The following is a 72089-nucleotide window of genomic DNA, read 5'->3' as shown; positions in this document are numbered from 1 at the left end:
TCAGAATGGACCAAATCAGTTACCCATTGAGCCATTTTCAGAAATTAAATTTTTATTGGGAGAAACGCATGGTTCTTTGAAGGACATATTTGTAGATTTGTTGTTGCAGTCGTTTTCCAGAATTGCCCAAATTGTAATAACCAAATTCGACTTGTTCTAGCTGAATCATGATGGAAAGATCTCTTAGATTTCATCTTGAATATTGAGATCAGTTTCTTGTAACTTTCCTTTGGATGTTTGTATATTTAAAAGATACAATTCACAGAGAAAAGGGAGCTAGCTGATGTAAGAATTGAGCTTTGTAACAGTGGAACTCTTGTTAATGAAATTTCCAGACTTCTGATATTTTTCTCAATATCTGAGTTAAGCACAAACCTGACCAAGGAGTTGGGCCCACTCTTCTAATCAGGTGCTGTGTGTGTGTCCTCTTTGTGTATAATGTTTTACTTGTTGTATTTTCTTTATTATTGTTAAAGATTTCCATAGGTTGTTGTGAATGCTTTTCTTTCTGCAATTTAATTTCCATTAATGTTATAGTGATGCTTTGATTTGTTAATCACGAACCCTTGATTGATGTAGATTGTAACCTTGCCCCTACATACACTTTGCACGTTACCTTGAAAAGAGTACACACCCGGATTGATAAATTAATGTAGGAAACGGGATTGAATAATTTGTTCATACTTGGACACCAACAGGTTGACCAGCAAAATTTCACAATTTTGGAGCCCATCAGGCTGCTAGACAGGATTGCACAATTTTTGGAGGGAAGGCTGGTTTCCCTCTAGAATTGCACAATTTCTTGGGGGATTTGCTCAGCCTGCAACTGGACCAAGTCCAGGTGAATAACCTGTGAGGGGAATGCATCAAGTTGTGATCGATAGGTTGCATTTGTGAAAGAAAAATACTAAAGCTTATGTACTTGATGAAGAAAGACATGTTGTTGTGAAGGTTGGAAGGGAAGCTCCAGTAGCATTTGATTGATGAGTTGTGATAAAATCGAGGTTGTGATGCGCATACCACAAATCTAGGGAAAGCAACACTTGGTGGGAGGTTTCTGAAATTATCCTTACATGTAACCTCCAACTGCCACAAATACATCCCTGAAACAAGGGATGCCTTTGCATTTTTCCTTGGGAGAAGCAGTGCATGCATGTAAGTTTGTTTTACTTAGTCCTGGAGAGAACCGATCAACTCAGCTTCACATGCAAGGGGTTGCTCAACTGCTGTGAGAAAATGCGCATTTCTAGCTGGGACCTAGGCTAGCTTCCCTAGAGATTTGTGCAATTTCTGGGCAGAGCAGCTAACTGTTGGCCAGATTTTCACAAATTATGGGCTGAGCAACACTGCTGAGGAAAATTGCACAATTTTCTCTGTGAGGGTTGACTGGAAGAATTTCGCAATTCTGGAGCCCATCAAGTTGCCAGACAGGATTACGCAATTTCTGGAGGGAAGGCTGGTTTCCCTCCATAATTGTACAATTTCTTGGGGGAGTTGCTCAACCTGCAGCTGGACCAAGTCCAGGTGAATAGCCTGTGAGGGGAATGCATCAAGTTGTGATCGACAGGCTACCTTTGTGAAAGAAAAACACTAAAGCTTGTGTACTTGATGAAGAAAGACATGCTGCTATGAGGGTTGGAAGGGAGGCTCCAAAAGGAAGCTAAGGCAAAATTTTTGAGGGGGGTTGTATCTGCTACAACACTTGGTGACACACTGGTAGAACTGCATCTCTCTGAGTAGACCTTGTTCGTGAAAAACAATTCTAACACCTTCAGAAGTATTGTTCAGTTCTCAACTCCTCCTGGTTTCCACACTAGCTTAATTGTAAGATGTAGCATCTACCAAGCTCTTAGTTGATTGACACACATTCCAAGCCAAGGCAACCCATTTGTTTCAATTTGGGTTGAGGGGTATATTGGTGCACAAGCAGTATAGTCGTAAGAGTCTTAGTTTCATCTCTGGTGTTGCTCTGCTACCAACAGACCTGGACAATACCCTGGCAGAGTCACATAGGAACACAAGCATGGCTCCACTGCTAGCGAGCCTGGTCAATACCTCGGCAGAGTTACTTGCATCACCTCTCTGTGAAAGAAGCCTTTCTCTTATTTTGCCTTATTCATTTTCAATTTTTTTATATTTTTCAAAAAAAATTCACTTTTTGATTTTCGTAACTATGCATAACACTGATTCATTTCAGAGGCGAAAGAGGGATATCAATTTATTGAGAGCAGAAGAGGTTGTTCCTATAGAGATGTAGTTTAGTATACCTCTGATGTTCTTGTTAAGGTTCTCCCCCTCACTTCAAAAACAACCAACTAGAGTAGGTGATACTAGTTAGCGTGCAAGCATTGTGTTTTCACCAAGGTTCACTTCGAACAGTACGTGCTTTCCTTTGACGTATCATGGAATAAAAGTACCAAATTATTCATATAGAGGCAAGATGGTAGATAACCAAGCAGTGATAGCTACACAAGCCCTCTTATACTTTACCCAATTTGTTTCAAGAGTCATACATGGTTTGATGCGAAACTAACCTACGAATAGAACAAGTGAACTAAAAATCAACAAAGAAAAGAAAAAGCAGAAGCAAAAGAGAAAGAAAAGCGACTAAGAAAACAAGAAAGAAGAAAAACAAACAAACAAATGAAGCAAGTAAGAAAACAAGCATGCAAGCAGACTGACTAAAATAAAACACTACTCCTACTCTTACGATAACGGTGCATGGGTTGTCTCATGTGAAGTGATACTTCCAATGCAGCCACCGATGCATTGGTTGACCCATGTTGGTGAAGCCATGGTTCATGAATAAGACAGTTGTGTGCACCAACTCTAGAGTCCACACAATCGGTTTTTCGAGCCTCCACCTCCCTTGACTGTCTGCTAGCTTCGCGATCCACTCATACAACTTAGAGGGGAAGGATGCAAAGAAAATTTCGTGGATTTGCATATATAAGTAGCACTCTAACCACTGTTCCTTCGATACCTACGGATTCCTGTTTTCCTGCACCGCGAACTTGTGAATATTTTTGTCCAACCACTCTTCAATTTATTTCTTTGTCAGATTCCAGTGACATGACATCAGACATCTCTTATGTAGATCCCGCTCCCAGCAATGGAACCATTTGTTGTCTTGGTAGGGCCTGACCCAGGTTCAGAGGTGATTTAGCCAAAAAAATCCATGTACTACTGGCACTTTCAGCAACAATCCATAAAGCGCAGAATGAGGTCTCACCTAAAGTAGTATGGGAGGGTGCTAGAACTAGGTTTCCATACCCTAGAGATGTCTAATGAGTTCAAGTGGTCTGCGGTTCGACCCCGCGCACACGTCGCTACGCGCACTTACACATTCCTTGCAGCCTGAGATGTTGCCTTCGTGCAGCCCTACTCGGGGGTCGAATGTTGTTATTACCCAAGCCTTGACTAGTATTCCGATGTTAGTTGATTAACTTAGCCTACTTGTAGCGTTAAAGTATACTTAGCAATATAAACCATTCATACATGTGTGCATAGTAAATAAACAATATATTTTCAATTTATATCAAAAATGTAATAACTTGAGAACAGATACATGGAATTAAGATAAAACTTCTCTTTATTATTCTCTTTCTCGGTTACAGACTCGACTCCACCCTGCGCACTCATCTACAGGGGTTCGTGCACTCAATTGCAGACTACTAGGCCTCTACGCACTCAGCTGCAGAGCCTTCTCCTAACCTATGACCCACAATACACTTAGATACTTAGACTCTTCGCTTCTAATTCCTTCTCTATTTCTTCATTATTTATCTTTTACACTTAGAGCCTTGCTCTATTTATACAATCCCATGGTCCGTGGACCATGGGTAGACTGACATTACATTACAAGATTAGGGCAGACAACCCTGTGACTCTATCATACATTTCGCGCTCCGCGCCCGCAATTTGCGGAGTCTTTACAACAAGATTAAGTCAAAACTTGGGCTTTGAGCCCCAAAACATGCCGTGGGAGGATTCCATGCCCAACACATCTATTGCATAAATACACATAGAATTCGCAATAGTTGGTTTGTAATTTCTGTAGATCAGTGGGACATGTTGAGAGCACCTATAGAAGATATGAGCTGATGATGGATAAGACTCCCACCTATAGAGTTCAGGTCAAAATGCGGCCCCTTGACCAGAACACAAGAATGGCGTGAACCAGATTTCAGGGGCACGGATGAGGCTGAGGTCAAGGAGGACCTGGAAGAGGTCGGAGACAGCTAATATGTTACAATCATGGAGGACCAGGACATTATGCCCATGATTGTACGAATCCAATGTGCCCATCATGTCTATATTGTGCATTGTTTGACCATGAGACGAAGGATTGTTCCACACTGATAGCTAGGCTGCGTGACAAGGGAGTGCTCCAACCTCCCCCGACTCAGAACCTGTAGATGATGAGGTCTAAGCCACATGAGGAAGACCCTAACGTGAATATTGTGCTCCGAAGTGTAATTACGACAAGGGATGATAAAGGCACATAGCCTGAAGATAGTACTTGGGTTCGCAAGGCTCTGACAAAATAACCAAATTTTGATTTGGAGTGCGCTAAGGGAACCTTCATGGAAGCTAAGAAGAGCTTCGCTGATGCCTCCACTCTAGGAAGCAAAGACAGATCGGAGCCAGAAATGGATCCATCGATGCTCACGACGTTCCCAGAAACATGCATGAAGCTACTGCACGATAGTAAGGCTCTAAAAGGATTAGAGAAACTTATTAATAGATGTGTTGGGACCGTGCCAGGAGAACCGTGTGTAGTCTGGAATATTGGAAAGCACACGATGAGGACGAGAAGAGAAATGAGGTTGACCACGTAGATTGGGGAATATGAGATGGACCAAGTGATTCTGGACCTAAGATTGGATGAAAACGTTCTACCAAAGAAGACATGGGAGTGCATGGGAAGGCCTACACTGCAATGGTCTCCTATCCAACTGTGAATGGCGAACCAGCAAAAGATAATACCTATGGGGAGATTGCTGGGAATCATAGTGGATATTGAAGGAGCGAGTGCGCGAACAGACTTTGAAGTGATAGAGATTGTAGATGAGAGTAATCCCTACCCCATGCTATTAGGAATAGATTGGGCCACTGACATGAATGGGGTGATAAACCTAAAGAAGCACAAGATGATCTTTGAGATAAAATCCTTATGCGTAGTCATCCCTTTAGACCCTGCAGAAGGATTGTGCTACACGAAGCCATTGCACGACTATGAAACGGATGACGACTTAGACTGCATCTACAAGATAACCGCGTGAGAGAAAGACTGGGTAAATCCCACCATGGATGGATGGATCTCATGGGAGCACGAAAGCTCCTGTACATCAGATTCTGATAAAGAGATAGAACGATGCAGAACTGGTTACATGGGGTAACCATGGTGAACTGAAACATGATCACGAGATCGTTGCACTACGTAGCAACAAAGGTAAGGGATCTACCTACTTATGTTGGGTTAAGTGAGGTAGATGTTTTTTTGAACAGGTTTGAAATAAAAGTGTCAGAACAACAACGTTTCGAAGCTTTGAAATGGGTATTGCGTGCTACGCCTGCGAGGTGGTGGGGTACGCATCGAGGAAGCTTTAAGGATTGGAACGAATGTAAGAGAATGATGTGCATGCATTTCAAGAAGCCTCAGGCATGATTAACAGACAAGAAGGCCGGAAGGAACTGTCTGCACACGCACCTATTTGAATGGTTACAGGCCCATGTAAAAAAACCTGCGCAGATGCACATGGACTTCGTGTTCGGAAACACAGTCAATACGCATGGGTGGGCAAGGCAATTGCACAAACGGTCCCTCTAGTTGGGACGATGGAGTGTGGAGAGAATGACTACACATGAGGATATCCACACAGAAGCCTTTAGCAGAGTACGTGAAGCACTGAAAAAGATATATAAGGTGCAACGGAGGGATTGGGATTTGCGCATACCAGCAGTTCCATGGGCTTATAGGACAACATGCAAGAAACTGACTGGGAAGATGCCTCTGAGACTGAAATATGGAGCGAATGTTGTAGTCCCAATAGAGGATAATATGCTTAGTCCGCACATAGCAGTGCCGGTGGATATGATGGCTTGCGAATCTTTGGAAGAAGGGATAGCGCAATTGAACAAAGAAGAACACTTGGGACCTAAAGAAGAAATCCGACAAGGTGATCTTAGGCTCCAAGAACTCATGAAGGAAAAGGTGCGATTAAGGGAGAAAAGTGATTTGGTGGAAGCAAAAGTTGAGAATCTTGAGGAAGAAATAAAGAAGGATTTTCTTGATAAGAGAATCAGAGTGATAAAACAGGGTGTGCACGATTACATTGATAAATTTGGGGACTACTGTTGGGAGTTGATTAGCTTGATGCCTTGGATTGGACTGCATATTACTAAAGGGATCACCCATGCTGGCGCGATGCAAATGGTTAAGTGCACGACGCAAACAGTGAAACCAAAACACGGATTTGTTCTAGGAAAGGTGATGGATGACCGGTTGGAACCCTATACAGGTGGCACAACCACCTGACTAGATGTGGGAAGTAGAGTCTTAGCACTTCAGGAGGTTGAAAGGAGGCATGGGACTCTAAACTACTTTGCCTGGGAGATGCATGATGTTGGGGTTGTGCGCAAGAGCAAAGTGCCACAAGGTCTGCGACCCCGCAAGGGGGGCAGCAGTGCTGCATGGGTTGGCTGGAAAGTGACCGTTGTAGTCACTATTCATGATGTGATGCCTGACTTGAGACCAAATGGAGTGGGTGACATGCATTTAAGATGCACTTTATGGGCAAGATTTGAAAAAATCTGCTGCCAAGGGAGCATTAATGAACCAGATTTGGGGGGAATGGTTGAATTCAAATTCAAAAGGTGCTATAAATTACAAAGGTCTGCCCCGAAAACAACACTTGGTCATTTGCGAATTGAGCTGTCATATGCCCCGCATATTTTGAGTCAAGACATGTTTGTCCTGTGGAGAGCATTGGTTGAGCACCTGAGTGAATGGTTGAGAGATTTCTGGGCAGCAAGATGGCAGCATCTGAAGAAGCCAGGGAAATCGCAGAGATGGCCACTGAAGAAGTCGTGCAGGCCGTGACCATAGAAGATTCCCTTGAAGGCACCGGGGTTGTTGTGGAAATCCCTAAATTGCCATGCACACTGAGATTGAAGAAAGATAAATAGCCAATGATTAGGGTGCATGTGTCCCCACAAAACCCGCTACGCACTAGATTAATGATGGAGGAAAAAGGGAAAGCAGTTAACTTGGAAATCGATGAGGAGGAAGAAGACCTTGAGGACCTCATAATTGAAGAAGACAAGGATGAGGGCATGGAGGAAGAAACCGAGGCTCTGCACCCTCCAATAAAGCTGCCTACATATGTGCCCCCCGCGGAAGGGGAAGGAAAAAGTGCCCAAGGACCTCGACGAGAGTAAGAGCTCTCTGCAGACTCCACTCCTCCTGGACGATATCATTTTTGAGGGAATGCACTAGGATGGGTGCCGAACTTGAAGTTTGAATATTGCGATATCGCTAACCATGAGAAATTCCCTCACCTAGAGACCTCACAGCTCATCAAGCCAAGGCAAAACACTGTGGTGATAGTTATAGAATTGGAGCCGCGCAAGTCATTACACGGAGTTGAAAAGGCAGGGTTATTAAACCTACTCTAGGTGTCGCATTACCAGTACGCCCTAGTAACGATCTTCATGATCAGGCAGCTGCTCTACTTGGTGCATGGTGGGTATTTGTCCCTAGAGGATCCCATCCCCATCACGGACCACTTAATCCATCACATTACCCAGATTTCATGTAAAGGAGAGAACCCCACAGACATTTTGGAGGGTAAGAGCAGTGATTTGGCCATTGCAGAGGCCATGAAAAAGAAATAGAAGCTGGAGAAGAAGAAAAGGGGCTACAGCATATCCAACATCAATGACAAAGCAATCAAAGTTGCGACCCAGATACTGGCAGGTAAGCTCATGCGCAAGTGCCACGTGGATGAGGTACCCACGTCAATGGTGGCACTTGCTGAATAGTGCGCAGAAGGGGTCCAATCTAACTGGTCAAAATTATTGTGCAAAGAGTTCTTGGAAAATTTTCATGAGGCATAGGAACAAGGAAAAACATTCCACTATGCATGGCTTCTGCTATCCATAGTGCTGGTGGCAAGGGAATTGTCGGAGGACATCTAGTTCCCCACAATTGCAAGGGATCTCCCAGAGGCCGCGAAGTACGCTTCACTATGGGCCACGAAGCATGTGAACCAGATCCACGACATTAAGATATTCTAGGTGTTCATGGAGATGAACATCAAAATGGGGATTAATTGTAATTCGATGTTATCACCCACTGTCTACAATGGCCTGCAAAGTTTCGAAGAGTTAAAAGCGAACTTCATCACATCTATTTCAGAGCACGCAAGGAGTCGGCCAAGAAATGGAGCGAGCTACCCTTCATAGCCACATATGATGTGATTTTCGATGTACTGGAGACGTGGCCGCCTGAATGGCATTCCCCAAACATCGTCGCGGTGGAAAAGTATGTTGCGCAGAGGAAGAAGGAGGAGGCCAAACTACGCATGGCACAGTTGGCAGAAAAGAGAAGGCATGAAGCAGTGACAGCAAAAGTGCAGGAGGCGCAGGGCACTGCGCAGATAGTAGTAGAACAGAAAAAGGCTGCAGCACCAGTAGCATAGGAGGCAACAGAGAAGGCGTGTGATGGCCAAAAGTCGCCTTCGCCTAAGCAGAAGAAAGAGATGGAAATAGAGGAAGAGGAGGGTGGCACACCACAAACAATGTTAACACAATTGAAGCGCCAATGCCTGAGCGAGTGGACAGGGTTGCATAAGAAGGTGAAAGCATCCAAGATGTCAATCAAATCGATCACCCTTACTGAGGGTGATCTACATGATATAGGAGAGACGGTGCATGACATCACCACAGAGGCCCCTCCAAAACTTTGCAGCGGAGAATCAGATTGTGTTGGGGGCCCTCCGAGCACAGATTCAGGAGTTGCAAGTGCACGCTCCTCAGGCTAGTACTCTCTCGACCAGCCTCACAATCAGGACAGCTGCAGTTGAAGAAATGTTGCGTTATCATACAACTAACGCAATAGTGCTGCTAGAAGGGGCACTAGTTACAACAGATGACGTCGACTGGCCTACAGTTAGTAAACTGAAGGGGATAAGGATTAACATGGCTATGCTCCCGCGGGAGACACTCTATGTTCTTTAGGATGGGATTACTACAAAACAGCGGGCTAGGGAGAGCCACACGTTGTAGGTGTTGAGTGAGTAGAAGATCAACATGGAATAGCTGAGCTTCCAGCATGATGAGGTCGTGTCTCAAAATTGGTAGACGGTGCAGGTACTTGAAGAAGCTTGCCAGATGGTCCATGAGCTGGCCATCCTAGCAGAGGCGTGCATCCAGAGATTAGCAGCAGGGGTATGCAAGGCACGAGAAGAAATGGCCAAGGTTCAACTCGAGTTGAACCTTCACATAAAAGGGCTGCGGCTGAAGGTGCAGCTGTCCACTCCTCCATCAATAAGGGAACAATGCACCAACGCTATTACATCGAGGATGGAGGAGATCAACAATGCAGTAAGGGACTGTACTAGAATGTTGGAAGAATCATTCGAGGTCCTTACAAATCTACAGGAGGACCCGAACATTCAGTGCTTAGAAACAGAGGCAAGTGAGCTACATTAGTAATATGACAATGTCAAAGGGACCGCGCAGACTGTGGCCCTCACTTAGAGGCTCGCGTGAATGCAACAAGCCAAAGCACTTAAAGAGAATGTAGACACAGCGCGACATAGAGAAGCAGTTTTGAAGGTGCGCGTTCACCCTTAGATCAATGAGGCCTTCGTATTCACAACAACAATTGAAGGCAAGCTCGCTCAAATGCAGGGGACGCAGGACCAGATCCAGGGAAGCATTTATGACACCACAGTCTCAGAACAATGAGTACAAGACATTCAACAGGTAGTTGCTCAGTGCGCTGCCGACCTTGTGACCGTCCAAGCAGAGTTGGAGGATCTCCGCGCCAAGATCTTCACACCGATAGAGTGACTCGAGGGTGATTCACGATGTTTTTTTTGGGGGTCTGTTGGGCGTTGGATCCCCCCAAAGGCATGTTTTGGGGCTTACAGCCCAATTTTTGACTAAGTCCATTGTAAAGACTCCACGATTTGTGGCCGTGGAGCGAAAATTCATAATAGAGTCATAGGGTTGTCCGCCCTTGTTTTTGTAAGGTAAGGTTAGTTTGAAATATCTACCCATGGTCCGCGGACCATGAGATTGTATAAATAGAGTGAGGCTCTAAGTGTAGAAAGCAAGATGGATCAATGAATCTAAGGAATCAATGAAGAATTGAGTCGAAGTGTAAGTCGTTTCTTTGGGTCGTAGAGTAGGAGAAGGCTCTACAGCTGAGTGTGTAGAGGCCTAGTAGTTTGCAACCTAGTGTGTGGACCCCTGCAGCTGAGTGCGTGGACCCCTACAGCTGAGTGCATAGGGAAGGTTGAGTCTGTTACCGGTTGAAAGCATTAATAAAGAAGAATTTTTACCATATTTTTGTGTATCTTTTCCTGTTTTATGCATTGAAGTATATTGGGTATGAATTGCAAGTTTACTGTCTATTTACTGCGCGAACTTATATGAATGTGCTAAACAAGTAAATATAATATAAGGCATCTATGTACATGAAGATAACTAATTGTCATAAGAAGATAGGTAATATCCACAATGTGACTTGGGGAAACAGTGCAGATCGCTACTCCAGCAGCACGAAAGCCCCACAGCCCCCAGTTAGGGCAATGTGAGGGCAAGTATAACAAGAGCGTGAAGGGCTCATAGGATAGGAGAGTGCGCAAAGCACCCAACACGAAGATGTTCACCATAGGACTAAATCGACCCCTCAGACATCTCAAGGGTGCAGAAACCTGGTTCCAACATCCTCCCATACTACTTTAGGTGAGACCTGAGTCTACACTCTGTGGACTGTTGTCGAAAGGGACAGTGGCGCAGGTATTTGTTTGGCTATCTAACTCCAAACCTGGTTCAGGCCCCAACAAGCCAACAGGAGGCGACATGTTGTGTATGAGTTAAGGCCTGGCACAATTATTATTTCTTTGGGTAATTCATTATACAGGATACCGGAGGTAGCCCCACCTACTGCCACCTCTTTGATCACTGCTACAAAAGGCAGCAAGCTCATCTCTTAGACTAGGAAATTGATTTTCTATCTGGTTCACTCCCAAAGTAAGGGGAAGATCGTCACCACATCCATGACCCCCGTCAAGGGTTCCTCCATGCACCAGAAGCAGGGGGATACAGTCATGAAAGAACACATGAACAACTTCTCTACACCCACAGGGACATCATTTCACTATCAGTTCAAACATTCGTTCGATCTGACTCCCAGAGAACCTCTACCCAACGGGCCCATATATCACCGCTCCATTCTGAAAAATGACAAGTACAATAAGCGACATGGTCCTTACACTAGTACCAAGGTTGTGGGGAATAATTCTTTGGAGCACAACATTCCCCCATTCCTTCACTTACACCGAGTGTTCAATGTGGACTAGCATGCCCTCTACCATGCTTCCCACCATTATTGGACACATCAAAGATTGTAGAACAACTCATCAGTGACAAAGTTCAGCAGATGGAGGAACTCAACGCAATGGGGACCATTGCTTCCTAAGGGGGGAGGAATGATCCAGGTAGATTTTGGTGGCCACCCACCTATTCCACTTGGACCCCCATAGCTGTCTCTTTCAGCTTTTCAATTTCCTTAATTGTTCCACAATTTACTATTTTAGCAGTTTTTCGGGTCCTGAACTTTCAGAGTTGTTTTGAGGCCCTAAACGACGTATTTTGGGAAAATTGGGAGCACCATGGGTCCATGGACTGATGTTTCTCTTACCAAATTTGTAGTTCTCGGATAGATCTTTCTAACAAGATATTGTGCGTGTCAAACAGAGATCGTATGCCAAAGTTACAACCCCGAGAAGTTGATGTACCAATTTACCCAAACGGGGCCCACAGTTTGGTGTTTCATCTTCTAGGGTTAGGTTTTTGGATGTTTAGGGTTTTACATTGTTTCTCAACAATAAATAGGCCTTAGAGCCTCATTGAAACATAGTTCAGAGGCATGTAGCCACCACAGCTCTTCTCAGAGATAAGCTACCATCGCCCTAGCTGGTTTATTTCCATTTCTGTTTGTAAGCATATTTCAGTATTTTACATTAATGAAATGAAATATTATTTCTGTTGCATCTCTGTATTTATCGTTATATCTGTCATTTATTGCATTCCCGTTTAAATCCATATCAGAGGTATCAGATTTGTCTACTTTTTCTCTGTTTTTCTTTGCATGTCCCCAACGAGGTCGGGATATAAGGAGTTAGGGCTTGAATTGGTCAAAACTTTGCAAGACCAGTCTCGCAAATCCTAGTGGCCTCCCATGGAGGATGAAAAGAAAGATGAGGGGGTAGGAGATCCTATCAAAATCTTGCTCGAAGAAGCCCTCAAGTGACAAAAGAACGATGATGGACAACTTTAGCCAGATCCTTCAGTGGCTACCTAGACGCGACACATCGGCTTCCAACAACTGCTCTGGAAATGCCACACCCTTTCAGGTACAAGTTAATTTTGAAATCCCCATCTTCAAGGGTAAAATATATGTAGATGCTGCAGATAAATGGTTAAATCTGCTAGAAGGGTATTTTTATGTTCATGATTTTTCCAGTCGGGAAAATATTATTTTCGCTCCTCTCAAGGCAGCCCCCCACGTCAAGGATTGGTTGGAAACCTACTGCGAGCAGAAGGATGAAAGTACGAGCTCACTATTTTCATCCACACCCACTTGGAATTCATTACGGGATGCCATCAAGGAGTAGTACTACCCTGTCAAAAGCTATGAGGACAAATACATAAAGTGGATCATGATGTGGTTCACAAATATTGAGTTCACAAATATTCTTCATACCCTTTGTACACAGTTTGGTATCAAGGATTCTGAGCTACATTTGGTACTCAAATATTGTGGCTGCCTACACAGGTACATCCAGGAAGAGATGGAGTTCCTAAACATCTCCTCGCTCGGCACAGCGTACCGATACGCTGTCAAAATCGAGCAAAAGTTTAAACAGAAGAAGCGAGACTTTGGATCTGTTAATATGAAGCAAGGGAAAGGCTTCCCCAATTCATAGAACCAAGGACAAGGCAAAGATGGGGCAACCCAAGACAACCCATCGAAGCTACAAGAAAATAAAAACACCACAAAGTTGAAGAAGGACACAGGAAAGTGGTGTGAGTTCCACAAGATCCCCACTCATAGCACAAGTGAGTGTCGGACCAAGCAGTCGTTGGTGGCCGAGTTGAAGGCTTCAGAATCAAATGCATGTTCTAACCCTGAGTCAGAACCCGATAAGGGGAATGACAAAGGGAAGAAAACCATTGATGCGAAGCCCAGCACCACAGTTGCCACTGCCAAGGTCCCGAAGAGTGAGCCCGAAGATCCATAGGAGGGGGAGCATCTTTTCCACTCATAGATGTGGGTGAAGGGTTCATTGCTGCAATTCATTTTTGGTAGTGGGAGCCAAAATAACCTCATTTCAGTAGAGGTCATGACGCAGTTGGGCCTACCGACTACACACGTGTAGCCGTATAGTATCAGGTGGCTTCACCAAGGACGAGATCTTCGAGTCCGCCAACAGTGTCGCCTTCCCTACAGCATCAAGCCCTTCACATATGAGGTATTGAGTGATGTTGCACCTCTTGATGTTTGTGATGTACAATTAGGCCAACCATACTTATGGAGGCAACATCCTATTTATGAGTCAAGGCCTCGCGTTGTTATTATTTCTTTGGGTAATTCATTATACAGGATACCGAAGGTAGCCCCACCTACCCCCAACTCTTTCATCACTGCTAAGAAAGGAGGCCAGCTCATCTCCTAGACTAGGAAATTCATTTTCTATCTGGTTCGCTCCCAAAGTAAGGGGAAGATCATCACCACATCCATGATCCCCGTGAAAGGTTCCTCCATGTAGCAGCAATAGAGGGATACGGTCATGAATGAACATACGAACAACTTCTCCTCACCCACAGGGACAACATTGCACTATCAGGTCAAACATTCATTCGATCTGACTCCCAGAGCACCTCTACCCAATAGGCTGATATATCACCGCTCCATTCTGAAAGGTGACAAGTAAAAGAAGCGACATGGTCCTTACACCAGTACCAAGGTTGTGGGGAATAATGCTTTAGAGCGCAACATTCCCCCATTCCTTCGCTTGCACCGAGTGTTCAATGTGGACCACCCTCTACCATGCTTCCCACCATTACTGGATACATCAGAGATTGTAGAATAGCTCACCAGGGACCAAGTTCAGCAGATGGACGAACTCAACCCAGTGGGGACCATTGCTTCCTAAGGGGGAAGGAATGATCCAGGTGGATGTTGGTGGCCACCTACCTATCCCACTTGGACCCCCACAACTATCTCTTTCAGCTTTTCAATTTGCTTAATTGTAGCACAGATTACTATTTTTAGCAGTTTTTCTGGTCCTGAACTGTCGAAGCTATTTTGAGGCCCTAAACGACGTCTTTTGGGAAAAGTGGGAGCAACATGTGTCCATGGACTGATGTTGTTCTTCCCAAATTTGTAGTTCTTAGGTAGATCTTTCTAATGAGATATTGTGCGCGTCAAACGGATATTGTATGCCAAAGTTACGACCTCGGGAAGTTGATGTACCAATTTACCCAAACGAGGCCCAAAATTTGGCGTTTCATCTTCTAGGGTTAGGTTTTTAGATGTTTAGGGTTTTCCATTGTTTCCCAACAATAAATAGGCCTTCGAGCCTCATTGTAACACAGTTTAGAGGCATGTAGCCGCCACATCTCTTCTCAGAGATAAGTTACCATCGCCCTAGCTAGTTTATTTCCATTTCTATTTGTAAGCATATTTTCATATTTTATATTAATGAAATGAAGTATTATTTCTTCTGCATCTCTATATTTATGGTTATATCTATCATTTATTTCATTCTTGTTGAAATCCATATCATTTATGTTGATGATCTCATACTAATGATTGATTATCAATTGATCAAATCTTGCAAGGAGGACCTTGCAAGAGAGTTTGAGATGAAGTACATGGGGTTCATGCATTCATTTCTTAGCATGGAGGTATGGCAAGGAGATGGGGACTTTTCATGTCTTAGGGAAAGTATGCCAACGAGATACTCAAGAGATTTTTCATGGACAACAGCAAACCCATGGAGACTCCTCTAGCAGGTAACTAGAGGAAGGAGGATGCTACTTCAGGGGAAGTAGTATAAGTTATTTTTTACAGGAAGCTTGTGGGTTCACTCATGTAATTGGTGAACACACAATTGGATATATGTTGTGTAGTTAACCACCTTAGTCAAGCGATTGTTAGGCCTACCAAGTTGTATTGGAAGACAACAAAGCATGTGTTGAGATACCTCGGGTGCACTTCTTAGTATGTATTATGGTATAGACGGACAAAGGGAGTGAAGCTTCAAGGCTTCACGAATGCAGATTGGGCAGGGAGTCCATCTGACTAGTAGAGCACATCAAGAGTGATCTTTAGTATTAGTTCAACGACAATTTTTTGCTACAATAGAAAACAAAGATCGATTGCGCTCAATTTGGCAAAGGTAGAGTACATGGATGCGAGTCAGGAAGCATGTCAGGCCATCTGGACGAGGAAGATCCTGGTTCGTTTGTTTGGCTAGTAGATGGATCCAACTATGATTTATTGCAATAAATAGAGTTGTATCAAACTCTCTGAAAGTCCATTCTTTCATGATTGGTCCAAGCATATTGATATTTGATATCATCATCTCAGAGATTGTGCATTGAGGTGGATAATGTTGTTAGGGTACATTCCATGGAGGAGAAAGATGTTGACATTTGTACAAAGGAATTGTCAAGATGTAAATTTGATTTTCACAGAGACAAGATTGGGGTAGTTGATAATCCCTTTCTTGTTGAGAGGGAGTGTTGAGAAATGGAAACAAGAAATTTCAGTTTAATTTGTCCTTGAATTAAACTGAGAATTAAAATCGAATTCTATTATCATAGAAACTTGTAAATAGTTAATTAAGTTTAATTAACTTAATTATCTTAGGAATTTCGAGTTGCAAGAATCTTTTTAGTCATGTATATGTTCTCCTGAAGTTTTAGGGGTCGAGTATGAGTTTAAATTGAGTTGGAAATTAGATCACTCAGTTTACTGAGTTAAGTTTCAGTTAAATTAGTTCCAAACTATTTGTGGAACTAATAGAGAGTTAGTAGATACTTGATGCACTGGTGCATCCAGTGCATCCATAAGTGTCACTCTATTTAACTGAAGATTCACTCATCAAAAACTCATGCATGTCGATTTCGAGAAAGACCTAGTTGAGACTAGACTGTAGGGACAATGTACTATCAGTTGTGTGATTTACTGACATGTAAATATCATGCATGCAATCATAGAAGGACCTATGTGGATTTGATATTTTTGGAAGCATGATTTTTCTTTAAATACAGGGTATTCATCCTAGGAATTATGCAAGAGATTAGGGGCTTGGAGAGCTGCGAAATTGGCTAAGTGTTGGCCAAGAGCTAGCTTGTGAGTTGAGAGAGTTGAACATTCTTGAGTGGAATTGTTCTAGTGATAACAAGCTTTATATCTTCACTCATATTTCTGATATATGAAATACAGATATTGGGGTTTTGAGCAGTGCCTTTCCCTAGATACATCTTGTGTTATGTGCCTTGATTTATCTTCTTCTTGTTCGTATTTCTTTCATCGATCTATCGACTTATGCTAGTTGAAAGTACAAGTAGATTCTTGTCTGTGCTTTAGTATAATTCACGAGCTTGTGAATTTACATGAAAATTATACACTATATGTATCTTGCAATTTGTATGGCTTGAAACATACCAAAAAATGTTATAGTGAAAATGCAGAGCCAACCCGTTTGAAGAAGATTTGAAGAGCAATCAGGAAGCCTAACTTCCTTCGGCCATATCCCTGAAATTATAGTGAATAAAATTATGATATTTTAACCAGAGGTACATGAATATTTTCTCTATAGTTCATTCATGTTTCATGGTCTGAAATATTACACACAAAAATATATAGATAAAATGCCAAGATGTATTATTCACTGCATAACGCACATTTTTACTCCCACCTTTAGAGTCCAAGTATCACCAAAAACCTTACTCCTTAGCTCCTTTTGTGACCTTAAATCTAATCTTCAATGAAATGATGTTAAAACAAACTCATGTCATTTATTTTTAGTTTTTGTATGATCACTTATATAGTTGACTTGTAAAACTAGTTGGCTCAACGTGCTTGTACTTTGCATGTGTCATCCTAACAAAAAATCTCATATCTCCTCATTCCTATGGAATTATAGGGAGCACCATATATCATTTAAAATGTATCAAACTAATATTTCCAGCCATGTGTCCTATGCTACCATTTGAACTAGGAAATTGGAGTAAAATTGTCTTCAAATATAGGGCATCCAAAAGGGGCCTACTTGTACTTTGGTCGGGTCATCTTCACAAAATATTTCATATCTCCTCATTCTTATGGATTTAGAGGGAGTTTAATGTACCATTGGAAGATCTCATAATAATATTTCCAAAAACATATTCTATGCTCCTATTTGAGCCAAATAATTGTACTAAAAATACTTTAAAATATAGGGTATCCAATCGGGGCATCAAAAGTCCAAAATCAATATTTCTAACAATTTTCATTTTCCAATATCTATATTGGTAATAAGTGGGCTCCCCTTATCTTTGTCATGAATGAAAACAATATTTCCAACACAAATACCCCAAGAATATTCTTTTCTAACTTCTCACATCAAGCTTGCTTATTTGTTCCTTAGGAAGTGAGGCATAGCAAGTGGAAGGATAGACCTTGAGATGTCTTACCGAAGGAATGTGACCATACTACATTTCATGATAAGTCTTATTTCTTAGAGCATGATATGGGAATTTTTTTTGTAATAAACTACACATAGAACCACATCATCAAAAACATCAACTTTACATTTTCGAAAAAAATCATGCAGTGAACCATATTCAAGATAGTCTTGTTCATTCTTTGAGCTACACTATTTTATTGAGGATTGTATGGAACTGTGGTTTGATGTTCAATCCCATGTTGGTGAATATATTTTTCACATTATCTAAGATAATTCTCTTCCATTATTAGTAAGAAGATGGCCAATATGTGATTGTGCTCCATTTTCATTCCATACATGAAAATTTCTAAAAGTTTCAAAAGCTTGACATTTACTTTTCAACAAGTACAAGCAATACCTTTTGATGTAATCATTAATAATTATCATCATATATTTATTTTAATTTGTAAATGGAACATGCATTAAGCCAAACAAATTAGAATGTATCAATCTAATTTTTCTAAATTCCCTAGAACTAGATCCATGAAAGGGTTGTTTCCTATGATTTTCAAACATACAATCTCTTTAGCCAATTTAGTGTCCTAAATTGCTACATAAATTATCAATATGGGTATCGTAAACTGATGAAGTGTAGTGCACTATATGTGCTAGATGACCCTTTCTTACCTCGCTATTTTTAAGTTTATATTTGTTTTGGGGTTTTTGTTCTTTTGATTCCTAATGTTCTGTAATGTAATAAAAATCTTAATCTACTGCTGCTAAGAACCTAGAGAAATGAAGTAAGAGTTAAAAGTGCTTTTAGGCCAAATTTGGAAGTAAAGTTTTTAAACAAGAAGGTGAAAACAGAGCTTCTCTTCTTGCTATTGTAATTGTTCCCAAATCATGAGCTGAAAGGACTCTTAAAACTATTGTCTACTTAATTACAAAACCAAAACTTAAGTGAGAAAATGGAATTGCAACTATCTACAATAAACCGAAAATGAAATACTAGAGACAAAACTACTTCTGCTGTCTAGTCTACTTGCAAAATTAAAGCTTAATGAACTACTGAATATGGAACTGCAATTAAACTAAGGGAAAGAAACAAAAATGAAATTGCAACTATTCTATTTGTGAAAGAAAAACTAAATGAAGTATTGTTATCACTCTGCTATATAATTTAGGGAGAATTAACTCCTTATGATAGCAACATTTGAGAGATTTCATTCTTCATCATTCTAAAAGAAGTAAACATGAGAATGCAAGGAAAAACTCAGTCATAAATAGAACATTTCACCACTTAGTCTTAGGTTCAACCATCAACGAAGGGCTTTTGGAAATATCCATTTAAATCATGAGTTGCTAAATTGATAAGAAAATGGCATTGGACTACTTAACCCAAGAACTAATGAACAACAATTATAATGAAAGACTCATTTATAAATACAACATTTCACCATTTAGTTTGCGGATTAACCATCAACGAAAGGCTTTTGGAAACATTCATTTATATCATGAGTGACTACACTAATAAGAAAAAGGCATTAAACAACTTGACTCAAAAACTAATGAACAGCAAGAAGTCTCATTCATAAACTCAACATTTCACCATTTAGTTTGAGGATTAACCATCAACGAAAGGCTTTGGAAACATTTTTTTATATCATGAGTGACTACACTAATGAGAAAAAGGCATTAACAACTTAAATTTAAAAAAAAAACTAAGAACTAAGGAACAGCAGAAGAAATAAATCTAATTATGCTACTGACAACAATTTAAAAACTACAGCTAAGAAGCTAGAAAATAATGGAAACTAAAGAACTACTCTACGCTGGAATGCAACTATCTTGAGTTAGTGGAAACAAATGACACCAGTTGCAATAAACACAGTGTTAAGAAAAAATTATGAATGTGATAACTACACAGTAAATATACAACTAAATGGAGAAAGACAACAAATGAAAATGTACAGAAATAAAAATATACCCTTGAGCACGCAGGGGCCCTCTGCAAGGTCTAGGACTAGCAATGCAGAATCAACACTTCACATGCTTCAGGTATCCATTAGAAAAACATAGTTTTATATTAAAAACAGAGCACTAAGTGTCTCAAGCTACAAGTGGAAATTTCACTATTACATCAGCAAAAACATGAACTTGTTCTGCGTTCCAAACACCGATATTTATAGGAAAAATACACAACTATTTGAAGAGAGAAGTCATCAACAGCAAACACGTAGACAGGTAGTGTATCTGAAAACTTTGTCCTCGGTTGTATTGAAACATAAATCTCCAAATAGTGGTTGTTGGATACTGGTTGTGCAGGTGGCAAACAACATCCTTGGCTTCAAGAGACTGCCTCAGATTCATTTACTAAGAAATGTGCAAAAACAGAGTTCTACTTGTTGTAGGTTTCTTCCGTTGACTCCCCTTTGACCGGGGTCCTCCTCATCGATCTTGGTCAAATGGATAGGATACCATCCATGCTCGGACATTTTCCCAACTACCCATATGATCCTTTTCCTCTCTTAACACCTGTAACCTACAAAAACATGAAGATGGTTGTGGAACAGCCGGTTAGCTGTGGAATGTGGCTGCGTTCCATAGCTGAAAAATGAAAACCTATCCAAATAACAAACATAACAATATAACTTGAAAATCACTTGAAATATACTCCTTGAGACAATATTCAATGGCTTTTGGTGATTTAGGATGCCTTTTCATGGAAGAGAAAAGGAAGAAGGATGAAGAAGTTGCTTGAGAAAAAGGCAATTTTGGAACTCAACATACCCCCACTGCGAGATTATTGCATGTCCTCATGCAATCAAAATTGTAACACCTTCCTTCTACTGCATCTGCTATGAAACTTCAGCTAGAACATCCAACCTTTTCTTGCTTCTTCTTGTTGCAACTGCCATTCTAGGCTTTCTCATGAGGAACCTGTATTTAAGGTTAAGAAGAGCCCTGCTTAGCTTCTTGTTTTCCCTATTTAATTTTCTATTCTTCTTATGCCACAGACCCAAATGGAGCATGGTGTTATCATGAATGATCTTATCCAGCTTGTTTTGCTCTTTTAAAGCTTCATTTTCCTTCTGAATATGCCTATTTAAGACCTCTAACTCATAGATTTCTTGCTTAAGTGAGCTAATCAGAGTCTCTTGTGATGTAGTTGGCTACTCAAGGTGGGATGAAGTCCCCTAATCTACTGATGTATTCTTCTGCTCCAATGACTCAATATAATAAAAAATCTACTATTGAACTGGGTCAATCCCTGGAGAGACTCTCCTTGGGCTGCTCTCAAAGTTTTGCTGAGGAGAATGTTTTGGACTTTCCTCAAATGAGATGTTGTCTTGGGATTGAGTTGGAGTTTCCTCTCCCAAATCTATGAATTGGGCCTCTTTTGACTTTGTTTTCTTCATTCTTCCCTTAAGCCTAGAGCTTCTCCTCAAACTTTGTGAGCCTATGTTTTCTTCTTGTCTTCTTTTCCCCTTTTCCTTCTCTTTCTTGGACTGTTCCTTGATGTTGACTAATTTTTCAAAAAGTAATTGCTCCTCCTCTGATGAAGGTTCAAGAGTATGTTGATAGATTTCCTCAACTTTTCTTTTCATTTTTCCTCTCTGTTTTGTTTGCTTTATGATTTCTGTTAGAGTTTCAGAGAGAGGCTCTTCCTCACTGTTTTCTTTTGTTGAACTTGTAGGAGTGTTTTGAATTGCAAGACTTGTTCTTCTCCTCCTACTCTTTTTCACTAAACTTCCTTCAGGTAACTCGGGTGGATCTTGGAAAAAGTTCCTGATCAGAAAGTTTTCCCATGTGTCTCCTATATCCTTCAAGTAATATTCAACTAGAATTTTTATGAGACCATGGTGATAAAGGTGAGGTTCTATATCTTCTATTTTCTTCTGAACAGTGGTAGACATCCTCCTTAAGCTATTCAACAGAAAGTATGGGAGATTGATGGTTCCGTTTTCAAGAAAGTTCATCAACAACCTTATGTGATACATATACATTGAACCATATCTACCTTCACATGTGACAAATTTCTGCAAAATCAATAGCAAGCTACTCCATTTATCCTTAAGTGCAGAGATGGGAATTCCTCTATTGAAAATTAAAGTATCCATACTTGGGCTTTGGAGAATAACTTTCCAAGTCTCATCATGGAATTCTTTATTCTTGAACCACCTCTCTCCAACTTTTGGTAGTTCGGTTGCAGCTGCAATGAAAGACTCGGTCACCGAAAACTTTATGTCACCAATCTCTACATCCATCCCATCAAATGATCTAGCAAATGACTTGGTGATTTCTTTGTTATGACCATCAAATTTCTCAATAAAACTCAACCAGCTAGCTTTCTTAAACATCCCTTTCAACTAAGGATATCCCTCCATATATTTCACTCATATAGGTTCTATTCTTACAATGGAACCCATTACTCTTTTCTCCACTTTTCTTCATTGTCTACGTGTAGAAAACTCTGTAAACAATAGTGGTATATGGAAGAAAAACAGTTACAGAGACAGGAATGGAATATCAAAGTATTGTCGAAAGAAAACAATGGATATGGGAAAGGAACATAGAGGGTATATGAAGCGGGGAAACCGTATGCATGAAAAAATTGCGGAGGATGTAAGGATTGGTGGTGCTGTACATGTAGACTGCATGGAAATAGAGCATTACTTATACATAAAGAGAACCGAAACCTGAATGAATAATCTGAGTGCTCGTACACATAAGAAGGCTGTGAGAGTAAAAAAACAAGAAACTTGGTATAATAAAGGAACAGTAGGGATGTAAAGAGTCGTATACAACTAGGTTAAGTCACATTATTAGTCGTTAAATAGGTGTAACGAAGAAGTACAGTGAAGTACGAGTTAGAGTTAGAGATCAAATCATGAGACCGTTAAGCATTAAGTCGGAATGCATGGTGGAGTAGTTACAACAATCAAATCGCATAATGACAAGTCAAGGAGTAGTGTGATTATTCAAATTATATAACTTATGTTTTATATTGCTATTTGAAATAGGTTTTTATTGTCACCTCTAGAACCATACCTTTCCATTTGCTAGCCTTTTGTTGTTTTGATTTTTCAGGTGCTTAGGTATTGATGTTTGTTTAAAAGTTGATTTCTCCTCCAATACCTGCATATGAAATTTATTATGAACTGGCCTTTCTATTTTTTTGAGATAATGATCAAACTGTTACTACGGAGTCAGATTGGCTGGAGAACATGATTAGCTATGAAACTGGAATAGCTGCGGAATGTAAAACAGTGAATAAATATGACTTTATGAATGAATGAAAAATGGAGATGACTGTGGGGATGAAATATGGCAGAATGGAAATGAAAAATGGATATGGAAGAAATGCTGAAGCAGAAAACTTTATTGGTGGTGGTGGAGTGGAGTGAAACTTGCAAAAATAAAACAGAATGAACTGAAGTAAACCATGAATTTTCAGAATGTACAATGAGTCACCTTTTTTTTGGAAAATATAGGGTGTCAAAGTATTCTGATTTTCACCCTGTATTTTCTGTATAAGGATGCCAATCAATGATTGGTTTTCAACCTTATACTTTTTTTCTTTTTTTCTTTTTTTCTTTTTTTCTTTTCTTTTTTCTTTTTTTTTTAGTTGATGAAAAGATCAAAGACTAAGTTGGTGGAGAAGAAGGATTCTTCTTCACCAACTTCATTTCAGAATTATTTTGAAAGATCTTGATAAACTCCTCTTTTGAGATTGGCTTTTGATAAGCCTTCAACCTATGCCATTCACAAGGAGAGGAGTTTGATTCTCATCTATTGTTATGATTCTTACTACTCCATTACTGAAAAAAATTTCAATCTCATATGGCCCAAGCCAATGAGTTTGAAACTTTCCTTGAAAATCCTTAAACTTTGAATCAAATAGCAATGCCCAATCTCCATCTTGAAACCTTTTGTCCCTAATTTACTTGTCATGCCACTTAGCTCTCTGTTGTTAAACTAGACCAGTCCTTTGAACAGATTCTTGTCTAATTTCATCAAGTTCATTTAATTGCTCCAGTCTATTCTTTTGAGCTTCTGACAAATCCATCCCCAACTTGACCTCCATCTTGAAAGTTTTGACTTCGAACTCAATGGGGAACATGAATTGCTTTCCATAAACAAGTTCATAAGGTGTATGTCCTGTTGTGTTCCTCCATGTAGTTCTATAGACCCACAAGGCTTCAGGAAGCCTTTCTGCCCAATCTCTTTTACGTAGATGCACAGTCTTGCTGAGGATTCCTTCAATCACTTTATTTGTAGATTCCACTTCACCATTTGCTTATGGATGATAGGGAGTGGATTTCCTATGCTTGATCTTGTACTCTTCCATAAGCCCCTCAATCATTTTGGATGTGAATTGAATTCCCTGATCTGTCACAATTTCTCTTGGAACACCAATGCGAGTAAAAATATCCTCAAAAAGAAAACTAACTACAAAATTTTCGTTAGCAAAAAGTAATGCTCTGGCTTCCACCCATTTGGTGACATAATCAGTGCATACCAATATATAATTTTTTTGCTTGGATGGAGGATTAATAGGTCCAATAAAGTCTAAAGCTCATTTTTCAAAGGGTTCGATAGGTACCTGAGATTGTAATGGCATTTCATTTGATGGAGCATGTTTCCCTACTCTTTGGCATTTGTTGCACCTTCTGACATATTCTTTACCATCTCTGAAGATGGATGGCCAATAATATCCTAAATAAAGGATTTTATAGGATGTCCTCTTATCAGCAAAGTATCAACCACATGGCTCATCACGACATGCTTTGAGAATATCAGGCATTTCATCTTTCCTGACACACATTCTAATCATAAGATCTGGCCCTGTTTTATAAAATTCGTTAAACATCCATGAATATCTTGCACTATTTTGAATAATCTTTCTTTTCTCTCTAGGAAATAAATGTGAAGGTAACTTCCCTGTAACCAAATAGTTAGCAAAATCTGCAAACCAAGGAATTTGAGTAGTTACTGCAAATAGATATTCATCGGGGAACTTATCCTCAACCGTAGAGTCTTCTTTGATATTCTTAATCCTGGACAAGAAATCAACCACTGTGTTTTGTTTTCCAGGTCTGTCTAGCACAGTAATATTGAATTCTTGCAAAAGTAAAAGTCATCTTGTAACTTTGCTATTAGTAATAGGTTTATTCATCAAATATCTAATTGCAGAGTGATCTGTATGAACAAAAGTTTCATATCCTGTTATATAATGTCTAAACTTGTTAATTGCATGAACAACAGCTAAGAACACTTTTTCAGTCACAATATAATTCAACACTCAGTGGGAGTAAAATTTTTACTTGTGTAGTAAATGGAATAAGGAATCAAATCTTTTTGTCCCAATACAGCTCCTAGAGCTGTGTCTGAAGCATCTGTAGAATATGGAAAGGAAGTTTCCAATTTGGTCCCCTTAAGATAGGTGCTTCAGATATTTTTTCTTTCAAGGTTTCAAATGCTAGTTGGAAATCAGGATTCCACTTGAATTCACAATCTTTTGTAAGAAATTTGAGGAGTGGAGATGCTACTTTGGTAAAGTTTTTTATAAACCTTATGTAATATCCTGTAAATCCTAGAAAACTCCTAACATCTTTCTGGCAATTTGGAATTGGTAACTTAGAGATGACTTCAACTTTAGATTTGTCTACTTTAATCCCATCTCCTGAAATGTGATGTCCTAAAACAATACCTTCTGTAAACATCATAAAGCATTTTTCATGGCTTAGTGAAAGGTTTGTTTCTTTACATATTTTAAGGACATTTTCCAAATTTTCCAAGGCTTCTTCAAATGTATCACCATAGACTGTAAAATCATCCATATATACCTCTACACAATCATGTATTAGATCAGAAAAAATTCCTAGCACTGCTCTTTGGGTGTTGCGGGTGCATTACATAATCCAAATGGAAGCACTCGGTAGGAAAAACCTCCCCATGGACAAGTAAATGTGGTCTTATCCTGATCCTCAGGTGCTACCTGAATTTGATTATAACCACTAAAACCATCCAAAAATGAAAAGTACTTTTTACCTGCTAATGTATCTAATACCTAATCTATAAAGGGCAAAAGAAAGTGATCTTTCAAGGTTTCTTTATTCAATTCTTTGTAATCAATGCACACCCTCCATTTACCATTCTTTTTACGCACAATTACCAAAGGAGAAACCCATTGGCTATCTGAGACTGGGTAAATGAAGTGTACATTGAGTAATTTTTGGAGCTCTTCTTTCACAATCTTCATAAGATTTGGATTCATTCTTCTCTGAGTTTGTCTGATTGGTGTATTGTTTTCCTCAATATAGATATGATGGATACAAGTCTTAGGGTCAATACCTTTCATGTCTGTATACTCCCATGCAAATGTAGCAGAATGCTTTTGTAAGATCTTGGTTAGCTCCTCTTGTTGTAATTTCTCCAAGTTTTTGTTTATGTTCAATGTTCTACCTGGAAAAATTTCAATTGTAGAGCTACCAAACTCTTTCAAAGAATAGAGAGACATCTGCCTAGATGAAAAGTATCCGACATTAGATTTTACTTGAAATTGTGAATGATCATATTCTGAAGATGTTTCAAAATTTTCTAATGTGTTCAAAATTTGACTATCCACACTAATTTCTGATATAGTAAAGATAGGTTGTATAACACCTTCATCATCGATCCATTCCTTGTCATCTATTTCTATGATTTCTTTTGCTGGAGGATACAAAGTAAATTTCTTTTTTGAACTACCATCAGAAATGTACATGTCACTAGATATAAAACTAATAAAAGAATCAGCTGTGGCCAGCCAAGGTCTTCCTAAGATAAGTGGGTGTCCTCCTAGATTATTCTTGGGAGTTAAAATCATGAAATCAATAGGATATTCCCAAGAATCTAAGGAGACTGAAATTCCTTCTAGAACACCATCTGGTTTGATTACGGATCTATCTGCAAGTTTTAGTAAGGCAGGTGTGTAAAGAAGATTAGGAAGTTTAAGCTGTTCCATAGTTTGTCTACTCATAATGTTTATTGTTGCCCCTAAGTCAATCAATGTGTTTGGAATTTCAATCCCATTTATGTGTGTCTTGACAATTGGACTTCCTGCATCCACATATTTCTGCATGGCAATCTTTCCCATCATGATATCTGTTATTTTTCCTACCAGGTGAATTCTTTTTGTGTCTCTTGGTTTTCTTCCTGGCCTTTTGATGCTCGACTCCTTTATTGTTTTTGCTAGAATAGGAATTTCTCTAATGGCTTGTAACAAAGGAATCTTGATACAAACATTCTTCAATTCATCTAGAAAGTCATAATTGGGCAACAAGATCTGTTTTTCCACTCCTCTATCAATTTGTAATCTTTCAAGAAAAGGAGGTGTAGAAGTAGATGCAGGTTGCTCAATTATAGGAGTTGTGTTTATTGACTTTTTTTGTTTTTCTTTTTGAATGTTTTGGTCTTGAAGGGATGTTACCTCAAAACTTTTATTGACTTTAAGAGAATCCTCCTCAGAAGCATCTTGTTATTGAATATCTATAGAAGGGTTTTCCTTGTCTAATATCCTACCAGATCTAAGTTGAACATCATTAAGATATAGAGGAACAATCATGTAAGTAGGAAATCGTTAGCCTTCTACCATATAAGCATTCTAAGGTTTTTTATTATTGGGGTTTGGAAATGGTTGGGCTGGTAGTTGATTTGGCTTTTGTTGAAATGGAAGTAACAGTTGAGGATTTTGACTTTTTTGTGGAAATGGCAATGAAAGGTGAGGGCTTTGATTTGGAAGTTGTGGTTGTTGATTTTGCTGTTGATTTTGTGGGGGAGGATAGCTCTGATAAGATGGAGGATATTGATAATATTGAGCAAATCTCCCATAAGGATTTTGTACCCCTTGTCCCCATTGTTGAGATTGATACTGAGATTGAGTTTGAGGCCAAGGTTGCTGCTAAGAATTCTAGTTTGGTGGGGGCTGAAAATTCATTGGATTGTTAAATATTGGATTTTGTGGCCCTTGCCAAGGTCTTCTTGCAACAAAACAAAGAGTTTCTATAGAATTTTGGACTACATCCTCTTGAAAGGTAGCCTTAAGACCTAGGATTGAAGGACAACCCTTGGTCTCATGACTTTCTGAACAAATCATACAAGTTTCTACAATTTTTTCATCTAAAGGGCATTCCCTTAGAGCATGTTTCTTTCTGCATTTTGGACAAAAGATGGCCAAATCATCAGCGTCTGTTTTCTGTTTTTTTTGGATTTTGAGGGTGTCTAGCTACTCACTAAGGCTCCCTAAAATATCAGTTTTAAATTCATCAAGCATATTACCAATTTCTGCCCTACTTACAGATCGAGTTGCGCTCTAATAAGAGAAGGATCTCTTGGTCCTTTCCCAGTTTTAGATTTCCCTCTTGAGAGATGGACACATAGTTCTTCTATGTCACTCAATGGAAGTTGAGAGATGTCTCCCTTCCCCATCATGCTAAGGATATCTATCTATTCATCTCTAATGGCCTTCAACAAAAAAGCTTTCAAAGTTTCTTCATCTAAATTGTTCATTTTTGCTCTTATCAAATTGTAGTTAAACCTCTCAAGCAAATCCTCTAAGTTTTCATCTTCCTTTTGCATCATTTTGAACACGTCATCCTTATGATTGGTAGGCATACAATAATCCAAGTATCTATCCAAAAATGCATGTTTCATATCATTCCATATTCTAATGGATTGAGTGGCTAACCCTATAAACCATTTCAAAGCAGCCCCTTTTAGTGTTGAAGGGAACAATTTGAGTTTTTTAGAGTCTTCTAGATAGTCATAGGTTCGGCATAAGACTTCAAACTCAAACAAAAATGTTTTAGGATCCTCACTTCTCAACCCATAAAAGTTTGGGAGGATAGATGGTGAAATGTTTTTCATTGTTGTATGTGTTTCCTCATCTACTATAGGGAATCCAAATGAGTTATATCCTTCCCTATTTCCTCTACCTCCTCCATTGTTACCTCTACCTCCTCCATTGACTCCTCTACCTCTCCCTCTACCCCCTCCTCCAAATAGTGAGAATTCTCTGTCTTTTTCTTCTTCTGCCATGATCCTCAGAATCTTGTGGTTCTTCTACTAATGGTTTATGAGAGAGTTTCTACTTCTTCTTCTTCTCTAGGTATTCCTACTTCTTCAACTACAATAGGATCTCCTATAGAGGTGAAGAAGGTTTCCTCTCCTAGCTCTAGTTTAGTAGATGAAGTGGGAGAATCTTCTAACTCAGTTGTTGCCCCTTGAATTCTAGGAATCCTAAGACTGGGAGTATGAATCTGGGATGGAGGTGTGTCCTTTCTAACTCTTGGTGGAGTAGGTGGAGTTGTGAAAATCGAACTTCTGCCCCTAGCTATAAATCTACCCCTAGAATCTCTTTCTCTATGCATGTCATTGTTTTGTTTTGTTGTTTTTGATTTATTTTTTTTATGAATGTAAGAAGTAAGGCTACCTAGTTACACTTCCCCAGCAACATCGCCAAAATTTTTAGTCAATTTAGTGTCCTAAATTGCTACATAAATTATCAATCCGGGTATCGTAAATTGATGAAGTGTAGTGCACTATATGTGCTAGATGACCCTTTCTTACCTCACTATTTTTAATTTTATGTTTGTTTTGGGGTTTTTTTTCTTTTGATTCCTTCTGTAATGTAATAAAAATCTCAATCTACTGCTGCTAAGAACCTAGAGAAATGAAGTAAGAGTTAAAAGTGCTTTTAGGCCAAATTTGGAAGTAAAGTTTTTAAGCAAGAAGGTGAAAACAGAGCTTCTCTTCTTGCTATTGTAGTTTTTCCCAAATCATGAGTTGAAAAGACTCTTAAAACTATTGTCTACTTAATTACAAAACCAAAAATTAAGTGAGAAAATGGAATTGCAACTATCTCAATAAACCGAAAATGAAATACTAGAGACAAAACTGCTTCTGCTATCTAGTCTACTTGCAAAACTAAAGCTTAATGAACTACTAAATATGGAACTGCAATTAGACTAAGGGAAAGAAACAAAAATGAAATTGCAACTATTCTATTTGTGAAAGCAAAACTAAATGTAGTATTGTTATCACTCTAATATATAATTTAGGGAGAAATAACTCCTTATGATAGCCACATTTGAGAGATTTCATTCTTCATCATTCTAAAAGAAGTAAACATGAGAATGCAAGGAAAAACTCAGTCATAAATAGAACATTTCACCACTTAGTCTTAGGTTCAACCATCAACGAAGGGCTTTCGGAAATATCCATTTAAATCATGAGTTTCTAAATTGATAACAAAATGGCATTGGACTACTTAACCCAAGAACTAATGAACAACAATTATAATGAAAGACTCATTTATAATTACAACATTTCACCATTGAGTTTGCAGACTAACCATCAACGAAGGGCTTTTGGAAACATTCATTTATATCATGAGTGACTACACTAATAAGAAAAAGGCATTAAACAACTTGACTCAAAAACTAGTGAACAACAAGAAGTATCATTCATAAACTCAACATCTCACCGTTAAGTTTGAGGATTAACCATCAACGAAAGGCTTTTGGAAACATTCATTTATATCATGAGTGACTACACTAATAAGAAAAAGGCATTAAACAACTTGACTCAAAAACTAATGAACAGCAAGAAGTCTCATTCATAAACTCAACATCTCACCATTTAGTTTAAGGATTAACCTTCAACGAAAAGCTTTGGAAAAATTTGTTTATATCATGAGTGACTACACTAATGAGAAAAAGGCATTAACAACTTAAATTTAAAAAACTAAGAACTAAGGAATAGTAGAAGAAATAAATCTAATTATGCTTCTAACAACAATTTAAAAACTACAGCTAAGAAGCTAGAAAATAATGGAAACTAAAGAACTACTCTACTCTGGAATGCAAATATCTTGAGTTAGTGGAAACAAATGACACTAGCTGCAATAAACATAGTGTTAAGAAACAATTATGAACATGATAAAAACACAGTAAATATACAACTAAACAAAAAAATACAACAAATGAAAATGTACAAAAATGAAAATATACCCTTGACAACGGAGGGGCCCTCTGCAAGGTCTAGGACTAGCAACACAGAATCAACACTTCACACACTTCAGGTATCCATTAGAAAAATAGAGTTTTATATTAAAAATAGAGCACTGAGTGTCTCAAGCTACAAGCGGAAATTGCACTATTACATCAGCAAAAACATGAACTTGTTCTGCGTTCCAAACGCTGATATTTATAGGAAAAACACACAACCGTTTGAAGAGAGAAGCCATCTATAGAAAACACGTAGACAGGTAGTGTATCCAGAAATTTTGTCTTCGGTTGTCTTGAAACATAATTATACGAATAGTGGTTGTTAGATAATGGTTGTGCAGGTGGAAAATGACATCCTTGGCTTTAGGAGACTGCCTCAAATTCATTTACTAAGAAACATGCAAAAATAGAGTTCTGCTTGTTGTAGGTTTATTTCGTTGACTCCCCTTTGACTGGGGTCCTCCTCATCAATCTTGGTCAAATGGATAGGATACCATCCATGCTCGGACTTTTTCCCAGCTACCCATATGATCTGTTTCCTCTCTTAACACCTGTAACCTACAAAAGCGTGGATATGGCTATGAAACAGCCAGTTAGCTGCGGAATGTGGTTGCGTTCCATAGCTTAAAAACAAAAACTTATCCGAATAACAAACATAAAAATATAACATGAAAATCACTTGAAATATACTCCTTGAGACAATATGCAATGGCTTTTGATGATTTAGGATGCATTTTCATGGAAGAGCAAAGGAAGAAGGATGAAGAAGTTGCTTGAGAAAGAGGCAGTTTCGGAACTCAACACAATCATCACATTTCTTCATTTTCTTAGGAACAATAGAAAAACCAGAAACACCATTCTCTTTTTCAATAAATGAAGGATTCCTTATTTAATATGCCCAAATCCAGAATTCCATCGAAGAATAGATGACAATGTATTTTCATCGATAATGAGAGACTTATGCAGAATTATGTGTATGAGCAAATGTCACTTTCATCTTCAATTTTATTTCATCCTACACTCCAGTGATGATAGCCATGGTGTCAAATTCCTTTGTTTTTTCTACTTTTTCATCAGTTATATAGATAGAGTGGCCTTTCTAGTGAATGTGAACAAGGGATAATAGATTTCTTCGCTATTCTAAAAGGTAGATTAAATCATGCAGAAGAAAATTAGGAAATCTAAATAGTTTAAGCTTAATGGTGCCAAGTCTTAAGGGATTAAGACTTCATTTATTTTCACAATATATTATTTCATATAAGTTGTCACTAAAATATTCAAAAACGTCTTTGTGGAAGGCCATGTGACAAGTTGCACCTATATAAAGCAATCATGGATCTCTCCAAGAAACAAATGAAGTGTGAAATAAATCTTTTGTTACCTGAATATTGCAATTGACAACAATTTAATGAGCATAATCATGTGCTTTACCTTTAGCTATATTTAGTGTTTTACCTTTGTATTCTTTCTAGTTTTGATTGTATTTGATTTTCTCCTATGGGATTCTATATGTTGATGCATCATGTCCATCTCTACCATAAAAAATGCAACAATGATAAGATATTTATTCTTGATGGTGTTTACCCTCATGCCTTTGAAATTATTTTTCCATTTCCTCTTCTTTTGCCACTTCCTTTAGGATAATCATGTGATCAGCTATTCCCTTTCTGATCAATCCACATTGTTTATTTAGGGGAGTGAGTTTTTTCCTTCCTCTTCTCTAAAGGTTTCTCTTGTTCCACAATTTTCTCCACTACAAAGTCAAAATTAATGGACTTGAGTTTGTTATTAGCTTATAGGGATTCAATATAGGGAGAGTATGTACGAAAGAGGGCTTTGCCAATGAAAGCTATGATAGGAGTGCCTATCTTCACTGCATGACATCTATGTCAGGCATGATGGCCCCAATTTCAAAGGCTAGAGCCAAGGGATCATCATCTTTCAACTCAAGGTTGAAAAGTTTCACCATCATTTGAACAAGCTCCAATTCTAAGGGTAAGCCATATAGATCTTGTAATTTCTTAAATGCACCATAAGAATTTGTAATCAAAACTATATGATGGTTCACCTCTTTACTTATAGATGCAACAATTAGGGAATAGGATTTGTTAGCCTTTTTCTCCCGAATGGCTATTTCTTTCTCTGATGTGGGATTAGTAGGTGAATTTTCCTCCTCTCCTTCATAGAATTCGTTCCACAAGTTGTTAAAAATGAGGGTGTGTATGATCTTTCTAAACCATTCTTCGTAGTTCTCCTTTCTAGTAAGAGAAAAACCAACAATAGATGTAAGGGAATTGATTTTTCGAGCTCTCAGTTGATTAGAAGGTCCACCAAGATAATTGGAGCTTGTATTATGTGATTCAAGTAGGAGGAATGAATCAAAGCCAAAACTTGACTCCAATTTCAATCTTCACTTCAATTTCATATGATTAAAAAATAATGACAATGTCTAAAAAATATATTGGAATTGAATCTAAGATAGAGAAAAGCCCAAGTTTAGATGTCAAATCCTCAACTTAGTTCAAATTGAATTAAGAATTTCTATGACGAGAAACTAGTCTCTATTGTTTTTGAAGTTGAATCCTTGTTTCTAGAATATACTATGTTGTTCACACCATTATTATCTTATTCCTTCGACATAGTATTGACGAAGGGATTGTAGAGTATTTTTTTATCATAGCATCACTTAAGAAGCCATGACAAGCTTCATGATCACATATTCATGACCGATTGGTCCTCGTTATACCCATTAGTTCACTTATCACTTGTCCAATTGTTAATATATGCAAATGGAATTAAATATTACTATCCTCAAAGTAATTAACTTGAGGGAGAGAATGTTGCGTACATCATAACTAAAGATGCAATTATAAACCTGACCCATTGATAAGAATTGTATGAGATACTCATAAACCCTCAAGGTCAACATCTATGATAACTAGCATTGGCCTATGGAAGTTAGAAACCTCGAGCGAGAATAGCCTCGAGACTCTCTGGACCATAGTAGTGGTTGTATTTGTTGGAGTGTGTAACTCCTACTTGTCTAATGTGTCATCATATTTCATTGTTGGGATATTTAGTCCTTATTAGGTAAAGTTGGCTCTTTACGTAGATCTAATTTGTAATCTTTATGAGGTTCTTAGGTCTAGTTAGATTCAAAAGATTCTCTCCAACTTGATGCTTCATAGGTTGGTGTATGGTTGAGATATTCTCTCAATTAGTTAGTGGTGTGTCCAAGATAACATGTGTATCTTGAGATAACATTCATGTATTTATATGTATAACATTATTTGGTTAATTACAAATGGCTTAGCACAATTTTGTTGTGTAATAAAGTGTACTCTCCGATTCTAACATTATCCGATAGGATCCTGGATGCGGGTGCCCAGCAAAGACAGTAAGGTGGTCGTGGAACAGGACGACATGTGGCCATACCACATGGCCCTCCGTAACCCGGCATAGCAGTCTAAAAGTGACATTAACACCAGCCATAAATGGCATTCAAGTGGGCGTCGTCTTCAACCTATCAGGTAAAGATGACCTCTGGTGATAACCATACCACTGCTCCTGTCCATTATCCTCTGCCTCTGCAATGTATCTGCCCTCAGGCTGCTAGAGCACCTAGTTCTCGAACTACCACGGGGAGACACTGCAATCTCCTCTGTTGCATTGATTTAGGCCCGGGAACTCACTTCCCTCAAAGCCTGGTTTGCCATTTCGCCTTCCACTCGGCCTCTGCTACTAGTCCCTACTCTGAGTCGCCTGCTAATTCTACTAAGCCCTCTCACGCTCAGAATTCCTCTGTTCTTCCTCGGCATAACCAATTCATTCCCCAAGAAACCTCCGCCTCCCCACCTGCAAATCCTAAGATCATCACAGGCATGGTGCACACTCGACATCGCATGCGGAGCAGACGTGGGGGTAGTCGAGGAGGAAGCATACGCCCCCCCACAACGCCCAACCCTGATTTTGTTGCTCCATTCTCCTCCCCTTCCATCACTCATTCCCATGGTCCCTTCTTCGAAAGATACCCTGATATGTGCAGTGGTAGAGGGCAGTCACAGGCCCATGGAATCCAAAGCACAAACGCAGCTACCCAAACAGAGAATTCCCTCACAGCTACCTTCAGTGAGTATACTAGTTCGCAAGCTGAGCAGGATGCTCAGACCCACGACTATAGACCGGGGAAGAGGAACAGAGGTGCAAAGCAGAAGGCAGCTAAGAGGAATAGGGACGACAGTGAACCAGGAAAGCAGCAGAAGGCTGGGAAAATCAATATTCTACATGGAAAGGCACTGGCTGGAAGCGAGAATGCAGCTGAGGGCAGAGCGAGTGGCACGAAGGCTACTGGTGGCACCCAGGACGACACATCAGGCATGCATGCAGCGGAGTGCAGCTGAGCAGGCATTCAAACTACAAGTGGCATCCCGCACGACACGTTAGCAGAGGATGAGTACGCGTGTCGCATTGTGGAAGATCCCAACCCATACGACATCGAGGGGGTCCCTTGCATGGTCAGTGCGCTCAACCCATATGTCTAGTCACCAGGTGTCGCCTTGCAGATCAACAGAGGTTTAATAAGCTTGTTGTTTGAGGCTTTTACTCCTGTTTTTTTTTTACTTTTTGGTATGTTTTAATTGATTTTGAACTAGGAACCCTGGGTGGGTTTTTATGCTGTAATCTCACTCGGAATGGTTTCCGCTCTAAGGGCAATCGAGTTTCTTTTTTTGACAGTCATGACATAACGTTGTTATGCACCGCAGAGGCCGGAGCCTCGATGTATTATTATTTTGCTTATCTCAATAGAATAGTTTTACTTAGAAAAGAAAAAACATTATCCAATAGGACGCAAAACCAAAACCCATGCAAAACCCTTCCAACACAAGAAAGAATAAACAAAATGTCTACAAATAAAATGTGTGGAGTCACAAGTATGGTGTGCACAATCATTGGTTCAAGCTAGTACAGGGCTAGGGCACAGAGAGGAGAGAGGTATCCGAGCATTAAAACATGTAGAAATATTTTAAATGGACCCTCACAAAACAATCAAGAACCCAACAAGTCATAGGCCTGAGAGGCAGAATTTAGGAAAAGTGCAACCATAATGATAGATTTGACAATCAAAGGGGCTAAGGACGTTTTTGAGTAAATGGCAAAACAGAGTTACAATGTGATAGACAACTAGACTCCAATACCATGTTAGGCCACGAATGAATAACTCCAAGTGATGCATTTCATTAATGTGCAAATTTTGACAAACCTTTCATCTTCACATTTCCTAAATTTATTTATCTAAAATTTTATTTTAGGAAAAAAATCTAGAATACTTGTGTCTAAAACTTTTTTATTTATCCTTAAGCATACACGTATTATTGTTATTGAGTCGAGAGGCTCATTCTACAACCGAGTGTGATGTGTAAGAAAGCCCAATATTATGTGTAAGGGTGTCCATCGGTCATCAAAGTTAAAATTTTGTTCATCTACATTAAAAAAATAAAAAATAAAAATAAAAATTAATTTAAATAACTATACAAAACATTTAACTCCGATTTTAAAATATACCTATGCTCATATGCTGATTTATTTTTTAAACTAAATTCCCGAATCCTTTTGATCCAAATCTAACATCATTTTATGATATAAAAAATTAAAATCGTAATCCCCAACTCCTTGGGATGCCACTTTTTCGTTGGCCGGTGTTTGTTCATTTCCCATGGATCATAATCAACATTTACTTGCTGTTGGCGTCTTCCCATTGCGTAGGGACTATTGGTAGACTGATTTACACATTCCTTTAACTGCGGGTCAACTGATTTTGTTCATTGAGCATCTCTCCAACAATAATCAATTACTTTGTTTGCCTAGCATTCCTTTCACACGTTACGTGAGCTCACTCTTCCCTAGGCTGTTCACATTGCCCACAAACCGCTGATTCATCGCTGGACGTTTCATTCACCCGCGATCCGTACGGGCTGCACACAGGTCAAGGGACTCTCTCTTTCTACCACAACGGTCATTTGACCATTCTTGGGCATTTTTTTTACCTAGCTTGATCAATTTCTAATTCTGTCAAGCCAATTTTCCTCGTCTCGATTGCCTTACATTTACCCGAGTGATGAAGATAGTTGTTGGTTGGCTTGTCCAAGTTCTGTTGTCGTTTAATGTTTTGAAGCCGGGAGAAATTCAATTGCTTAACATGGAAGAAAAGAGTTGGGAACCATTAATTTCCAAATATTTAATTTGGCCCTACAAGAAACGGATTAAGAAAATACTTGGGAACCATTAGTTTCCAAATGTTCAATTTGGCCATACAAGAAATGGATTAAGAAAATAGTTGGGAACCATTAATTTCCAAATATTCAATTTGGCCATACAAAAAATGGGTTAAGAAAATAGTTGGGAACCATTATTTTCCAAATATAAATTTGGCCATACAAAAGATGGATTGAACACAAGATCAAAGATTTAGATTTGTCAATGAAGAGAAGGAATTGGACGATTGACAAAATCGATTTGTTTTTTAAGGAAGCGAATTATCATGAGGAGGAGACTGCATTTTCGTTGCTTGATAATTGGCACCCATTGCATTAGTGCAGAATTGTTGCCATCTCACATTGGAAAGACGAATTGGAGTTCATGTGAGCCGTTTCTTTTGGTGTTGGTTCTGATTGAAATGTGGTTGTGTAGGAATTGAGGAGACTGCACCAGATACTGTGAGAAGTACTAAGGGTTCAGAGACTTTTCCAAGCATGAAAATTTTATACTTTAACAGGAATATACATAAGTGTTCTATGTAAGAAGGAAGTGAAAATGTTGGAGGATTTATGCATTCGTCATATTGGGTAGTGCCTTGGTGTACACTCCATTAATTGAGCTTAGAGGTGCTCTACAAGCAATAAGGGTGATTTGTAGGTATCATGTCTAAAATTTGTGAACATTTTTACAAGCAATAGGGGTGATGTGTAGGTATCATGTCTAAAATTTGTGAACATTTTTACATATGTGCTTAATCTGTTGAATTTAACTAATATTCCAATTTATAAAAAGTTAAAAGTAATAAAAATAATAAAATTCAATTTCTCACATAGTAATTTTGTTTTTATTAATAAAATTACCAAGATTTTTTATAACTTTTTAGATTAAAAAAATCATTGAATGGGCCTATTTGTTAAGAGCATGTGTTTCCTCCTAAGATGCCACATGTTCAAAACAAGAGGAGGGTAGTGTAAGTATGCCTTCCTAGACTTAGCAGTCAAACCAGTCAAACCATTGTAACGAGGTGGGTCCCTTGTCCCACAAACAAGGGGGTCTCATACACCATTGTGGTGTGCTTGGTAGTGACCTTAAAATTGGATAATAATAATCATAATGCATATACATTAGAATATATAACTAGCAACAATAAGTTAATAACTATTTTACCTTATAAAATAGAATAATGATTTTGTAACCATATTTAAATTTAATCAATAGACACACAAAAATTCTAATACTTACAATAAACTAACACTATAACAATATGTTTAACTATGGATATTGACATTCACTTTTCCATAGATATTATTAACTTGTAAATAGGTCTTTTTACATTATCATGGGCCAATACCATGGCTCATCAATACAACATGCCAAAAAACCATCTCTCATTTCACAATCAAAATATTTTATAACTAGCATTTGCACTAGATGTTGCAAAGGAAACATCGTAAGGCATAAATTGAGGAACAATGGCTGCATAGGAATAGGAAAATCTAAATAAGATACAAATGTAGTAGAAATGAAATCCTAAAGTTGTATAAACCGAAATTGATTTAGGGTGCCTAAGACTATATTTTTATTAATTATTGAATTAATATTGCATATAAATCTCATAAAATTCTCTATTATTATAACTTGTAGCATTGTTCTAACCAAGAAAACTATCTGCACATTTTGGAATATCAATTCTCATATATATTATGTATATTATGTTAATCATCACTAAATCTCAACCATATCAAGGATAAATATTCACCTTAATGCCACCAACAACATTAAATCTTTAATGGTAATCCACCTTTAACACTAATGTGGATATATGTCATTTTGGCTCAACATGTATCTTATGCCTATGACTTGTGATGTCACATTGTCCTATCTTACTTCGAAAAAAATATATAATTAAATGAAAATAAAATAAATTTTAATGTTCCTTTAAAATTACGCATTGAATCTTTTATCAAGTTGATGAATACCATGGATCCATGTGTAAAAACCATATATTATTTACAGAATCTCTGAACACTACAAACTGACCATTTTAGAAACAAGTTTACCTAGACGTTGGAAGGCCAAAAAAAGCAACAGATGGGACTCCCAATATTATATTTTTCAAGCAATGAATATAGTTTCAAAATTTCACATTGTAATGTCAAATAAGCTTCCAAATTCAGTACTTAATTTATCCACTAGTGACCTAAGAGAAAAAATTGTTATTACCTCAGTATGATATGTAAAGTATAGATTTCATTGTTTACATTCAAAAAATAAAAATATCTGGAAAATTCAGAAACCCTCCGCACTAATGCTAATAGAATCTTTTATATGGTTGCACAACTCTTGACAGTGATGATGTCTACTGTAAAATTTCGTAGTGCAGAATCATGGCCTTGTTTTCAACATATAAACCTTACTACTCAGACGTAAGGACCAACACTTTTAATTCACATAAAACCAAGACCTTATTTAAGCTTAGGTAAGGCATTTTCTTTGTAAAGAAGGGAAATACCTTAACGTCTTGACTAAAAGGTTGTCCCGGTCCTAAAGCCTCATATATCAGAAAATAAAAATAAAAAAGTTAAGAATGGTAAGTTGACTACATATTTCCATTTCTACTGTTCTCAACCCCATTGCTCACAGGTTTGTTTGGTTCGATCCTCCTGAAATACCAAATTGTAACACCTGTAGAAATCAATCCCCCAACAACAACCTCGATCACGGTCCCTGCCATCCAAGAAGCCAACGTTAAATTTCAAGCTTTAGATGCATGAATAGAAGCATATCAAATGAAACCATTGGAATTCTTCATGTAATCCATAATTGAGTCCTATGTTTAACCTGCAATCACCCAATCATTTTTGTGGTGAAGATGGCCATGATCTGTAAACAAGCAAGCATATATCAATAGCTAAAATTTGTAGTACTCCTTTGGAAGATACATTTTGTCATGAGTGGAAAGTTTTGGTATTAGAAATAACCATCAGTCTCAAACCTTTCATATGTGGATATGGATCTTTAGAGGAGGAGATTTATGCTTTAATGACTAAAGGAATGGGAAACTGGGCACGTAGTTGATTTTTCCCAACCTATAGGTGCCTACATTTGTCTCTTCTTTAGATATGGGTAAATTATAGGATTTCAACCTCAAATTTCTTAGCAATGGTACATAACACTTCATTATCATGGAAATCACCATTTAAGCTGCCCTTGGGGGCTTAAGATTTGAAGGAAGTCATTGTTTCGACCATCTTATCTGAGTCATAAATGTTTAAATTCCATTACAGAGATATATGTTGAATTTAATATAAATAATAGATTTATACTAGTATAGAAACATAGTTTTGTTTTAACTCTGGAACTAAGTTTTCATAGAAATAGAAAAAAAATAATATGAAAATCTTATTGTTTCCAACCACTTTAATGAGTAATAAATCCTAAATTAAAATAGATGTATTCTAGTTAATGTCTAGTTATTTAAAAATGATATGTAAATCACCTAGTTTTTTTTCCCTTTTCCCCTGGCAAACAATTGAGCAAATACCCAAGAGAAATCTCAGAGTATTTGTAAGTTTTGCAGGCTAGGAAGCAACATTGGATTTCCTTCCTGATTAAACAAGGTTTCCAAGACTAAGCCAGTACCAATCCACAAAGATTCCTTGCATTCAACCAACTTGTGTCACGTGTACTTAAAGGAATAAATAAGTTTCAAGCTGAAACTGCCTCAAACTTATTGATTCATAAGTATACTAACGCAGGCTTGGTGTTAATGCACAAGTTTTATTTACCCAAAAATACATATCAAATAAAAGGTGCACCAAATTAAGATTTGTAAATAGAGATTAGAAAGTAGTTTTCACTTTGTAACTAGCATACTTGAACAATAAATACTAACATTCCTGTCTTTCCAGAGACACGAGAAATTGCCAAATTCTATCTCATAGCCATAGGTCCCTCTTCCATACCCATCATACTAGCAGCTAACGCAGTGATTTGTGCTTAGATTTTCGTAATTCAAGCGAATACCATAGGCAGGAATTTGGTTATAGAAAGCATTTCCAGATGCATTGGTAATATCCCAATATATGCTAGTGTATGATTCACAGTTTTGGAGCATGAGTCTCAAGGAATCTGAGGTCCTTGGATAGTAAAAGAAACAAGAGACCTTAGAGAGAGCATTTGGGCAATCAAGAAAACTTTTGCAGAGGTAATTGTTGCTATCACAGATAGATTCACATCAGCGAGTCTGGTCCTCACAATCACTAGGTTGAGGCTTGACAAGGACAGAGGGCACATTGTAATTGAAGTCGAGAAAAGTATTTAAATTTGAATTGGAGAAATTTCTACTAATGTCAAGACTAAAGCTTATGCTATGGGGAAGTTCATCTTTTTCACTACAGCTCCACATAGAAGGATCTAAGATAATCATATGTGGAATAACATAGCTGATGTTCTTCACAGGATACCTCCCTGTGGGTGTCCTTAGTTCAAGTTTGGTGTCATTGGTGCACACAAGAAATGATCTATATTCAAAACTCCCATGCCCATCATCAATGCCAAAAGGATACTAGATGGATAAGCTGCCACAGCTTGTCCTATAGAGACTGGATTGAGCAGTTGCTTTAATAATTAACAAACCTAAAAGAGCTACAAATATCAAAATAGTTTGTAAGAACCTGTGATGGAAAAATCTCTTGTGCACAAATTGGTATTCTTCCTCCATTTTGTAGGCTAAGAAAGAGGGAATGGTTTTTCAGAATATAGAGACTTAGACATGAAAATATTGTTATTACGTCCTCTTAGCGCTCGAAATATGTGTAAGAATGCTCTAGTTGTTTGAAAAAGGAAAAGGAGTAGTCATGTGAATAAGGGAGAGAGTAAAATAAACTATTTTGTTCTTTTTGCTATTTCTTGTATAGAAGGGGAAAAAATGCCATGGCCAACTGTAAGAATTTGAAGCCAGTGAAAGAGAGAGACACGAGATCTACCACCAACATCTAGAGAACATTAAAATTTGGCGGTCCCATGTTTTTTTGAGAAGGACCATGGGACAAGAAATGACAAGCACTGATATTCCAAACTGTAGTGCCAAATTTCTTCAAAAAATAATGGAAATTTAATCAATCAATTAGATGAAAAATTTGATGTATTGTTCCCATATATTGCCGAGTGAAATTTTTCTATAGCATTTCTATTTATGGGAAAAATATTCACAACCTTTTATGATAAGAAAAATGGCTTTTGAAGGGGGGACAAAAGGTGAACTTTGATCATGTGAGATGGACAATTGCACTAATAATCCAAACATACAAACAATACAAAGCTCTCAAATAAGTTGAAATCAAATACCTTCCCTCAAAAGGATCACCCTCCTATTGTAGAAAACTTAAAATTAATATTTGGTCAGTGTTGTAATCTATAACCCTAGGGGAACTCCATGCAACCATGAATACAATTAAGCCGAGAAAACGATAACCCACATGTTCAGTAAACCCATTAAATTCTTCGAGCAATTCGAAGGAGAAAGAGGAACCTGGAAAGAAATTACATGACTGAGTAGTTGTATGCAGCAATGGTTATGAAAAAGCTTGAGACCAGTCACTGATGATTTACCTAAACAAAGCAAAGCATATGAAGGTTCTCTCATTGAGACCAAGGGTTTCTAAAAAAACATAAACATATAATCACAAGGAAAAGATAAAGAATACCAAATGTAACCAATTACTTGGCCAAAGAAACAAAGAACTTGTGTGTTCTAGCGCTGAAGGAGAATTGTCACACTAGTCATAGAAAACAGGACATTTTATCTATGAAAAGTATGCATGTATAGCCAATTTACATAAAGTGCACTTCGAAAAGGAATAATTAAAAAATGAGCACCCCACGTGAGGAGCAAACGACCATATCAAGAGTCAACGAATAATATTGAAATGGAGCGGCAGGTATGAGAGATTGGGGTGTGGAGATTCATTCCTTCTGCATTAAATTTTGTTGTCAGTTTGATACCACTCATTGAGAAATATAGATTTCCTATGCCAAAAATTATTAATAAATATTTGGGTGTGTGGTTCCGTGTTGAGAGTTGCAGAAATGGAGCAGTTCAATGTTAAGCATTGCAGAAATGGAGCAGTTTAGTGTTAAGCATTACAGAAATGGAGCAGTTCGGTGTTAAGCATTGCAGAAATGGAAAAATCAGATAGGTACCTGATCCACCCAACCTTGTTCTGCCTCAGCTCTGAGATTGGGGGCGAAGTAATGGTAAGTAAAACAAAGAAACCGTAACAGGGTAGGTGGTTACGTGGTTACCATAACCACCAAGCGAATCATCCGACGACATGCAACTTTTTGATCGTCTAACAAGTGATCAGAGGGCACAAGAGGGTACGCGTGGCACTAAAAAGAGTTCTTTCGAGGGGGAATTCCTTACAATGTAAATATTTTATTTGAATTTAGTTTTATAATAAAAAAAAATTGAATCTAAAAGAAAAAAAAATTACATTTGAGATATATCTACACCTCTATCACATTAAAATATATAAGATATAAATAGTATCTATAAATTAATATCCATTTTACCATATAAATTAAAATAATAAATTTGTAACAGTACTTAAATCTCATTAATAAGCACATAAAAACTTAATATTTACAATATAACAATATTTTTAATCATATATATTTACCCTCAATTTACCATGGATATTGTTAACCATGCCATACCATCGGCCAAGACTATGACTCATCAATACCACATGGGCAAAAATCAATGCTCATCTCACAATCAAAATAATACTTACAAGATAACAGGACTTTTAACCATGAATACTCAACGCACTTTACCATTCATATTATTAACCATACCATACTATGGGCCTATACTATGGCTCATCAATACCACATGCCCAAAAACCATCTCTCATTTCACAATCAAAATGTTAAGCAGAGCTTTTTGAGTAGAAATCAAAATATTTTATAAATATTGTTTTAATTTAATTTTATTACATTTTTAGGTCAACCAACACTAATTTTATTAATTTTATTACATTCTTTTAAGTATGGAAGAGATCTTACAACATTTTGTTATATTATGTTATTTAAACATTTTGACTAGTGATATTACATAAAAATAAAAATTAACTAAAAAATAAATTTAATAGTTAAAGCAACTTAAATCGGTCTTAACTTCAAAAGATCAAATCTCTTAAAATACAAAATTTTCTTCACTTTGATACTCATAAGTGAGATTTACACTTTGAAAAATTTAACACTCACTTATAAATTAGAACAATTACATGAGCAAATTGCTCTAACCAATCCATTTAAGGTTGCACTTAGAATTGGATTATGTAGATGTATGTTATTTATTGCATTTAGAATATCCTATTGACATATTCAATCAATAAGCTATGTATGTCATTTAGTGCATTGACCGCTAATTGTCGTGTGCATGTTACATATGTAATTACTAATTACAAATTTTTTTTGTGGATATATTAGAGAACAGGGACTTAGAAGCTTCCAAAGGACAAACTGCTACATATAAGCTTGGGAACAGAGCTGAGATAGCGACAAAATTTTAAGTTCCGTAAATGAAATTTTAAGTTTCGTAAAGGATTCCTAGGCAATAGGTTATAAGTCACTCGTTTGCAAATCACTTTCATAGGTTTATTATTCTTTAATTTCTCTTATAATAAATAAATATTTAACAGACAACTTCTACTTATTTATATTTTCTAAATTTTTAATAAATTATTTATATTATAAATTTTAATTATTAAAAATAGGAATATAAAATTATTTTAATCAAAATAAAATTCATAAATACCAATTAAAACTTCAATTTTTTTTTAATAATAAAGTTGTTAAATAATTTTTTTATCATAATAATGTTTTATTTAAAAATAATTAAATAATTAAGTAATTTATAAAGTGTAAATTAGTTAATATGTGTAAAGATAAATTTCTATTGAATTAAAGAAATTGGGGATAAAAATCAATTTTAATATAATTAAATTAATATTTATATTTATGTGAGGTAGACTAATAAGTCATGAGGAGAGATTAAAAATAGAAATCAACTTTAAAAGAATTGTCGTAGTCTAACTATTGTGGTAGTTTCTTTAGGTCCGATAGACCAATGTTTGGTCTCAATGGACGTTAATCATCATCATCATCATTATGTTTTTTTGTCTTGAAAGTTATGGAAATTTTATCTATATTTTGAAAAAATCTATAAAGATTTTTGTGAATCCAAATAAAAGTTGTCAAAGATCATAATTTTTTAGGTGCTCTAGAGGTTTTTGATGGTGCTGAATCTATTTCCACCATAAAAAAATATGATTTAAACACTGCCTTGTAAAAATTTTTTAAATTTTTTGCCCAAATTCCAACCACTTTTAACCGTCCAAACAATCTTCCACCTCCATAAACTACTCCAAAAAAAATTAAACTCCCCAAAAAAATGTTCTAACCAACTTCCTATCATTTATAAATAGATTGTTCTTCTCACCGACCTAATAATAACCTCCATTAATTGAATTGAGGCTTTTGTGATTCATAATAGTTGAAAGAATAACTTCGGTGTAAATCACATATCAACAGACATTTGTCGACGCGTTTCGATTATTGAACTCGCCTAAACTCAACCTAATTCCAAAAAACAAACAAAAACCAATATTCAACTTAAAAAAATAATTTATATTCGCACCAAAGGACACTTCATGTCAACCATCCTAGGCCAATCTCACGAAATTAGTGGGACCGGGTAACAGGGGGCAACGAAACTACTGGGTAGGGTATAAGGCATCACATGGAAATGTAAGTGCTTAATTTTTAAATTGTTTATTTAATCATATAAAACTATTACATGCGCATATGCATAGGTTGTTAGGTATCCGTTGAGTCAATGTTCAACGGGACAATCTCGCATGAAAATCGGGCACCAACTCCGAAGTTAGATACCGACCGTCTGAAAGAGACATGCCATCTGCAAAATATGGTCAGACTCCATCTGGTGGAATTGAGATTGCGCGTTACATCCTGTGGCATTGAGGTTACGCGTACAGTCACATCTGGAACCAATTTCTGAAATTTTTCATCAAAAGGAGCATCTGAAAAGAATGTCAGTCCCTCGAAAACTGCTCAGGGTTTCCTGAGATTCTGAAAATCAAAGTGTTCTGAAATCAGAGAAGCTTCTTATAGTCAGTTTTCGATTTACAGCAGATACCCATTTGGATAAATTGAAAGCTTGAGCACCGCTAATATGTGAGGAAGCATTACCCATCGACATTTCTAGTAGTGCGGGCTGGCGCCCAGGATTGTATCTTGTCACAGAGCAGCACCATTAGAAAAATTGTCTCCCGTGGCTTGAATTTCATAGAGCAGAGGCGAATTTGAGGCTTCGACCATGAGTTCCGACGACCCTTTCAATACCCCACTTCGCGATTACGAGAAACCTGGACATGCCATCAATGGCAGAATCCTGTTCTCGGCTATAATATTCCTTTTTCTTATGGTTTGGTTCGTCTTTATGCTGCACGTTTATGCCAAATGGTTTTGGAGGCAGCCTGCTAGATTTCCCAGACAGAGATCGGCTTCAAGGCGTCGTCGGTTTAATTTTACAGGTCAAGAACCGGCAAGTCTGCAGAACGTGGGGTTGGATTCTACGGTGTTAAAGTCTCTGCCTGTGTTTGTGCATAAATCGCAAAATCTCACAGATGAGCTGGAGTGCGCGGTCTGTCTGTCGAAGTTAGAGGAGAATGAGAAATGCCGGCTTCTGCCCAATTGCAGGCATAGTTTTCATGTTGAGTGTATCGACATGTGGTTTATTTCGCATTCCACTTGTCCCCTCTGCAGAATCGGCGCCCAGCCTGAACAAGATTTGGAATTCTGTAGAATAGGACAGATTTCTAATACAGTCATAGGACCAATTACTTCAGGGATCCATGACAATTTGAACTCGGAGCAAAGGCATAGTATTGTAGCTGGCTGTGCAGAAGAAAGTAATCTGCAGAACCCAACAAATATATTTTCTTGGGATGGGCAAAAGCAGATGAATGATCAGGGAACCTCGGGTGGAAGATCATCAATAATACCTCAGATTCGCATTGAAATACCCAAGAGACCCGTTGGCTTCTCGTGGGCAGACGAAGTCCGTGAGCCTCATCAGCCAAATGGTTAGCAGTATTTTTCGAAGTCTTCTGTTCATCTCCTGTGTTGAATTTATGTCATTGCAAATTTAGGAATATTTCAAGGAGTTAGGTCAAAAGATACTCTAGACAAACAGAGAAATAAGTGTTTTCCCAGGGAATCGTCCAACTTCTGAAAATTGGGATGCCGAAAATAATGATGCTGCACAGGACTAGTGAAGTTTCGCATCCATATTCTGCTGTATATATACATATGTGACCGATATTACATTGCTATCAATAATTCATCCAATTTGAGGAGTATTGTCTTCTTTATTGCATACCGGATCAAATGTATCATAAAAGAAATACAGAATGCTATTTTAGTTGCAAAATGATGCATATAATACGAGCTTAGCTTTTATTTTGCTTCTTGATTTTCTTTTCAGCTGAAATCGAACTGCATTAATCAAGTTGCAGACATTAAATGCTTACAACATCATTATGCAATCCGCCATTCTTAACTATGCTCAACCTTTGATGAGATTGTTTGATAAAACTAAGGTGTTAAAGGGACCCAGCGAGTCATGTTAAGACAAAGGTGAATCAGCACGAGAAACCAATTAGAAAGGAAGCACGATTGGTTTTAAATCAAGGAAGCATGATTCAATATTCTGGTGCCTAACACATCGGTTTTGCTTTACTAAGTTTCTCTGCAACACGGAATTGAGATGACGACATTCACTTTTATATATATATATATGTTCATTCAGTATCCATTAAATTCCATTTATGGAGTTGATTGTTAGGTGTTCAAAATTTTCACAAGTATTCTTTAAATTTTATTTATGGAGTTGATGGTTAGGTTTTGGAGAATTTTTATGACCATTAGGTGTAGCTCGAGTGCATTGCTCGATGGTCGGGGTAGACAGCTGCCATCATCGTTCATCTCATTTGTATCACAGTGTCAAGTTTCAATGTGGTTGTAATGTGATACAACGAGATGTGACAGTTGTCGCACAAGTATATGTATATATATAAGTTTCAATGTGGTTGTAATGTGATGTAACGAGATGTAATAGTTATCAGCGTTTTCTGACAAGTATATATGTACAAAAAAGAGGGTCCATAAATGCTTCTTAAAGGAACTAGCCCCTCCTGTTTTTAATATTAACTGTAGCTATGATCAAGAAAAATACTCAATTTTTAGTAACTTTAACTTTAAAGATAATTGAGAGATATTTAACTTGATATTCTATTTTTTATTTTGAATTTACAACTTAAAAAAACACATACTTTTAACTATTAAACTAATTCACATTATATATTTTTAATATTAGCTGTAGCTATGATCAAGAAAGATACTCAATTTTTAGTAACTTTAACTTTAAAGATAATTGAGAGATATTTAACTTGATATTCTATTTTTTATTTTGAATTTACAACCTTAAAAAAAAACACATATTTTTAACTATTAAACTAATTCACATTATATAGAAAATACTACTGACCATATTTTTGTATTCTTTAAATTATTTCTGACCAATTGAACTTTCCCTTCCCTAACTTAAAAAAAACATGATGATGATTACTTTTTGTTTTTTTTCTGTCCCGCTATTAATCGAACACAAATTAATCCTAGATTCTTTCAGTTTTTACTTTGAATAAAAAGATAAAGCATTAGATTTATAACCTCTATTTTTCCATTATCAAACAAATGTTATACATTATTAAACGGTAAACTTAAATTCGATTGTTATTAATCCGTGTTAATGTTACGGCACACCATTACACACTTATCTATACTAATTATATATAATAATCATTGCTAAGGTTATGTCCAACCATTTGACACTAATCTATATTAATTTATATATAATAATTCCTCCTAAAGTTATAGCGAATCATTCGAGACTCTCTCCTTCTTATTTATTTTTATAGATAGACAGATATAAGGGGTTTTTTATATATATTTTAGATTTTCTCCCTCTTATTTATATACATAGATATATTTATATATAGATATAGAAGGATTTAATATATAATAAGTATATAGTATGTTTAACCTTAATTAATTAATTAATTATATAGTATTATTTTAGATTTATTTTAATTTTGGATGAAGTGTTTGGAGAGATCAATGCAAACATTTTTAGAGTAAAAAGAGATTTAATCGTTCTTAGAGTTGAGTAGATCCCGTGTTAAATGGATCTAGGGTGGTATAATATATATGCATTTGACATTAAAATAATTTATTTATAATTCACAAATATGTTAAAATATGCTCCCTCATATATTTTTTCCAAACACATATTATTAACATTTTTAAAAATATTAGATATCAAATCCATATTAAACATTGAAAAGATTACAATTATCTCTCATACATTGAATTAGAAAGAAACTATTAATTATTTTTATTATTAATATTTTCTAAGATATTAGATATCAGAAAAACTTCGGATGCAAGGAGAGCGGAGCGCGAACAACTAGGGTTACAGATTGCTGAAGAGGTTATTCTCCATGGAAGGGCGCAGAGGATGGAGCTCCACTCCCTCCTACAAGGAGGTCGTGGCCAATAAGGGCAAGAAACCTCCAGAAAATGGCAGAGGTACCGTTGATGAAGGAAGAAGAAATAAGGAAGAGGAAATAAAAGGAACCAAAATGAAGGAAAATAAAAGCACAAAAGACAAGGAGGGAGATGACAAAAAACAGGGGACAAAAGACAAAAAGGACGGTGTAAACCCAAAGCTGAAATCATACCTAGAGTAGTTTTGAATGATCCAACGCTGCAAGAACACAGGGATCACATGCGGACTTATGCAATCATCTGCAAATTCATGGGATTGTGGCCTACTGAAAAAGCTTTACAAACATGGATCAGATACCATTGAAGCCTAAAGGGAGCATTGATCTACATCTGGGGTCGAAAGGATTCTTCACTGTGGTGTTCACTTGTTGGAAATAGTACTGAGAGGGGGGGCGGTGAATCAGTGTTATCAAATCAATCTAACTTTTTTTATTTCCATATTAAGGTTCATATACGCTACTTCAGTTAAGGAAAACCGCATGTATACGCAACTATGTGTAATGCAACAAGCGTATATCTAATAGACTTATGATTCACTTAGTTGATCTTTAATGAGTGTATCCAAACATTATTAACCATATGAACAGTAAACAGGAGCAGTAAAATAGAACAGATCATCACACACAAGAAGCACACATGAACACCATGATGTAAGTTGGAAACCTAATGTGGGTGAAAACCACCTTCTACAAGTCATCTCAATCTTCTTTTTAATAAGAAACTTCTTTTTACAATGATTCTGTACTGGTGCAGTCTTATACCAGTACACAGGCTTCTACCTGCAGAAGGCTACAACCTTCTCTCGTTCTCCAGATTCTCCTGGAAGGGAGCTGCCACCCCCTTAGCTCTTGTACTAGCCGATCCTTTTACTAGTACGTAGGTGCCGACCTACAGAAATGCTCCAACCTTTACTCGTTTTCCAGCTGCTACTGGAAGGAAGCTACCACCTCTTAGCTCTGTACTAGCTGATGTACTAGTACTTAGATTCCGACCTACAGAAGGCTACAACCTTCTCTTTCTTCCTCCAGGTACCACGTTTCATAAATTTTTAGACTGGATACTCCTGAAGCACAACACCATAATCTGAAGGCTACGTTTCATCTAATTTTCATACTGGACCCATCAATATCATTGAAGCACACAATCAATCAACACTAGCATCATCAATCTCTGAATCACCCAATACTGAATCACTGAAACCCTATCAACAAAATGCAGTCACCAGAACATAGAGCAGAACACTGAACTTTGCAACAATATTCAGAACCAACTGTATCATCAAAAAATCATGCATCAGAGTGCATACGCTACTTGGAAGTGTCAAACCAGCGTGTATATGCAAATTCATCAAGGCGAACCAACGTATATGTCATTAATTACTTACTTATAACTTCGCTCCATTTCCTAACTTCAGACAAACCCAGAACATTACATATACAAAGATAATATGTATGTTAGCAACTAGATCTAGTTCATCAGATCACATAAAGATAAGTCATTATGATCCTGATCCATTATAGATCTCATCCATCAATACTGAAGCTAAACATAATCAACCAATCTGAATATGCAAAATACTGACACCAGTAAAGAGTCATCAGAACTCATCAATAACCAGAAACACCTGTAACTTCAAACATCATAGCTCATATGGTATACGCTACTTATATGTATCTAACCTGCGTATGTACGCGCTTTTATCATAGTCAACCAGCGTATACATCTATAAATATTCATTCATGATTTGCAGCTATTCCAAACTTGAGTTATACCCAGATCATAACATTTACAGAACATTACATGCGTCAGTATACAGATCTAGACTAAACAAGATCAAACTGTATAGAGATGATTCATTCCAAGCCATTAGATTCTGATGTATCCTTAGATCTTGTTCCACATCAACCGTTGAGATTCCTCCTTAGCAATGCATCATGAACCCATAACCTGCATATTGGATCTCATCCTTCATCAGATATTCAAGACTTTCTCAATCCATTTGCCTAATGATCTTCTTCTCCTTTTATAGTCTTAGGCCTTACTGAATACCATGGTCCAAAACCATTTAGAACCAATACTAGGGACCCAATACCTGGGTTCAACACTTCGGACGCAATACCAATGACCAAAACCATAGGTCTAAATGCCACGGACCCAAAAATAAGCTTTCCCACATGTACGCGCTTTTCCGTGCATAAAGTGCGTGCATACGCATACGCGACTTTTGATCAGCAATCCCGCGTGTATATGCGCCTTTGTATATAGTGAACCTATGTGTATACCCTACTTGGTATATAGCAAACCTACATATATACGCGACTTGGTACATAGTGAACCTTCGTATAACCTGCTTATGTACGCGACTTGGTATATAGTGAACCTACGTATATACTCTTCTTTCTTCATTCTTTGTAGTCTGATCATCAACTCTTTGCTACTGACCTGCTGCACTATGATCTATCATCTGTGTGAGTTGCCATCAAGGACAACACTTGTATCATAATGCTAAGAAACTCCCCCTTTAGACTTAATGGCAAAGCTAACTTTTCGTACTAGGAACTGTCATCTGATTCCTTTGAGTTGTCCTGCATCCCATGTATTTTGTCACATCTGATATCTCTTCTATAGATTCATCTAGTTATATATAAGTGAGTTGTTCTTCTACAAGTGAGTTTCCATCAAGTACAACACATACATCATAATGCCAACAATCTCTCCCTTTGGACTTGATGGCAACAACACCAAATCACTCTCCCCCTTTGACATCAAGGGCAAAGGGCGGACCAAGATATTCTCTTTCCTTGATAAACATTCCACTGTCCATACTCCCCTGAGTACCTGCTGAAATCTCTGAATGAGCTGCCCCTTTGTATATGCCAAGGTGTACCAATATATCCATGCTCCCTCTGAGTACATGTTGAAATCTCTGTTCTGCTGAAGTGTGCTGTTCATGCTCCCCTGACTGTAAACAAGGTCTACAAAAAGATGTTCTACAAGAAGAGCATGACTCTATCATAAATGACCTTCCTATCACCAAGGACTCATACACACATCCATCTCCCAGCCCAGTGTGGATATACCAATATTGACTCATCCACCCAACCCAGTGTGGATATACCAATATTGACTCATCCACCCAACCAAGTGGGGATACGCCAGATACCAAATGTTTGTACATGACTGAAATATTACATCATCCTTCCCATGCATAGTGGGGGTACAAATTACATCATATGACCAAAAGGGATTCATCAAATGACTACAATAGATAGAGACAAACTATTACATCATGAGTCTTAATATGACATTTATAACAGAGACCAACAACAACAATCCTCATCCACATGAGTGCCAAGAACTATAGGAATCCTGCATCATAACTGTATTATATGATCTTTATGCATATGACGACAGCAACATATGAGTGACTCATCATCAAGTAATGAAGATGTGTATTCAAGCTTTGTACTTCTCCTTATCCTTATGAAGATCACCATGTAAACACCATATATGCATCATCAGAGAATCAACCACAAATCTGATTTGAACATCAACTATGTAACCCCAAGAATCATATGAGATTTTGTCATGGACACTCATATCATAGCAAGATATATCATTTAGCCATATAAGCATCATCACCAAGGACTACTAACCATAATGCCAACAATGCATTATTAAAAGCATATGCTCCCCCTGAACCTGTGCCATCTTGCTTACTGTCAGATTTGATCATGCATATATCAGCAAGAAGTATCAAGGCATCATCATCATTAATTTAGGATCAAAACACTTTTAAAACATCTTACAAGTATCAAGACATTTTCAGACATCATCAGCATTTTGTAACCATTATCAAACAGATCAAATAATGGAATGAATCATATTAGACCCTTTTTCCTGAGTCTGTCCCACTGCTTTTCCTCAAACTAACATATACGCGACTGTGAAGTGTCTAACTCACGTATATACGTGACTTCCCTTTATGAAACTTGCGTATGAGATTTAGGATACTGAAGTTTTACACTTTCAGCTCCCTCTGAGTCTGTTATGTCTGTACATTGTGTTGTGCCACATTTTCCTGACTGTACTTCCTTCTTCTTCCATATCTTCAAGTGTGATGATGTTTTCTCCTTTCGGTATGGTGCCCGTACTTTGTTCTTGCATTCCTTAGCTATATGTCCAAGCTTGTTACATGCATAACATCTCATATATTTCATATTCCTTTTATAGCAATCAACAACTCTGTGACCAAACATATTGCAAGAAAAACAATATCCCTTAAAGTACCTGGAACGTGATGATTTTTCTGTGTGATGGTCTTGAACCATTCTTCTTCTGCATCTAGCTGCAACATGTCCAAGATTATGACATACATAACATTCAACATTATTCATCGGAGGAGTAAAAGATTTTCTTTGAAGAATTTCTTTCCTTGGTTGTTGATGGGGTTGTCCTCTCATCTCCTTGTTGATTATTTTAGATTTTACATTAGAGTTCCTTGCTGTTATAGACATTTTTGTGCCTTAAGCCATTGAGCATGAAATGTCCATAATCTAAGGGATCCAAAGTACCTAAACATGTTGTTCCTACCCCTAGAGGAACAAGGCTAACAACCACAACAATTCACAGAAGTTCTCCACCAGAAACTGCTAAAAAACAAGTCAATTCAGGATTAATTCAGTGGCTCCACTAGCTGTCTGCGTTGAATGTCAAAGCCAACACTGGCTACCTGTGCTGAATGTCAAAGCCAACACTGGCTACCTGCTTATGAGCAAGAGTTAACATGTGGCAAGTTCATTCAACAGGTGTCAAAACTGGAAGCTTCCAAAATTTCTTCCTCAATGACACTTGCCTTTCAATTCGACTATGATGAGTAAGAGGTTCCAAATCTCAAGTGGAAGCATTGATCTCCAAGTGGAATCAAGAACTGACAGAGGGAGAGGACACTAGTCAGATCTCAAGCTGACTCATCCTCTCTCCAAACATCTTTGGATCTCTCCTCCATGAGATCTAGAGGCTGGAATTTTGTTATTGCAAAGAATTGTTGTTGTTTGAGACTGGAATCATTGGGTGCTTAATGCTTTCAGGGAGGTGAAGATAGGAATTCCATTTTGCTGGGAGGAGATGCTGGATTGGAGCCCTCTGGGTTGTATCTTCTTCCTGAACCTTGTTATTCATCAATAAAGCTATCTTGGTTCCTCCTATATCTGATGTATCTTTGATGTATGATTTCATTAGTATGTTTAGTTCACTTCTAATCCCGAACTAGTTATGATTATGAATCTATGTCTTTGTGTAGTGTTCTTTCTTGTGATCTTGCAGAGACCTGTTGAAGCTAGGCGGGCGAGAAACAAGTAGCTGGGAACTCCCAAAGAGAATAGAAAGAAATCGAGAAGGACAAACGGAAGACACAGGTTAGTCCATCCATTCTCTTCATTCTTAATTCATAAAGGAAGAATACTAGAATAGCTGTCTCTGTTTGTTGCTAATGCACTGTCACACCTAGGTGGTAGGATCGTCTGCATAGGCATTTTTTCCCACAAGAAATTGGCGACTCCACTGGGGATTTGTTTTAGTCATTTTATTTGTGTCTCTATCATTCTTTGTTTCATAGACTCAAAACAACAATCGAACTGTATCTGCTCTTCTCAGATGCAAAGTAGACAGTTGCTGCTTTGATCCAATCACTGGATTTGTCTATGATCTGGAAGGGACTCACAAATGATTTGATGATCCTTTGTGATAGATACTTAGTACTCCCTCAGAAGCATCCCTTTGATTTACCTTGCTTGGTACTTTTATTTGGCCTGAAACTTGATTAATTAGCAATCTGTGACTCAGAACCCAGTGAGAAACTCTCGTTTCTCCTTCAGGGACCCTGTCAAGGGATTCTGCATTTCAACGCAGGTCACCATGAAGGCCACCTGTCTGAATGTCAAAACCCTGTTGAGGTTGCGCTGATCCTGTTTGGCCTTGTGCAGCTGGGGTTCTCTGCTCTCTTTTGCCCTGTTTTGATCTCTGATTTTTGCAACCTCAACCAGCATAGGTACCATGTCTGATAACTCCTTTTCTTGTTTAAATTCCGCTCCTTTTGTACAAAAGACTGTGAGTGTTTTTATGTGTTTGTGGCATCATTTACAGTTTTCCTTTGCATGAGTGAAATAATCATCTGTAGCCCTTGATTCAGATCTGTTGATTGTGATCTTAGGAGAGAGTTCATTGGTTGTTTACAGTTGATTACCATTTGCTTTTGCTCATTGGTTTGAGTTTGTCTCTTTTAAGTGTCGAAACAAGTGTTCATTTCGAAAGTCGTAAAGTGTTGTATTCTCTTCTACCCTTTCTGATTTCGAAAAAGTAAACTTGTTTGTATTTGTCATTTAAAGCAATTCAAAGTTGTACAAAAAGCTTTCTTTGTAGGCATCAATACTAAGAAAGCGGAAAACAAACACCTGCATTGTGCATTTGCATCTTGATAGTTTTCATGTTTGATTTAGGAAAAGTGCATTAGAGTGTGCTGATTCCTCTTTGAGAAAAGATGTGTCTTTCTTTTCCCTTAGCAGCTAGGATTTTCAAAGTTGAAAAGATATAAAGCTTGCTTATCATTTTAGACTTCATAGAATATTGTATCATACATTCTCTGTGATCCAAAGAAAGGCAAACTTCTAAAAAGATCAACTTAAAATAAATAATGACCTTAACATAGCTTTCCAACATAACGCAAACATAAAGGTTTAGGCTAGAGACGAATTCCGGCGTGTAAAGCCTTTGACTGTCGAACATCGTTGAACCTGGGTGATTCCTACTGAGGGATGCTAGCACTAGTAAGGATTGGCCCATTGCTTTATACAATGTAGTATACAAGATAATACCCAATAGGAATACTCAAACCTTTATGCCTACGCTAGTTTCGGGAACAATCTACTGATGTGGAAGGTGCACTAGAAAACATCATTCAGGCTCATTGGACATAGCCAAAGTTATGATAAAGTGAACTGGACATATTCAGGGTTTACTACGTTTGGTTTGATCATAACTAGGTCAGATGGGGCTGCCTAGTGACTCTTCCAGCAGTTCTATTTGGCCTTTTTGAGATCTCTTCCTTCTAGAGGTCTCAGAAAGGGAGTCCATCTCTCATTTTCTCTTCATCCTCGGATCTGGGTTTCCAAAGCATCTAGAAACGGAGAAATTCAGACTCCAACTATTAGAATGGACAGGTCTGACTCATCAAAATTGTAGATGAAGCATGTTATAGGGAATTCCCACAGTCAAGGAGGCTGTAGCATACAATTTTTTTTTGAATGAATTCGTTATGGCAACAGGTATGGAAGTTGATTTTTCCAAATCAAAAATACTTTTCTTTAACACCATATTGCCATTCAGAGAAATTTCTCCAGAATTATTGGCTTTCAAAGAGAGTTTCCCTCCCCTCTAAGTATTTGGGAGTTCCTCTAATGGCTAAACCTTTGCACAAGAGCATTTGGGAGACATTAATTATTAAAATGAAAGACAAAGTCAGGAAATGGACCATCAGATCCTTAAATTTGGCTGGTAGAATGGTGCTGACAAAGGCTGTGCTCCAAGCTATCCCAGTCTTCATGCTATCAGCACTCCTAGCTCGAAAAGGAGTCTTACAGAAATTTAGAAATATCCAAAGAGAATTTCTCTAGGGCAAGGAGGAAACAAGGAAAAAATGGGCTTTATTCTCATGGGAGAAGATCTGTAAACCCAAGGACCAAGGAGGCCTAGGATTAGATGATCAAGAGATTCTCAATAACGTTCTAGGGGCCAAACTTTGGTGGCGGTGGGTCAAGGATCCAAAGGCTCAATGGGCAAGCATCTGGAAAGAAAAATATGCTAGCTCCTGGCATTCTTCTGATATCATAAGGATGTCTAGAAATATAAAGGGCTCACCCATCTGGAACAAGGCCTGGGAGAACAGAGGTTTTGTTCAAAAAAATAGTTTATGGGAAATCAGAGAGGGAGATCTAGCACTATTCTGGGAGGACAAATGGCAACAAGAACCAACACTATTGAAAGAGGAATTTTTGGGCCTCAAGCACGAGACAGATACCCAAGGATTAGTTAAGGTAAAGGACTTTTGGGAGCATACTCACAATACAGGAAAATGGAGAACCTGGAGAAAAATAGATGGCAGGGAGGACAAAACCCTGAACATGAGAGCAGAAACCCTTAAGAGAATATTGGATCAGAGGATGATTTTAGTAACTGAAGGGCAGGATCAACTAAGATGGGGCAACAACAAAGAAGGAAACTTTAATATTAAGGAAGCAAAAGGTATTCTCCTTGGGCTGGAGTCCCATGCTCCGGATAGGATCTGGCAGAATCTATGGAGGCACCAAGGCTGGATGAAGATTAAACTCTTCATGTGGCTGGTTCATCACAAGAAAATCTTGACCTGGGATAATATTAGAAAGAGGGGTGTGCTGGGACCCTCCAGATGCCAGCTCTGTGAAGCCCAAGAGGAGACAATGGAACATCTTCTCAATAGCTGCATTTTCACCTCCAGGTTATGGGACACTTTTGCCACCATCTTCAAACAGTCCGACAGGGACAAAGAGAGTATCACTAACACCCTAAGCAGTTGGAGGAATTTTTTTTCAGATTATGAAGTTCTTAACTCTGCTTGGGCTCTTTTGCCAAGCTTCATTATATGGAATGTGTGGAAAGAAAGAAACAAAAGGATCTTCAAAGAAGAGAAAAATCCCTCTCTTCGCCTGTTGGAGCAGATCTTAAAACAACTTAAGGAGACGGTCGGCACCATAGTAAGGGATCTCCCCAAAAATCCTCCCTCAGAGGCTGAAATAAGGATTCTCAGGCAGTTAGGCATGCAGGGTCTCATTCCACAAGGCCTGGACAAGAAAGTAATCATGATGGAAACGGTTAATGAGTTCTGGAATCCTCCTCCGAAAGGTTTTTTGAAATACAACATAGATGGAGCTTCAAAAGGTAACCCAGGAACGACAGGCTTTGGAGGAGTTCTTCGGGATGACACCGGAAACATTCTCTTCCTCTTCCATTGTCATTTAGGGAAAGCCACCAACAACATGGCAGAATTAATGGCTTTGGAGCAATGCTTAGAATTTCTGAAATAGGATAACTGCCTAAATGTGATAATAGAAGCTGATTCAGAGTTAGTCATTAACTCGGCCAAGAGAATTAGTCATGGAACAGGGCCGGAGAAAGTTTCAAAACACTGGAGGTTGATACATGTTCTCCATAGAATACAGGGTCATCTTCAGGGACTACGCACGGTTAGATTCAACCATGTGCGTAGAAAGGCCAACAAATTGGCAGACATTCTGGCCAACCAAGGTGTCAGCTGTAAGGATAGCAGAATTTCGATGGAGTGGCAAGTAATGCCTCAGGGCAACCTAAAAGTACTTTGCCACAACCAGGCGGAAGAGGATAAAGAAGTGTACCGGAACAAAGCTAAGGAAGCTAAGTCTCAATGAGCAGTTCTCTACATGATTCACAAATTTTGGTCAGACAGGTCTATGGTGGGAGGCTAGCCACAGTTGGCCTCAGTAGCATTGGTAATGTCAACTCCAAAGATCCCCAGTGCTTTTCGGGAGGTTTTCTCAGTACAGCGAAAGGTTTTGAGAAAAAGAGGCGGGAAGCATAACTTTTACGGCGACAACATTATCCAAATTTCCATAGTTGGGAGACAAAACCGCTTCCTGAGTGGTTTATGGTTGATCGCACCGCTCTCAAGAAAAAAGTGGTTTTGGAGATTTGGCAGCGATGCCATACAGCTTCTGACACGTGGATGACGGCCGGGACCGAAAACCACCCTCATCGCACACTAAAGTTCGGTGACTTTAAGCCGTGCGATATTTATCTCATCCGTCCGATTTCGCAAGGCTGATCAACGATCAAGAATGATTGTGCAGTTTGGTGGGGTCGGGGGGTTAATCAACATGCATCTTCTAGGGGCGATATGCATCTCCGACGTCAGATTAAGAAAGGAGAATGGACGGCAGCGATTAAAGAGGTAGGTTTGGAGATCGATTGCGCGGGTATTTGTGGGGATTGTTCACGTGCCCTGCTATTCTCGTAGCATAATTTTTGTATGTACTCTAAAGGGTTTGGAGGGTACATTTATAGGGTTGGAGGGTTTTGTTTCAGACGGGTAACTTCCTGTTTTTCCTGAGTCCACAGAGTCTGTTGGACATTTGTATATTATGTAAAATAAGCTTGATTCAATGAAATAGAAGGTATGACTCTTGCTTTAGCAAAAAATAAGATATTAGATATCAAATCCATATTAAACATTGAAAAATTTACAAATATCTCTCATACACTGAATTAGAAAGAAACTATTAATGGAATACAAATTCTCTCTATATATGTTTATGTTAAAAAGTTTTACTCAACTTGTGTATTTAAATATTTTATTTATAAAGTAAGTTAAACTTATGGTTGACAGTGAAATAATTTTTTTTTTATTAATATATTTTTATTTTAAATATCACATGTAAATGGAATCTAGAACGAATTAGAGGTCATGTAATATCAATAATATCATTTCATGTCATCTCCGATGAAAAAATTACATTTCTTCCTCGTAATAAAAAGTAATTTTTTTTTTTATTCAGCTTCATATTAAGTAGTGAAGAAAATACATTTCTTCCTAATACTAAAATACATTTATTTATTATTTATTTTTAGTTCCAGTTACTTTATCTCTATATACCTTATATAGAATTAAGGTGTAAATTGAAATATTGTAATTATGGCCTACATTAGTTTCTTTTGTTACTACTATTTTTAATTTTTTAATTTAAATTATTATTTTATTATTTTTAAATGTAACGTTATGAGACAACATCTCTCCCATACAAGGTTGTAGAGTGTCTCTCCATGCAATGATTGGTTTTTAATGATGATGATGATTAATATTCACTAACATCATTGTGGTCTTTTGGACCTTAAGAAAATAATAGATTAATTGAGACTCTTTAATGTTTTCTTTCTATCATTGAAAAGAAGGGAAACAAGTGTTCGAAGATCGCTATAGATCACTATGATTTTATTCCGGTTTGAAAATTGTGATGATCAAGAAGAAAAGGAAGACAAGAATTCCAAACAAATTCCAAACAAGTTAAAGATTGGTGTGACATTGAGTAATTTATTAGCATAAGTTATAAACACGCTAAAACACAAATATAATTTAAAAAATAATTGTTCTTTAAATTGGGTAGAAAATTAAATTTGAAATCTTATTGTAACCTTCATTAATTAAATTTGAAGTCTTATGGCAACCTTCATTGAACCGAAATATTCTCTAAGCATATTTTTGAATTTCAATGTGATTGTGACTCATCCAAAATTTGCAACGTCAATTGATTGCTCCCTATTATGACATTAATTAACTACTCTACTTTATCTTCTAAGCTCACCACCTCAAAATTCACCACTAGTGGATAACCTTTCCATGGCCTAAATCATCTTCACTTCTTTCGATTCCTTCTTCAATTATATAGTGTTTCCATCATTGGTCACCTTCTCTAGCCATAACTCATAATACCCATCAAATTTATGTAGGCTTGATCAAATTTACTAGCTACCTTGACCCGCATAAGAATTCATAATGAGCACAATATTGTATTTGTACCATAGATCTCAAAAATGGTTACACATCCAAAGATCTCAACGATGAAAGTAAAGACTATGTCTATGAGAAGAAATGTCAATGAATATCAAATATTGCTAAATAGATAGAGGCATATCGTTCGGTGATGTAGCACATGAAGATGGCCATTGAAGTAGTTTATCAATCATATTTGTAGGTAGTAGCTGTTAGTGTCGGTCTTGAGCCCTCCATCAGTGATCAATAACTCTTTGCATATGCAGTTATAGGTGTCTCATCAGTGTCAGTTTTGCATCCCACTAGGCATGTCATAACACTGAATGGAGGAGCTGGTCTTTGTTCCCTTCTTGGCTTTGCTGGATCAGGTCATACCACAATGAAATTGAGTCATGTTTGTTTTTATTTTTGTCTTGAGGTCCCAGGTCTTAGGTCTAGGATTCTGAGTCAAAATCACTGCAAGGTCATGAGTTCAAGTTCAGTGAGTGCCCAGCAAGCCAGAAGGAGGTATGTACATATGTTTCATTATTATTTTCATCAGCTACAGCTCATTTTATGCCTTGGATTTTAAAAAATTTTAAGTCCAAGGTCATGTCAAATTTGTAAAAATAAAGAAATTTTCAAAAGTTTGCAAAAGTGCCGGCAACAGCCCTGGTTCCTTCGCCACAGTCCATCAGATGGTCAACCTGCAAAAAGAACGGAGTCAAACGCGTCAAAAGGCTCATTTCAGGACAAAAAGACTCTAAAACAGTGTTAAAGAGAAATGCAAAAGTCAAGACATTATAAAGTGAGTTTTTGAGTTAAATTTGTTTAAATATGAGCTTATAAAGGTAAATTCCCTCCTTGGAGGTCATCATAATGCATTTAAAGGCAAGAGAATACGAGTAAGAGAGATTGAAAGGCGATTTCAGCAAAGTTTCTGCAGTTTCAGGGCTTGGAGTGGTGCGCGACCATTCTGGGGAGGTGCGCGACCACCTGGGTGGTGCACGACCAAACGGAGGGCAGTGCGCTGTGTTAAAATACACGGGCACGACCATTCCAATGGTGCGCGACCATTCCAGGGTGGTGCGCGACCATTTGGTCTGTCTTCACAAAAACTCACCCAAACTTCAATTTTCTTTCAAATTTGCTCGGATTTCTTCAAGGTATGCTTCCCTTATGATGTTTATAATCATGCCATGGATGAATAAGGAGGGTTATGGTCATTTTATCATGCAAGAAATTAATGAAAAATAGGTTAAGTGACTTGATGTCTTTGCAAGCTTATGTTAGGTTGTATTGTTTGTTTTTCAAGGAATTTTTCCTTTATTCCCTTCCATTAGTTTCCCATTATAAATTCACATGTGTTAGAGTGTCATTTTCATTGATCTCATTTGCAAATTAATGCTAGACCCCATCCCAATTTCCTAAAAACCCTAACCCCTCCTAAACCCTATTTCAAATCCTAATTTCTCCCATGCATCCTACTCAAACCCTAACACTTTGTCACACAGCAAATTTATGTATAAAAAACACAGCAAAATGAAAAAGAAACATTGTGAAAAGAAAAAGGAATATGATGGCAAATGCATGCATATGAATATCACAAAAAACAGAGTAATATCACTATGCATAGCCTAGACAAGACAAGAGCAAAAGAGACATATTGCTGTGTAAAAATCAGAGGCAAGGTAACTAGGTGGCTGTCATGACAAAGTTAACAATATACAGCTGTACATGTTGTCAAAATGAACATTTTGCTGTGGTAAGGTTTGCATAAGAACATGGTATATTTCCCTAACCTCAAACTCTGTTTTCCTACCCTTCCCTTCATTAAAACCCTAATTCAATTGCTTATCCTTTCCCTAAAAATCCCAGTGCAATTGAAATCCCTCTTCCCTTTTGTCAACATGTAAATGAAGCTTTATTTCCCTATGATAAATACAAGCAAAACCTCTTTTTCCCTTAGCATCCAAAGTCATTTTAAAATGTTGGAAAAACAGAGTAAAGTACATTCAAAGACAAAATTAAAAGAGCAGCCTGTTAAATGTTTATGATTGATGCTACCCTATTCCCTTATACTTATGCCCTCATTCCCTCCATGATGAAAATCTATATTGTCCTTTCCCTTGGTGATCATAAAACATATTTCCCTAATACAGTATTCATTTGCAAATGATGAAAGATGGAATGACATGTTTAGCATTATGTGATGTTTTCCTTCAAAATTCCCTGCTTATATATATTTTTCCCTTTCCTATATGTAAATTCCCTCCCCTAACATATCCCTCATGATGTTTCCCCTTGAAAACAACATACTTCACAGCATTTTGCAGGCAGGGCAGCGGTCATTTTGACTTGTTGATTCCACCTTGCTCAATAACATCAGGTCAACCAATGAGACTAATGAGCAAGGTGATGACCGGTCTTCTTCCACGGAGGTTGAGACACAGCAGAGGCTTTTAGAGAAGGCAAATCATGACAAAGAGCTGCTACACAACATGAAAACACATTATTGGGCCAGAATGCATGTTTACAAAGCAAGGATGAAGATCCTTCAACGGCGGTTGAACGAGGCTCTCATGAGGAAAAAGAAAAGGACAAATCCCCGTATCTTGGCTGAGGCATCCCTCACTCATCATGGTACTCATTAGCCTTGATCTAGCATCAAAATGTGAAAATTTTGAGAATTTTGGAGCATTTTGGAAATTTTTGGTAAAATTACAGGTTTTGCCCACGGTTTGGTCTCACCCCGGGTGAGACCATTTTGGAGGACTGCTCGGAATTTTGAAAACTTGGCATTTTTGGAAAGGGCATGAAAAAAGAAAAATTACCAAGGCTTGGGAGAAGCCTGATTTTGAGTTTTGAGCCTCCAAAAGCTCAAAATACATCAAACAAATGACTTTCTACCCACTTTTTGAGTTGTAGAAAGTGACCTTGGGAGAAATGGTTTTTGAGGGGTCAAATCAACACCAAATTCAGAAATTCCACTTGGGATGGAAAGTAGACAGGCCAAGCTTTCCAATGAGCCATCTTGCACTTGATTTGGACCAGTGGAACCCACTCAAAAACAGCTGCAAAGGGGCGCGACCATAAGTTCAGGGGGCGCGACCATAAGTTCCAGTTTTGCCAGAATTGACTTTTTCGGTCAAAAAACACTGTTTTGACTATGGTTGACCATTTTTACTTGTAGATGATGGATAAATGTAATATTTTCATGGAACTTTGGTAGATTTTATCTTTCTTTACCCTTCTAGAAGCTTCCATGATGTAAAAAGTGAAAAATTAATGCATGGATGAGTTAGCTAAGTAATAGAGGCAAGTTGTTGGGCTGCATATTTTCTAGTTCTTAGTTTAGAATTAGTTCAAACTGCTCCTAGGAAGCTGAGCTCGACCCCTAGAGGTGGGGAAAGGAGTTAGATGGTCTAGATGGTCTATATTATGCTCTCTCCTTCTCATTTTCATGGTTGGACTCTTGTGGGAGAAAGCTTTATTGTATATTGTACATCTATCTCTGCAATTTAAGGAAAAGGAAGGCCAGGGTTTTGCAGACATCATTGTGGATTCTTGTGGATTGTTGTGTTGATGGTGTGTTCTCTACATGTTCTTGTAAGTTTGTTTATGTATTCCACACCTCTCTTTTGCTTCTAATTGGACAGATGAAGTGGTAAAGTTTGAATTCATGCTTTGACATGCTCAGCTTTTTAGTTTGTTCAATATCTATGTTTTCCACTGTCTAAAGAGGATTCAAAGTTGTTGTTTGCCCTCTTTAGCTTCTCCTCTATCATTCCTGATCATCCATCTCAGATTAAGGCATCAGCACTCACTCCTACCTTGCCCCAAAGATCCCCCTGCAAAAACTGTGCTCAATCCCCGCACCCTAAATTGCACTCCCTCCAATTGCCACCAAAAACCCCAAAAATCATTAAATCAACCCCCCTATCAATTTACTAGCCTAAAATCTTTATTCTTAATTGGTCAGCCTAATCATATTGAAAGATCTATCAAATCTGACCCGAGAGAGCCTTCTCATACCTCGTAGGGCTAGCTACGAGGTGAAATGGTTTGATGTAGCCTTGAGAGTTTGTCTATCTCAGCCTAGGTGAATTCCAAGCGCTAACATATTGGCGACCATACTGGGGAGAACATATTAATCGTTTGCTCATTGTCGTGTTATTTCATAAGTCTTAGACGGAGCCTGAAGTTACGCCAGGAGCCTTCGAAAACGCTCTTGTTTTACATCAGCGCAAGTAGATAAACGCTGCTTCAGTCTATCTCCGTGGGATTTGTGAACATAGCGCTTCATTGACACTTTACCCCAGTACATGTATCAAGTTCAGATTTGATTGTTGATAGTGAACAACGATCAGACACTTGAAAGGCTGAAATCATTCACTGGCGACTCCTTTCACTGAAGAATCCAGCAACCTGTGCTTCATGGTGACTTCACTGCAGAGAGATCAGTAGCTTTGAGATTTTCATGATGGACCTAATTGCAAGAAGGTATGCTCCCTTGAGCCGAGATCACATTCCAGGTTTTCCGAATAAAATTCCGAAGGTAGATTGGTCAAGGAATTTGCCTATATTTAATGATGATGGTAAGAAGGATGCTGCTCTACATCTGGTAAGATTTCATATGCATATTCGCAAATTCAAGATCGATTTTCCTGAAGATTGCTTGATGAAGATATTCTTGGCCACTCTGGAAGGTAAAGCCCAAATATGGTATGAAAGTTTGCCGCCTGCTTGTATTTATTGTTTAAAGGATTTTCATGCTATGTTCATGGAAAAATATAAGGACTCTTATCCATCATTGAATTTAGTTCATGACTGTTGCAAGCATGCTTATAGTTTTATTGAAAGCCTTGAGAAGTATTATGAAGATGATAATTTTATGGATGAAGAGATCATGGAAGCCTTGTATGAAAATTCGTTTCAGCAGCACACAGAAATCTTAGATACTTGTCAAGATCAGCAGGTTGAAGATGGCCATATGGCTGAAAATGATGAAAGAGAAGAGCTTGTTTCAGATCTGCTCACGGAAGAGGACAACATGCATATTGGAGAATGTGGGACAGCTACTTCAGTTCTGGATTCAGATTGTGATAACCAAGCATACCTTGTGTTGAATCCGGAAAGTTTTGTTGTTGAGGTCATCCGGAATGAAGAAGACAAAGCTATTGACCAAAGCCTTTGTGAGGAGGTAATTCAGCGAGCTCATGAAAATCAAGATGAGATCTTCATTCAAGTAAGTGAAAAATCTTCTTTCAATCATGATTTGGATAGTTTGATTGCCATGTCATATGAAGATGATCAACAATGTTTCCAAGTTTCAGAAGATCAGGACTGTCATTCAGATTTTTCATGTTTTGAAATGTTATTTCAAGAAGACAAGACTTGTTTGAGCAAAGGGAAACAAAAGCCATTGTCTCCTTTGTCTGAAGAGGAGATAGATCAACTTTTGAAAGGTCATGCTACAGCGCAAACTACAACAGATTTGCAGTGCACACATAGTCAGGAAAGTGTTGGTGAAACTTCTTCCTCTTTTGCAAATGATGACTGTCTTGTACTCAGTTTTGTAGATCAGCAAAAAGATAAGGCTGTCATGTTTGATCATCTTGAAGAGTGTTTTTTGTTTAAGAATGACCTAGAGCATGAAGTTGAGAGAGACAATATGATCAAGGAATTTACAGTCAACACTCATATGGCAGAAGCTTATACCTCTTTGTGCCTTCCTATCAATCAGCAACCCACTGTTTTTTCAGATCAGGATGAAGCAACTACTTATATTTTTGCAGCTGGATCTCCAAACGAGATAGTGCTTCAGGATTATCAAGATCCCTTTGGCATTCTTCTGCAAGCACTAGAGAAGATAAATTTTACCTGGTTCATTATCATAAGCTTTGGTTTCAGTGGTTATTTTGAGTTGCCTACAGGTTCATCGTTCCGCCTGCTCGAGATACGTGAGAGCAGAAATTTGGTATGTAGCCATCTGCTGGATTGGTTACATTGGAAAGCTCATTATACTTGATTGTACATATTTCATTAGTATGCAGGTGGTTGTCATCATGATTCCAGATCTTGATGGACTGCTGCCCTTCAATAAGCTTTGTAAGTTTTTGTTTTAGTTAAGTCAGTCATGAGTCAGTTTGTGTCTTAGTCCCTTTAAATTTTCAGTTTAGTCCAAGTCGAATAAAGTCATTTCATGGTTGGTTATATTTGTACTAGTTGACTCCATTGCCCAATGAATAAGACACTGGTCTGCTCTCCCAAGAGGTCTGAGGTTCTTGGCACCTCCAAGGAGCTGCCATCCCCATTGGAGCCAATGTTAGTGTCGGTCTTGAGCCCTCCATCAGTGATCAATAACTCTTTGCATATGCAGTTATAGGTGTCTCATCAGTGTCAGTTTTGCATCCCACTAGGCATGCCATAACACTGAATGGAGGAGCTGGTCTTTGTTCCCTTCTTGGCTTTGCTGGATCAGGTCATACCACAATGAAATTGAGTCATGTTTGTTTTTATTTTTGTCTTGAGGTCCCAGGTCTTAGGTCTAGGATTCTGAGTCAAAATCACTGCAAGGTCATGAGTTCAAGTTCAGTGAGTGCCCAGCAAGCCAGAAGGAGGTATGTACATATGTTTCATTATTATTTTCATCAGCTACAGCTCATTTTATGCCTTGGATTTTAAAAATTTTTAAGTACAAGGTCATGTCAAATTTGTAAAAATAAAGAAATTTTCAAAAGTTTGCAAAGTGCCGGCAACAGCCCTGGTTCCTTCGCCACAGTCCATCAGATGGTCAACCTGCAAAAAGAACGGAGTCAAACGCGTCAAAAGGCTCATTTCAGGACAAAAAGACTCTAAAACAGTGTTAAAGAGAAATGCAAAAGTCAAGACATTATAAAATGAGTTTTTGAGTTAAATTTGTTTAAATATGAGCTTATAAAGGTAAATTCCCTCCTTGGAGGTCATCATAATGCATTTAAAGGCAAGAGAATACGAGTAAGAGAGATTGAAAGGCGATTTTAGCAAAGTTTCTGCAGTTTCAGGGCTTGGAGTGGTGCGCGACCATTCTGGGGAGGTGCGCGACCACCTGGGTGGTGCGCGACCAAACGGAGGGCAGTGCGCTGTGTTAAAATACACGGGCGCGACCATTCCAATGGTGCGCGACCATTCCAGGGTGGTGCGCGACCATTTGGTCTGCCTTCACAAAAACTCACCCAAACTTCAATTTTCTTTCAAATTTGCTCGGATTTCTTCAAGGTATGCTTCCCTTATGATGTTTATAATCATGCCATGGATGAATAAGGAGGGTTATGGTCATTTTATCATGCAAGAAATTAATGAAAAATAGGTTAAGTGACTTGATGTCTTTGCAAGCTTATGTTAGGTTGTATTGTTTGTTTTTCAAGGTAATTTTTCCTTTATTCCCTTCCATTAGTTTCCCATTATAAATTCACATGTGTTAGAGTGTCATTTTCATTGATCTCATTTGCAAATTAATGCTAGACCCCATCCCAATTTCCTAAAAACCCTAACCCCTCCTAAACCCTATTTCAAATCCTAATTTCTCCCATGCATCCTACTCAAACCCTAACACTTTGTCACACAGCAAATTTATGTATAAAAAGCACAGCAAAATGAAAAAGAAACATTGTGAAAAGAAAAAGGAATATGATGGCAAATGCATGCATATGAATATCACAAAAAACAGAGTAATATCACTATGCATAGCCTAGACAAGACAAGAGCAAAAGAGACATATTGCTGTGTAAAAATCAGAGGCAAGGTAACTAGGTGGCTGTCATGACAAAGTTAACAATATACAGCTGTACATGTTGTCAAAATGAACATTTTGCTGTGGTAAGGTTTGCATAAGAACATGGTATATTTCCCTAACCTCAAACTCTGTTTTCCTACCCTTCCCTTCATTAAAACCCTAATTCAATTGCTTATCCTTTCCCTAAAAATCCCAGTGCAATTGAAATCCCTCTTCCCTTTTGTCAACATGTAAATGAAGCTTTATTTCCCCTATGATCAATACAAGCAAAACCTCTTTTTCCCTTAGCATCCAAAGTCATTTTAAAATGTTGGAAAAACAGAGTAAAGTACATTCAAAGACAAAATTAAAAGAGCAGCCTGTTAAATGTTTATGATTGATGCTACCCTATTCCCTTATACTTATGCCCTCATTCCCTCCATGATGAAAATCTATATTGTCCTTTCCCTTGGTGATCATAAAACATATTTCCCTAATACAGTATTCATTTGCAAATGATGAAAGATGGAATGACATGTTTAGCATTATGCGATGTTTTCCTTCAAAATTCCCTGCTTATATATATTTTTCCCTTTCCTATATGTAAATTCCCTCCCCTAACATATCCCTCATGATGTTTCCCCTTGAAAACAACATACTTCACAGCATTTTGCAGGCAGGGCAGCGGTCATTTTGACTTGTTGATTCCACCTTGCTCAATAACATCAGGTCAACCAATGAGACTAATGAGCAAGGTGATGACCGGTCTTCTTCCACGGAGGTTGAGACATAGCAGAGGCTTTTAGAGAAGGAAAATCATGACAAAGAGCTGCTATGCAACATGAAAACACATTATTGGGCCAGAATGCATGTTTACAAAGCAAGGATGAAGATCCTTCAACGGCGGTTGAACGAGGCTCTCATGAGGAAAAAGAAAAGGACAAATCCCCGTATCTTGGTTGAGGCATCCCTCACTCATCATGGTACTCATTAGCCTTGATCTAGCATCAAAATGTGAAAATTTTGAGAATTTTGGAGCATTTTGGAAATTTTTGGTAAAATTACAGGTTTTGCCCACGGTTTGGTCTCACCCCGGGTGAGACCATTTTGGAGGACTGCTCGGAATTTTGAAAACTTGGCATTTTTGGAAAGGGCATGCAAAAAGAAAAATTACCAAGGCTTGGGAGAAGCCTGATTTTGAGTTTTGAGCCTCCAAAAGCTCAAAATACATCAAAAAAATGACTTTCTGCCCACTTTTTGAGTTGTAGAAAGTGACCTTGGGAGAAATGGTTTTTGAGGGGTCAAATCAACACCAAATTCAGAAATTCCACTTGGGATGGAAAGTAGACAGGCCAATCTTTCCAATGAGCCATCTTGCACCTGATTTGGACCAGTGGAACCCACTCAAAAACAGCTGCAAAGGGGCGTGACCATAAGTTCAGGGGGCGCGACCATAAGTTCCAGTTTTGCCAGAATTGACTTTTTCGGTCAAAAAACACTGTTTTGACTATGGTTGACCATTTTTACTTGTAGATGATGGATAAATGTAATATTTTCATGGCACTTTGGTAGATTTTATCTTTCTTTACCCTTCTAGAAGCTTCCATGATGTAAAAAGTGAAAAATTAATGCATGGATGAGTTAGCTAAGTAATAGAGGCAAGTTGTTGGGCTGCCTATTTTCTAGTTCTTAGTTTAGAATTAGTTCAAATTGCTCGTAGGAAGCTGAGCTCGACCCCTAGAGGTGGGGAAAGGAGTTAGATGGTCTAGATGGTCTATATTATGCTCTCTCCTTCTCATTTTCATGGTTGGACTCTTGTGGGAGAAAGCTTTATTGTATATTGTACATCTATCTCTGCAATTTAAGGAAAAGGAAGGCCAGGGTTTTGCAGACATCATTGTGGATTCTTGTGGATTTTTGTGTTGATGGTGTGTTCTCTACATGTTCTTGTAAGTTTGTTTATGTATTCCACACCTCTCTTTTGCTTCTAATTGGACAGATGAAGTGGTAAAGTTTGAATTCATGCTTTGACATGCTCAGCTTTTTAGTTTGTTCAATATCTATGTTTTCCACTGTCTAAAGAGGATTCAAAGTTGTTGTTTGCCCTCTTTAGCTCCTCCTCTATCATTCCTGATCATCCATCTCAGATTAAGGCATCAGCACTCACTCCTACCTTGCCCCAAAGATCGCCCTGCAAAAACTGTGCTCAATCCCCGCACCCTAAATTGCACTCCCTCCAATTGCCACCAAAAACCCCAAAAATCATTAAATCAACCCCCCTATCAATTTACTAGCCTAAAATCTTTATTCTTAATTGGTCAGCCTAATCATATTGAAAGATCTATCAAATCTGACCCGAGAGAGCCTTCTCATACCTCGTAGGGCTAGCTACGAGGTGAAATGGTTTGATGTAGCCTTGAGAGTTTGTCTATCTCAGCCTAGGTGAATTCCAAGCGCTAACAGTAGCAATTATCATTAACATTAACATTAAGGTTAACTAGTATAGATTTATTTTTTTAAATTTTATAAAAATATTAGTTATGTATTAATTGATTTCATATATGGATTAAAACAATATCACAATCTTAAAATTTTTCATCTCTTAAATCTTTTCATGTTTGTGTTGGGCTCTAGCTCTTCGACCAATGTAGGATAGTTAGCTTTTATTTTTCAATGTTTTTACTTGCCTTGTAATAATAGGCATATGTAGGGGAAGTGCGCATATATATAAGTTTTGAGGAGAATTAAAAGGTCCAATT

The 72089-nt window shown here is 37.9% G+C and overlaps 1 protein-coding gene across 1 annotated transcript; it reads left to right on the top strand.

Annotated features, from left to right (window-relative positions):
* Positions 1 to 46314: 46314 nt before the first annotated feature.
* Positions 46315 to 47735, top strand: LOC149161691 (RING-H2 finger protein ATL64-like). The gene has a single exon (XM_089435557.1). The coding sequence runs from the start codon at positions 46674 to 46676 to the stop codon at positions 47445 to 47447; it is 774 nt and encodes a 257-aa protein (XP_089291683.1). The 5' UTR covers positions 46315 to 46673; the 3' UTR covers positions 47448 to 47735.
* The last annotated feature ends 24354 nt before the right edge of the window (positions 47736 to 72089 follow it).

The sequence above is a fragment of the Pinus tabuliformis genome, chromosome 5_2 (assembly GCF_031772625.1).
Source record: "Pinus tabuliformis cultivar Carrire ecotype Pingquan chromosome 5_2, CPIR1, whole genome shotgun sequence".
NCBI lineage: Eukaryota > Viridiplantae > Streptophyta > Pinopsida > Pinales > Pinaceae > Pinus > Pinus tabuliformis.
The sequence above is the reverse complement of the archived record's forward strand: the minus strand, read 5'-3'. Positions and strand labels throughout refer to the sequence as shown.

Excerpts from the sequence above, each read along its gene's own strand:
- LOC149161691 (XM_089435557.1), top strand. The coding sequence starts at position 46,674 with ATGAGTTCCGACGACCCTTTCAATACCCCACTTCGCGATTACGAGAAA.